Raw genomic sequence first — 72,089 nt, forward strand, 5'->3', positions numbered from 1 at the left:
ACAGCGTCCAAAAGAGGTGGAATCCCAATAGACTTAGCAGCAGCTGTATGATCCAAATCAACAAAGTTCATGAGCATCCCAGTGATTTAAAATGCGCCTGGAGGAAAGCAACATAGTCACAAGTAAACCTCCAGAGGGGTTTCAGCTGCTATCTCAGCAGCAATATTGCAGGACAGGGAGGAGTGCCAGGACATAGACCATAGCTTGAATGGCAAAATGCTGCCATCTAGGGTAGCCTATGCCACATGACCACCATTTCTAATAACAGCAGAGCTAGAGAATGCCACAGACCTGCAAATCTTAACAGAATTCAGCAGTTCGAAACTTATCCTAAAAGAAAGGTTGAGAATTCTCCCCTGAAGGGATAAGCAGCAAGATGAAATGGAAAGAAGAAAACCCTTATTGGAAATGCAAGAAGAGCATGAGTGGAAAAGAAGAAACAAGAAGAAAGCAAGGAGGACATCAAAACCCTAAAGATGGGAGAGGGAAGCAGGAAATCATAGGGGATTGGAAGCACTATCTAAAGGGAGTCAGCTTATATAACTCTCTGTTGGAAGCAAACGGAGGGATGCATGGCCTGACGTGTTTGCAAAACAAACGAGAAGCAGACCAAGAAAGAATCAAACAAACAAACAACACAAAAAGGGTAGGGTAACATGAATATTCAAAAGAAATTACTCAAGGTGATGTCAAGGATCATTCAGTACGCATCGACCCAGTATCGCGGCTTGAATGTACTCAGCACACCTGTATTCGGAAATCAGAGGCGTGCATTTATATTCGTAAATATTGATTCATATGAGCATATCGTGACCTAACCCAAATGCCGATTTGGAATCCAATGGATTCCTAGTCCGTGATATAGACTTGCAAGTCTTCCAACAGGATGAATGAATGCCATATTCTACACTACGTCGAGAAGAAATGGCACAAGCCTATAACAAGGAAAAGTAGCTCCGCAAAAGTGTACTAAGATCAAAAGAGACAGGCAGTAAAGTGCACATTGGGGATTGTATCATTCCTAGGAATTTCAGCCCCCTTGAAACAAATGGATAGATGTCCCGTGAATGCGGGTGTTTCAGCAGAAATCAACCGACGGCTATGTATTGCGGGTGTGCCTATATTACAGGAACAATAGTTTCCCTTAGTGGGTCTCTGTGTACTGTGAACTGTTAGAAAGTTTAAAGACGTGTGAAACATTCAACTGAAAATGGACACACTTCCCTCCGTTGCTACAGTGCATACAGATCTGAACAAAAGGAAAGAGGGAAGAACAAAGGCCCATGGGACGCTAGTGGGTAGAATCACATTTACCTTAGGAACCTCTCGTCGGATGCAGCCCCTCCCCCAACACTGACAAGATGCAGCAGCCATTGGGGATGGCAGTTAGCGGTTGGATTCCAGGTGGAATGTTGATGTGTACCGCGAGGCTTCTTGTGGCTGCTGGATCCTAGGTAACCGGGCAGAGTTCTGTGGGTGGATCAGTGCGATGGAGGGGCTGCCGCCCTCTGTGGAGCTTGGCTTAGGTCTTTGGTCCGGGAAGCTGTGTCAGTTCGAGATACTGCTGCTGCCCAAAGACCTGAGTTCACGGGTCAGTTTCCAGAACCTGAAAGGGCAGACAGTGGAAGATCTGCCTGTCTTCAGCTTACTGGAGAGGCTCCGAGGTCCTTTCAGACTTGCCCAGTCCTCTTGAAGTCGACTTTATGGGAGACACGAAGAGAAGCTGGCCGAAAATATGGCTGCACGGATTGAGGAGAGATGCGAACACATTGATGAGAGATGTTCTGCTACAATAGAGAATACTGGCCTGGAGACAGCTGTAGAGGATAGCAGGCTCGAAAGGCATTCATGAGACATATTGAACCTCGCTGATACTAGCAGAAACATACGGAGGGCCACCGTGGACTGGAGGAAGTTCCTCAATTCTCTGCTCCAAGAACGGGTCCAAGATCTCTGACGTCTAAAGAGAAGAGATGGCAGAGATGATAAAAACGCTCATGTTCTTGAAAGAGGTCAGATAATCCACACGACCCAAGGGGCAATTCCAAGCCATTCAGATCAAAGTGCACCAAGCCCAGGTAAGCCCTTTCCCAGGTTTGGGCCTAGCTATCAAGCACTTGCTCTTCCCTCCCCTCCACTCAGGCATCCATTTTGAGGGATCAGTACCTGAGCTGCAATGAAGCCAGTAAGAGAAGAGCAAGCCCCTCCTAGAATCAGAGTTCCTCTAGCTTCATCCTCTGTGAACAACAGGGAACCCCATAAAGGTCAAATACTCTCGTATGAAATAGATAGGAATTGAATACTTAGCTCCCACAAAGAAACGATGGCCTTCCGCTAGATTCAGCAAATGCTGGGTTCATGTCTTCTCTGGGGTGAAGGGAGTGTGGTAAGTGAGGGGAATCTTTGACTGAACTTGAATCTGTATTAGGCCTCCGTTTTTCAAGACAGTCTAGGTACATATTAGAAGTCAGATAGTGAACGGAACTGTAAAAGTCGCCAATGACATGAAAGACACACCTTATGTGGACCGTCTTTCAATTGAGTCAAGCCCCCGGGGGCAATCGATCATGGGGGTGCAGACTTGGTTGCATTCAATTGCTTTACCCAACATGATCGGATGATTAAGCGTTCTCATCACTGATAGAAGAACACCTGGTTCTCAGTAGCCTAGCATAGCTGCAGCAGGCTTCTCATAGCTATAATGCCTCTAGGTTCTCTGGATTCAAATCTAAATGTATATATTTAGTTCGTTTTCTCTTGTATTTTCCTTGAGAGGGATGTTACACCTTGAAATGCCAACATTGACCAGTAGGTGTCTTCGGGAGTAAAGGGCACCACATGCACAAGTGAATCCAAGCTTAGGGGTTATTTCATGTTTCCATTAGTTATTTCATGGTTCCTGTTGGTTTCGGAGGCTTCAACAGTAAAGAGTTGACATGACCCCTTTAACAGTTCGGACTACTAGTTTGCATTCTATCTGTCTATGTTTTCCTTAGAGCTGACAAAATGTTACCAAAATTGACAAGTCTGGCTTCTAGGTCGATTTAGTATGTTTCAGAAACTAACTTCATTTTCGTATAACTCCCAAAACATGTATATAAATTCTATTAAATTTTTAAAGACTGCAAATGAGATATCAACTCAATGTCAAAACTGGAGTCTTCGGACAATCCCTCCCACCACGGCTGTATAGAAACAAAGAGATAAATAAAAAATCACATTTCTGTGAAATGTATCTGGAAAGTGTTGATTCATCGATGCCCAGTTGACAGAGAAGCAGTGCAACCTGCGCTCACTCGCTCCCATGAACACAGCAATGGAAACATCCACTCACCCAGCCCTTGGCACAGGAAACTTGCCGAAGAGAGGTCTGTTACTTCCAAAGACAGGATGAGGCCTCAGAACACCTGGAAGCAGGAGAAGGAAAAGCAGGGAATGGATACCAGTGCATGGTCTGAGCCCTGTTGATGGAGCAGTAAAGGTGAAACTCTCTTTAACTTGGACGCACACTCTCAAGCGGACAGGAGACATGGGATTGAAGGTGATGCGCTGAGTGTTAGAAGAGTGCACAGCAGATGCTTGGCTGACAGAACGCAAAGAATCCAGTGCAAAATATCCCCACAGTTGATTCTGAGACCAAGCTCCGAGCTGCCAAATTTGAGGTAGCAGAGGCAGCGTTCAGGGAGGGATAGGGCTACGGATGATGGCACACGCTGAGTCTCAGGGATCTGGAGTGCGTTGTGGGATGTGGTGGGTCCTATCAAGAGAGCAAACTGACCTGTGACCCCAATGAGCAAGCAACCACCCTGGCGCGCGCAGTTGAAATTATCGATCTGTCCCATGGCCACACCCAGTGCATCTGCAGGACCAGAGACCAATTTGGTCTTTTTGCCAATAGAGCATGTGTGGGGCTGAATCAGAGATATTGTGCATCGGGTCTGAGGGATCCAGGGGGCCTTGGGTTTGAATTCAGAATGAAAAGCCTTAGGATCTGCTACATTCATAACCTGGGCTGTGATTATGGTTTGGTTTGAGGCACAGGATGTGCAACAGCTCTGTGGTTGCCTTCGTGCACCCGTGCCACAAGGATGAGAGGACAAGGAAGTGTGGTCCAAGACCACAGCGTGAGAAGAGGAAGGATTTCCTTCAGTTTATCTCTCAAAAGCGGATGCTACATTTTGGATGGCACCGGCAGGGTTCGGCAGCGAGGACACCAAGTTCGGGCTGCGGGATCATTCCAGCAGGCCCTGATGTGTGACATCCATAGATATGCTTCCACTGGTATTTCTGTAGACAGAGAAGCTCTTGGAAGAACTGGTTTCAGTGGGACATTCCCGTGGCACTACAAAGCTCAAGCGCACTCACACTCTGCTCTTCTAGAAACACTCCAAAATAACATAGAGTAGAATGCAGAGCTGAGAACCTTTAGAAGCTCCATTTCCACCAGAGGAAGTGTCCTGTGCTCTTTCAGATTTGTGAGATAAGCGTAATCAAAATGAGGTTATCCTAATCGAAATAGTATGGGGGGTTCATCACAACAAAGGCAACACCAGCAATTGGAGATAGACCAGACAACACACACAGGAACAGGACATGGCATCAATGTCTAGGAAAATTTGTCCTCACAGAAATCCCATGCAATTGTGTAGAGCCAAGAGTCTAAAGTTTCACTTAACCAAGCCCTAGAAGTCTACATTAGATACCTGAAATTACCTGACCAGTAGAGATGAAGAAATACAGTAAAAGGAAAGGAAGTACCATTTTCAGTTCCAAAGGGATTGAAGGCCCTAAAGATAAGCTTTCAGACAACTAGACTGCAAAACGCTCTCCAGAGCAAGTATTGAAAATGGAGGTGAGGGAAACACTGAAGAACAACAGTGTCTCAGAATCACAAAAGGCAGAATACCAGAAAAGGGGAAGAGAAAGCCTAAAGACGAGCCAAATAATATCAGAAAACTCAGTGGATGAGAAAATATCAGGGCTAACATTCCGTCCTAAGCAGACGAGATATTGCAGAGGGACGCGTGAATGACTTTGAATACAGGGAAACAGAAATCCCTCGGTCAGAAGCACACATAGGAAAGCAAGTGCAAACCAATGAAAACATTGCTGTTGAATCCTGGATTAAGACAAGGCATGAAAGACTATAATTCGAAAGAGTCCCAGATGGAAAAGCAAGAGATAAACAAACAAACAATGTTTGAAAATTTATGTGTAGAAAAATCAGACTGAAACTTGCTGAAAGCCAAGATAGAATCATCTAGGCGAATTCAGGAAGTACACAGCGTCCAAAAGAGGTGGAATCCCAATAGACTTAGCAGCAGCTGTATGATCCAAATCAACAAAGTTCATGAGCATCCCAGTGATTTAAAATGCGCCTGGAGGAAAGCAACATAGTCACAAGTAAACCTCCAGAGTGGTTTCAGCTGCTATCTCAGCAGCAATATTGCAGGACAGGGAGGAGTGCCAGGACATAGACCATAGCTTGAATGGCAAAATGCTGCCATCTAGGGTAGCCTATGCCACATGACCACCATTTCTAATAACAGCAGAGCTAGAGAATGCCACAGACCTGCAAATCTTAACAGAATTCAGCAGTTCGAAACTTATCCTAAAAGAAAGGTTGAGAATTCTCCCCTGAAGGGATAAGCAGCAAGATGAAATGGAAAGAAGAAAACCCTTATTGGAAATGCAAGAAGAGCATGAGTGGAAAAGAAGAAACAAGAAGAAAGCAAGGAGGACATCAAAACCCTAAAGATGGGAGAGGGAAGCAGGAAATCATAGGGGATTGGAAGCACTATCTAAAGGGAGTCAGCTTATATAACTCTCTGTTGGAAGCAAACGGAGAGATGCATGGCCTGACGTGTTTGCAAAACAAACGAGAAGCAGACCAAGAAAGAATCAAACAAACAAACAACACAAAAAGGGTAGGGTAACATGAATATTCAAAAGAAATTACTCAAGGTGATGTCAAGGATCATTCAGTACGCATCGACCCAGTATCGCGGCTTGAATGTACTCAGCACACCTGTATTCGGAAATCAGAGGCGTGCATTTATATTCGTAAATATTGATTCATATGAGCATATCGTGACCTAACCCAAATGCCGATTTGGAATCCAATGGATTCCTAGTCCGTGATATAGACTTGCAAGTCTTCCAACAGGATGAATGAATGCCATATTCTACACTACGTCGAGAAGAAATGGCACAAGCCTATAACAAGGAAAAGTAGCTCCGCAAAAGTGTACTAAGATCAAAAGAGACAGGCAGTAAAGTGCACATTGGGGATTGTATCATTCCTAGGAATTTCAGCCCCCTTGAAACAAATGGATAGATGTCCCGTGAATGCGGGTGTTTCAGCAGAAATCAACCGACGGCTATGTATTGCGGGTGTGCCTATATTACAGGAACAATAGTTTCCCTTAGTGGGTCTCTGTGTACTGTGAACTGTTAGAAAGTTTAAAGACGTGTGAAACATTCAACTGAAAATGGACACACTTCCCTCCGTTGCTACAGTGCATACAGATCTGAACAAAAGGAAAGAGGGAAGAACAAAGGCCCATGGGACGCTAGTGGGTAGAATCACATTTACCTTAGGAACCTCTCGTCGGATGCAGCCCCTCCCCCAACACTGACAAGATGCAGCAGCCATTGGGGATGGCAGTTAGCGGTTGGATTCCAGGTGGAATGTTGATGTGTACCGCGAGGCTTCTTGTGGCTGCTGGATCCTAGGTAACCGGGCAGAGTTCTGTGGGTGGATCAGTGCGATGGAGGGGCTGCCGCCCTCTGTGGAGCTTGGCTTAGGTCTTTGGTCCGGGAAGCTGTGTCAGTTCGAGATACTGCTGCTGCCCAAAGACCTGAGTTCACGGGTCAGTTTCCAGAACCTGAAAGGGCAGACAGTGGAAGATCTGCCTGTCTTCAGCTTACTGGAGAGGCTCCGAGGTCCTTTCAGACTTGCCCAGTCCTCTTGAAGTCGACTTTATGGGAGACACGAAGAGAAGCTGGCCGAAAATATGGCTGCACGGATTGAGGAGAGATGCGAACACATTGATGAGAGATGTTCTGCTACAATAGAGAATACTGGCCTGGAGACAGCTGTAGAGGATAGCAGGCTCGAAAGGCATTCATGAGACATATTGAACCTCGCTGATACTAGCAGAAACATACGGAGGGCCACCGTGGACTGGAGGAAGTTCCTCAATTCTCTGCTCCAAGAACGGGTCCAAGATCTCTGACGTCTAAAGAGAAGAGATGGCAGAGATGATAAAAACGCTCATGTTCTTGAAAGAGGTCAGATAATCCACACGACCCAAGGGGCAATTCCAAGCCATTCAGATCAAAGTGCACCAAGCCCAGGTAAGCCCTTTCCCAGGTTTGGGCCTAGCTATCAAGCACTTGCTCTTCCCTCCCCTCCACTCAGGCATCCATTTTGAGGGATCAGTACCTGAGCTGCAATGAAGCCAGTAAGAGAAGAGCAAGCCCCTCCTAGAATCAGAGTTCCTCTAGCTTCATCCTCTGTGAACAACAGGGAACCCCATAAAGGTCAAATACTCTCGTATGAAATAGATAGGAATTGAATACTTAGCTCCCACAAAGAAACGATGGCCTTCCGCTAGATTCAGCAAATGCTGGGTTCATGTCTTCTCTGGGGTGAAGGGAGTGTGGTAAGTGAGGGGAATCTTTGACTGAACTTGAATCTGTATTAGGCCTCCGTTTTTCAAGACAGTCTAGGTACATATTAGAAGTCAGATAGTGAACGGAACTGTAAAAGTCGCCAATGACATGAAAGACACACCTTATGTGGACCGTCTTTCAATTGAGTCAAGCCCCCGGGGGCAATCGATCATGGGGGTGCAGACTTGGTTGCATTCAATTGCTTTACCCAACATGATCGGATGATTAAGCGTTCTCATCACTGATAGAAGAACACCTGGTTCTCAGTAGCCTAGCATAGCTGCAGCAGGCTTCTCATAGCTATAATGCCTCTAGGTTCTCTGGATTCAAATCTAAATGTATATATTTAGTTCGTTTTCTCTTGTATTTTCCTTGAGAGGGATGTTACACCTTGAAATGCCAACATTGACCAGTAGGTGTCTTCGGGAGTAAAGGGCACCACATGCACAAGTGAATCCAAGCTTAGGGGTTATTTCATGTTTCCATTAGTTATTTCATGGTTCCTGTTGGTTTCGGAGGCTTCAACAGTAAAGAGTTGACATGACCCCTTTAACAGTTCGGACTACTAGTTTGCATTCTATCTGTCTATGTTTTCCTTAGAGCTGACAAAATGTTACCGAAATTGACAAGTCTGGCTTCTAGGTCGATTTAGTATGTTTCAGAAACTAACTTCATTTTCGTATAACTCCCAAAACATGTATATAAATTCTATTAAATTTTTAAAGACTGCAAATGAGATATCAACTCAATGTCAAAACTGGAGTCTTCGGACAATCCCTCCCACCACGGCTGTATAGAAACAAAGAGATAAATAAAAAATCACATTTCTGTGAAATGTATCTGGAAAGTGTTGATTCATCGATGCCCAGTTGACAGAGAAGCAGTGCAACCTGCGCTCACTCGCTCCCATGAACACAGCAATGGAAACATCCACTCACCCAGCCCTTGGCACAGGACACTTGCCGAAGAGAGGTCTGTTACTTTCAAAGACAGGATGAGGCCTCAGAACACCTGGAAGCAGGAGAAGGAAAAGCAGGGAATGGATACCAGTGCATGGTCTGAGCCCTGTTGATGGAGCAGTAAAGGTGAAACTCTCTTTAACTTGGACGCACACTCTCAAGCGGACAGGAGACATGGGACTGAAGGTGATGCGCTGAGTGTTAGAAGAGTGCACAGCAGATGCTTGGCTGACAGAACGCAAAGAATCCAGTGCAAAATATCCCCACAGTTGATTCTGAGACCAAGCTCCGAGCTGCCAAATTTGAGGTAGCAGAGGCAGCGTTCAGGGAGGGATAGGGCTACGGATGATGGCACACGCTGAGTCTCAGGGATCTGGAGTGCGTTGTGGGATGTGGTGGGTCCTATCAAGAGAGCAAACCGACCTGTGACCCCAATGAGCAAGCAACCACCCTGGCGCGCGCAGTTGAAATTATCGATCTGTCCCATGGCCACACCCAGTGCATCTGCAGGACCAGAGACCAATTTGGCATTTTGCCAATAGAGCATGTGTGGGGCTGAATCAGAGATATTGTGCATCGGGTCTGAGGGATCCAGGGGGCCTTGGGTTTGAATTCAGAATGAAAAGCCTTAGGATCTGCTACATTCAAAACCTGGGCTGTGATTATGGTTTGGTTTGAGGCACAGGATGTGCAACAGCTCTGTGGTTGCCTTCGTGCACCCGTACCACAAGTATGAGAGGACAAGGAAGTGTGGTCCAAGACCACAGCGTGAGAAGAGGAAGGATTTCCTTCAGTTTATCGCTCAAAAGCGGATGCTACATTTTGGATGGCACCGGCACGGTTCGGCAGCGAGGACACCAAGTTCGGGCTGCGGGATCATTCCAGCAGGCCCTGATGTGTGACATCCATAGATATGCTTCCACTGGTGTTTCTGTAGACAGAGAAGCTCTTGGAAGAACTGGTTTCAGTGGGACATTCCCGTGGCACTACAAAGCACAAGCGCACTCACACTCTGCTCTTCTGGAAACACTCCAAAATAACATAGAGTAGAATGCAGAGCTGAGAACCTTTAGAAGCTCCATTTCCACCAGAGGAAGTGTCCTGTGCTCTTTCAGATTTGTGAGATAAGCGTAATCAAAATGAGGTTATCCTAATCGAAATAGTATGGGGGGTTCATCACAACAAAGGCAACACCAGCAATTGGAGATAGACCAGACAACACACACAGGAACAGGACATGGCATCAATGTCTAGGAAAATTTGTCCTCACAGAAATCCCATGCAATTGTGTAGAGCCAAGAGTCTAAAGTTTTCACTTAACCAAGCCATAGAAGTCTACATTAGATACCTGAAATTACCTGACCAGTAGAGATGAAGAAATACAGTAAAAGGAAAAGGAAGTACCATTTTCAGTTCCAAAGAGATTGAAGGCCCTAAAGATAAGCTTTCAGACAACTAGACTGCAAAACGCTCTCCAGAGCAAGTATTGAAAATGGAGGTGAGGGAAACACTGAAGAACAACAGTGTCTCAGAATCACAAAAGGCAGAATACCAGAAAAGGGGAAGAGAAAGCCTAAAGACGAGCCAAATAATATCAGAAAACTCAGTGGATGAGAAAATATCAGGGCTAACATTCCGTCCTAAGCAGACGAGATATTGCAGAGGGACGCGTGAATGAATTTGAAGACAGGGGAACACAAATCCCTCGGTCAGAAGCACACATAGGAAAGCAAGTGCAAACCAAAGAAAATATTGCTGTTGAATCCTGGTTTAAGACAAGGCATGAAAGACTATAATTCGAAAGAGTCCCAGATGGAAAAGCAAGAGATAAAGAAACAAACAATGTTTGAAAAGTTATGTGTAGAAAAATTAGACTGAAACTTGCTGAAAGCCAAGATAGAATCATCTAGGCGAATTCAGGAAGTACACAGCGTCCAAAAGAGGTGGAATCCCAATAGACTTAGCAGCAGCTGTATGATCCAAATCAACAAAGTTCATGAGCATCCCAGTGATTTAAAATGCGCCTGGAGGAAAGCAACATAGTCACAAGAGAACCTCCAGAGGGGTTTCAGCTGCTATCTCAGCAGCAATATTGCAGGACAGGGGGGAGTGCCAGGACATAGACCATAGCTTGAATGGCAAAATGCTGCCATCTAGGGTAGCCTATGCCACATGACCACCATTTCTAATAACAGCAGAGCTAGAGAATGCCACAGACCTGCAAATCTTAAAAGAATTCAGCAGTTCGAAACTTATCCTAAAAGAAAGGTTGAGAATTCTCCCCTGAAGGGATAAGCAGCAAGATGAAATGGAAAGAAGAAAACCCTTATTGGAAATGCAAGAAGAGCATGAGTGGAAAAGAAGAAACAAGAAGAAAGCAAGGAGGACATCAAAACCCTAAAGATGGGAGAGGGAAGCAGGAAATCATAGGGGATTGGAAGCACTATCTAAAGGGAGTCAGCTTATATAACTCTCTGTTGGAAGCAAACGGAGAGATGCATGGCCTGACGTGTTTGCAAAACAAACGAGAAGCAGACCAAGAAAGAATCAAACAAACAAACAACACAAAAAGGGTAGGGTAACATGAATATTCAAAAGAAATTACTCAAGGTGATGTCAAGGATCATTCAGTACGCATCGACCCAGTATCGCGGCTTGAATGTACTCAGCACACCTGTATTCGGAAATCAGAGGCGTGCATTTATATTCGTAAATATTGATTCATATGAGCATATCGTGACCTAACCCAAATGCCGATTTGGAATCCAATGGATTCCTAGTCCGTGATATAGACTTGCAAGTCTTCCAACAGGATGAATGAATGCCATATTCTACACTACGTCGAGAAGAAATGGCACAAGCCTATAACAAGGAAAAGTAGCTCCGCAAAAGTGTACTAAGATCAAAAGAGACAGGCAGTAAAGTGCACATTGGGGATTGTATCATTCCTAGGAATTTCAGCCCCCTTGAAACAAATGGATAGATGTCCCGTGAATGCGGGTGTTTCAGCAGAAATCAACCGACGGCTATGTATTGCGGGTGTGCCTATATTACAGGAACAATAGTTTCCCTTAGTGGGTCTCTGTGTACTGTGAACTGTTAGAAAGTTTAAAGACGTGTGAAACATTCAACTGAAAATGGACACACTTCCCTCCGTTGCTACAGTGCATACAGATCTGAACAAAAGGAAAGAGGGAAGAACAAAGGCCCATGGGACGCTAGTGGGTAGAATCACATTTACCTTAGGAACCTCTCGTCGGATGCAGCCCCTCCCCCAACACTGACAAGATGCAGCAGCCATTGGGGATGGCAGTTAGCGGTTGGATTCCAGGTGGAATGTTGATGTGTACCGCGAGGCTTCTTGTGGCTGCTGGATCCTAGGTAACCGGGCAGAGTTCTGTGGGTGGATCAGTGCGATGGAGGGGCTGCCGCCCTCTGTGGAGCTTGGCTTAGGTCTTTGGTCCGGGAAGCTGTGTCAGTTCGAGATACTGCTGCTGCCCAAAGACCTGAGTTCACGGGTCAGTTTCCAGAACCTGAAAGGGCAGACAGTGGAAGATCTGCCTGTCTTCAGCTTACTGGAGAGGCTCCGAGGTCCTTTCAGACTTGCCCAGTCCTCTTGAAGTCGACTTTATGGGAGACACGAAGAGAAGCTGGCCGAAAATATGGCTGCACGGATTGAGGAGAGATGCGAACACATTGATGAGAGATGTTCTGCTACAATAGAGAATACTGGCCTGGAGACAGCTGTAGAGGATAGCAGGCTCGAAAGGCATTCATGAGACATATTGAACCTCGCTGATACTAGCAGAAACATACGGAGGGCCACCGTGGACTGGAGGAAGTTCCTCAATTCTCTGCTCCAAGAACGGGTCCAAGATCTCTGACGTCTAAAGAGAAGAGATGGCAGAGATGATAAAAACGCTCATGTTCTTGAAAGAGGTCAGATAATCCACACGACCCAAGGGGCAATTCCAAGCCATTCAGATCAAAGTGCACCAAGCCCAGGTAAGCCCTTTCCCAGGTTTGGGCCTAGCTATCAAGCACTTGCTCTTCCCTCCCCTCCACTCAGGCATCCATTTTGAGGGATCAGTACCTGAGCTGCAATGAAGCCAGTAAGAGAAGAGCAAGCCCCTCCTAGAATCAGAGTTCCTCTAGCTTCATCCTCTGTGAACAACAGGGAACCCCATAAAGGTCAAATACTCTCGTATGAAATAGATAGGAATTGAATACTTAGCTCCCACAAAGAAACGATGGCCTTCCGCTAGATTCAGCAAATGCTGGGTTCATGTCTTCTCTGGGGTGAAGGGAGTGTGGTAAGTGAGGGGAATCTTTGACTGAACTTGAATCTGTATTAGGCCTCCGTTTTTCAAGACAGTCTAGGTACATATTAGAAGTCAGATAGTGAACGGAACTGTAAAAGTCGCCAATGACATGAAAGACACACCTTATGTGGACCGTCTTTCAATTGAGTCAAGCCCCCGGGGGCAATCGATCATGGGGGTGCAGACTTGGTTGCATTCAATTGCTTTACCCAACATGATCGGATGATTAAGCGTTCTCATCACTGATAGAAGAACACCTGGTTCTCAGTAGCCTAGCATAGCTGCAGCAGGCTTCTCATAGCTATAATGCCTCTAGGTTCTCTGGATTCAAATCTAAATGTATATATTTAGTTCGTTTTCTCTTGTATTTTCCTTGAGAGGGATGTTACACCTTGAAATGCCAACATTGACCAGTAGGTGTCTTCGGGAGTAAAGGGCACCACATGCACAAGTGAATCCAAGCTTAGGGGTTATTTCATGTTTCCATTAGTTATTTCATGGTTCCTGTTGGTTTCGGAGGCTTCAACAGTAAAGAGTTGACATGACCCCTTTAACAGTTCGGACTACTAGTTTGCATTCTATCTGTCTATGTTTTCCTTAGAGCTGACAAAATGTTACCAAAATTGACAAGTCTGGCTTCTAGGTCGATTTAGTATGTTTCAGAAACTAACTTCATTTTCGTATAACTCCCAAAACATGTATATAAATTCTATTAAATTTTTAAAGACTGCAAATGAGATATCAACTCAATGTCAAAACTGGAGTCTTCGGACAATCCCTCCCACCACGGCTGTATAGAAACAAAGAGATAAATAAAAAATCACATTTCTGTGAAATGTATCTGGAAAGTGTTGATTCATCGATGCCCAGTTGACAGAGAAGCAGTGCAACCTGCGCTCACTCGCTCCCATGAACACAGCAATGGAAACATCCACTCACCCAGCCCTTGGCACAGGACACTTGCCGAAGAGAGGTCTGTTACTTTCAAAGACAGGATGAGGCCTCAGAACACCTGGAAGCAGGAGAAGGAAAAGCAGGGAATGGATACCAGTGCATGGTCTGAGCCCTGTTGATGGAGCAGTAAAGGTGAAACTCTCTTTAACTTGGACGCACACTCTCAAGCGGACAGGAGACATGGGACTGAAGGTGATGCGCTGAGTGTTAGAAGAGTGCACAGCAGATGCTTGGCTGACAGAACGCAAAGAATCCAGTGCAAAATATCCCCACAGTTGATTCTGAGACCAAGCTCCGAGCTGCCAAATTTGAGGTAGCAGAGGCAGCGTTCAGGGAGGGATAGGGCTACGGATGATGGCACACGCTGAGTCTCAGGGATCTGGAGTGCGTTGTGGGATGTGGTGGGTCCTATCAAGAGAGCAAATCGACCTGCGACCCCAATGAGCAAGCAACCACCCTGGCGCGCGCAGTTGAAATTATCGATCTGTCCCATGGCCACACCCAGTGCATCTGCAGGACCAGAGACCAATTTGGCATTTTGCTAATAGAGCATGTGTGGGGCTGAATCAGAGATATTGTGCATCGGGTCTGAGGGATCCAGGGGGCCTTGGGTTTGAATTCAGAATGAAAAGCCTTAGGATCTGCTACATTCATAACGTGGGCTGTGATTATGGTTTGGTTTGAGGCACAGGATGTGCAACAGCTCTGTGGTTGCCTTCGTGCACCCGTGCCACAAGGATGAGAGGACAAGGAAGTGTGGTCCAAGACCACAGCGTGAGAAGAGGAAGGATGTCCTTCAGTTTATCTCTCAAAAGCGGATGCTACAATTTGGATGGCACCGGCACGGTTCGGCAGCGAGGACACCAAGTTCGGGCTGCGGGATCATTTCAGCAGGCCCTGATGTGTGACATCCATAGATATGCTTCCACTGGTGTTTCTGTAGACAGAGAAGCTCTTGGAAGAACTGGTTTCAGTGGGACATTCCCGTGGCACTCCAAAGCACAAGCGCACTCACACTCTGCTCTTCTGGAAACACTCCAAAATAACATAGAGTAGAATGCAGAGCTGAGAACCTTTAGAAGCTCCATTTCCACCAGAGGAAGTGTCCTGTGCTCTTTCAGATTTGTGAGATAAGCATAATCAAAATGAGGTTATCCTAATCGAAATAGTATGGGGTGTTCATCACAACAAAGGCAACACCAGCAATTGGAGATAGACCAGACAACACACACAGGAACAGAATATGGCATCAATGTCTAGGAGAAATTGTCCTCACAGAAATCTCATGGAATTGCGTCGAGCCAAGTGTCTAAATTTTTCACTTTAAAAAGCCCTAGAAGACTACATTAGATACTTGATATTACGTTATCAGTAGATTTGAAGAAGTACAGTAAAAGAAACAATAAGTACCATTTTCAGTTCCAAAGATATTGAAGGCCCAAAAGATAAGCTTTCAAACAACTAGACTGCAAAACGCTATCCAGACCAAGTGTTGAAAATGGAGGTCAGGAAATCACTGAAGAACAACAGAGTCTCAGAATCACAAAAGGCATAATACCAGGAAAGGGGAAAATAATGTCTGAAGACGAGCCAAAGTATATCAGAAAACTCAATGGATGTGAATATATCAGGGCTAAAATTCAGTCCTTAGCAGACTAGATAATGCAGAGGGACGCGTGAATGACTGTGAACACAGGGGAACAGAAATCCCTCGGTCAGAAGCACACATAGGAAAGCAAGTGCAAACCAATGAGAACATTGGTGTTGAATCCTGGGTTAAGACAGGGCATGAAAAGCTAGAATTCATTAGAGTCCCAGATGGAAAAGCAAGAGATAAAGAAACAAAAAATGTCTGAGAACTTATCTGTAGGAATATCAGACTGAAACTTGCTGAAAGCCAAGAAAGAGTCATCTATGCAAATTCATGAGGTACACAGCGTCCAAAGGAGGTGGAATCCCTATAGACCTACCAGCAGCGGTATGATTCAAATCAACAAAGTTCACGAATATCCCATTGATTTAAAATGCACCTGGAGGAAACGACATAGTCACAATGGAACCTCCAGAGAGGTTTCAGCTGATATCTCGGCAGCAATATTGCAGGACAGGGAGGAGTGCCAGGACATAATTCACATCCTGAATGGGAAAATGCTGCCATCTAGGGTAGCCTATGACACATGACCGCCATTTCTAATAACGGCAAAACTAGAGAATTCCACAGACCGGCAAATCTTAAAAGAATTCAGCAGTTCAAATCTTATCCTACAAAAATGGTTGAGAAATCTACCCTGAATAAAATATCAGCAAGGTGAAGTGGAAAGAAGAGACCTTTATTGGAAATGCAAAAAGAGCATGAGTAGCAAAGAAGAAACAAGAAGAATGCAAGGAGGACATCAAAACCCTAAAGTTGGGAGAGGGAAGCAGGAAATCATTGGTGATTGGAAGCACTATCTTAAGTGAATCAGCTTATATGACTCTCTGAAGCGAACCGAGAAATTCATGGCCTGATGTTTTTGCAAAACTAACGGTATGCAGACCAACAAAGATTCAAACAAACAAACAAACAAGCACCAACTGTGTATGGTTGGCTGACATATACCAAAGGAACCATGATTATTCAAAAGAAAATACTCAAGGTGATGTCAAGGATCATTCAGCACGCATCGACCCAGTATAGCGGCTTGCATGTACTCAACACACTTGTATTTGGAAATCAGAGGCGTGCATTCATATTCGTAAATATTGATTCTTAAGAGCATATCGTGACCTAACCCAAATGCCGATTTGGAAGAAAATAGAGTCCTAGTCCGTGATATAGACTTGCATGTCTTCCAACAGGAAGAATGAATGCCATATTCTTCCCTACGTTGAGAAGAAATGGCATAAGCCTATAACAAAAACAATTAGCTCTGCAATAGTGTACTAAGGGCAAAAAAGACAGACAGCAAAGTGCACATTGGGGTTGGTTTCATTTCTAGGAATTTCAGCCCCCATGAAACAAATGGATCCATGTCCTGAGAGTGCGGGTGTTTCAGCAGAAATCAACCGACGGATATGTGTTCCGGGTGTACGGATATTATAGGAACATAAGTTTCCTTTATTGGGTCTCTGTGTGCTGTGAACTGTTAGAAAGTTTAAAGACGTGTGAAACCATTAACTGAAAATGGACACACTTCCCTCCGTTGGTACTGTGCATACAGATCTGGACCAAAGAAAGAGGGAAGAAGAAAGGCCCATGGGATGCTAGTGGGTAGAATCACATTTACCTTAGGAACCTCTCGTCGGATGCAGCCCCTCCCCCAACACTGACAAGATGCAGCAGCCATTGTGGATGGCAGTTACCTGTTGGATTCCAGGTGGAATATTGTTGTGTACCGTGAGGCTTGTTGTGGCTGGTGGATCCTAGGTAACCGGGCAGAGTTCTGTGGGTGGATCAGTGTGATGGAGGTTCTGCCTCCCTCTGTGGAGCTTGGCTTAACTCTTTGGTCCGGGAAGCTGTGTAAGTTCGAGATACTGTTGCTGCCCTATGGCCTGTGTTCACGGGTCAGTTTCAGAAACTTTAAGAGCAGACAGTGGAAGAAATGCCTGTCATCATCTCACTGGTGATTCTCCGAGGTACTTTCAGAATTGCCCAATCCTTTAGAATTTGACTTTATAGGAGACACGAAGTGAATCTGGCAGAAAAGATATCTGCACGGATTGAGGAGAGATGCGATCTCATTGATGAGATTTGTTCTGCTACAATGAATAATACTGGCATGGAAACAGCTGTAGAGAATACCAAGCTTGGAAGACATTCATGGACATATTGAGCCTCGTTGATACTGTCATTAACATGTGGAATGTGAACGTGCACTTGAGGAAGGTACTTAATTCTCTGCTCCAAGTACGTGTCCAAGATTTCTTCCATCCAAAACATAAGAGAAGATAGAAATGATAGAAGCTCTCATGTTCTTCGAAGATGTCTTGAAATTCCAAACGTTCCACGGGGCATTTACAAACCACTCAGACGACCAAGCACCAAGCCCTGCTAAGCCTTTTCCCAGGGTTGTTCCTTGCTCTCAAGCACTTGCTTTTCCCTCCCCTTCACTCAGTTATACATTTCAGAGAATCAGCCCTTGAACTGCATTGAAGCCAGTAGGAGCACAGGAAGACCCTCCTAGATTCAGAGTTCCTCCACCTTCACATTCTGTGCACAACAGTGAACTCCTCCATGGTCAACTACTCTGGACTAAAATAGGTTGGTTTGAATTCTTAGCTCACACTGTGAAATGATGATCTTCCCCCAGGTTCAGATCATGCTGGGGTTATATGTACTTTGGTGTGAAGGGTGTTTTGTAAGTGAGTGGATTCTTTGCCTGAATTTGAATATTTATTTATCCTCAGTTTTTCAAAACAGTATTTGTAACTATTATAATTCTGTTATTGAAATGAAGTGTAATTGTTGGCATAGATATGTAGTGACACATTTTTTGTGGACCATTTTTCCCTTCAGGCATGTACCGGGCGCAAATATGTGGTTGCCATATTTGTCAGGTTTAATTGTGTTTCTCAACATAATTGGATGATTAAACATTCTCATCTTTCATAGAAGAGCACATGATTCTCAATAGCCTAGCAAAACTTTTGCAGTGTTCTCGTATCTATAATGTCTCTAAGTGCTATTGAAACCAAGCCTATATAAAAATACATTGTTTGGGTTTCTTTGTGCTTTCCTAAATAGTAATGTTGCCCCTTGAATCGCCAACATTGACCAGTATGTGCCATTATTAGGAAAGGGCACCACATGAACAATGGAAACCCATGGTTGTGGTTGTTAATGATTCTAAGAATTATTTCATTGTTTTTCTTAGTGTTGGAAGCACCAAGAGAAAAGTGTTGACCTGCCTCCTTCATGAATTTTGGCTGCTAACTAATATTTTCTGTGTATTTTTCTTATTTGGGTATTTCAAGCTGATACCTAAATATGGCAACTCTGTCTTGTAGTTAGATTTAGTATATTTCTAAAACTATCTTTATTTTGATACACTTCCCATAGTATGTAATTCAATTCTGTTAACTATTTGAAAGTCTGCAATGGAGGTATGTACACATTGTCAGACCTGGAGTCTTCGATCACATCCTTCCACCACTGATATAGAGAAATATTGCTAAACAAGGATCAAGTGTCTGTGAGTTATGTCTAAATTGTGTTAATTTATCCATGCCAAACTGGCAGAGTACCAGTGCAAACTTCGCTCACTCTCTCCCATGTATACAGCAAGATAAACATCCACTCTCCCGGCCCTTGGCTCAGGATCCCTGCTGAATAATGGCCAAACATCTCTTACTTCAAAAGTCAGAAAGAATTCTCACATAACCTGGAAAGAGTAGAAGGCAAAGTAGAGAATGGAAATCAGTGCAGGACCTGACCTTTGGTGAAGGAGCAGTAAAGGGAAACTGTGTTTTACTGGGATGCACACTCTAAAGTGGACAGGTCATTTAAGATGGAAGACGATGCCCTGAGGGTTAAAAGAGTGCATAGTGGACGTTTGATTGACATAACTGAAAGCAATAATCACAAAATTTCTCTGCAATTGATTCCCAGACCAATACTCCATCTGCCAATTTTGAGCTAGGAGTGCCTGTGGAATCTGTGTGTTAAGGGTGTGGCTGATGGCACAAATTTATTCCCAGGGGTTTGGAGATTGTTTTGGGCTGTGGTTGGTACTATCTAGAGAACAGATCTGCCTGGGTCCTCTCTTAATATTAAATCTGCTGGCATATGTGTTGTGGATTAGCTTAGTAACCCAGGGCCTTAGTCACAGCATTTTCACATCCACAGTATAATTGCTCATTTTCTCCATAAAGGAGAAATGGTCTCAATCAGAGCCATCTTTATCTGGTTTCTAGAATCCAGGGCAATTTAGTGTTGAAATAAGATTCTATAGCCAAAAGATCTGCAACTTTCATAGGCAGGATTGAAATTTCTTATTGTCCAGTGCAGAGGTTTTTGAAATGCTCCATGCTTGCCTTTGAGTTCCCATGCCTTATTGACAAGAGTTCTTGGAGCAGAGATCTGATGAAAAATAGGAGAATTTGAAGCCTTTCCATCAACCTTGCCTACCACATGCTAATGCAACTATAGTTGTGGTGCTGACCCAGTACTACACTTAGGACCCAATTGTGGCACTGCAGGATTGTTTCAGCAGTTTCTAATGTGTGACATCATTAAATTTGTTTCCACTTTTGTCTTTGTTTGCAGAGAACCTGAGGGAACCCATTATAAAATTTTGACTTTTCCGTGGCAAGAGTGAGGACGAATGCACTTTCATGAGTGTGTATTGGAAAAATTCCCTCTCCACATATCCAGCCTGCAGCCCAGAAACCATTTGGAAACCTCTATTCCAGCAAAAATTGGTAGTCCCAGCACTGTCAGAGCTATGATAAACATTTAACCAAAATGACACTCTGCTAACTTTACTAGAATAGGTTATATTCACCACAACAAAAACCGCAGTAGCAATCATAGATATAACAGGCAACAGACACAGAAGGAATGCATGGCATCATTACATACCAAAAACAATCCTCACAGCATTAAAACTAAATGTGCACAGAAATGATTTCACTTACAAAAGCCGTTCAACTCTATAATAGATAACTGATAATCCTTAACCCATAGCGATAGAGAGATATAATAAAGTTAAAAGAACTATTCCAAATTTTCAAAAGACAGGAGTCTCCTGAAAGAACATCCAATGTATTAGACCCCCAAAATTTACTAGAACATGACTTGAAAAGGGAGGACATAAAACACTGAAGGAAATCTTGAGTCTATGAATACAAATGCAGGCTAGTATAAATGGAAAGAGAAACACTTTAGATGAGCCAAATATAATCAGAAAACTCAATGGTGAGAATAGCTAAGCTAAAGACAGTCCAAATCGGACTAGATAATGCACAGGAACAAATAAATGACTTAGAAAACAGGATAATCACAATCACTCAGTCAGAACACGACATAGAAAAGCTAGTGAAAAGCAATGCAAGCAATGCAACTGAAACCTGGGATAAGAGAAAACATACCAGTGTATGACTCATAGGGATCCCACATGGAAAAGAATAAAGACAAATGATTTGAAAAGGTATTTGAAGAAATCAGACTGAAATTTTCTTAAACCAAAGATAGAACCGGCTATCTCAACACAGCAAGCACAGAGCGTCCAAGCATAATGAACCCCAGTAGGCCTAGAACAATATGTATTCTAATTTAAATGGCCAAAATTGATAATAAGGAAATGATTCTAAATGCACCAAAATAGAAACAAGTGCATTGCAAGAGAACTTTTTAATGTCTTCAGCTGATTTCTCAACAGATAGATTGGTATTTTTTTCTTCCCTCTTTCCTTTTGTGTTGATCTCTATTCCAAGAACTGATGAAAGGCAGATTCCTTCAGTCTAAACAAGATGAATGGGCAGAGATTCTAAAAGTGTTCAAGTTCTTGGAAGAGGTCATCAGAATCAACACATCTCAAGGGTCTTTTTCAGAGAATACAAGAGACCATGCACCAAGCCCTGTTTATCCTTTTCCCAGGAGTGGGCCAATGTATTAAGACTTGCTGTTCCTTCACACTCAACCAGCCATGCAGGTATAACCTCAGTCTGCTACTGCAGGAGAATTAGAGCCAGGTCCAATTTTACCAATACTGTAGGGAGAACCTGAGCCTGCTACTGCAGGAGAGACAGCACTGTGTCCCATTTCACCAATCTTTCAAGGAGACCCTAAGCCTACTCCTGCTGGAGACTCAGAGCCGAATCACATTCCACCAGCTGTGTAGGAAGACCATCATGCCTTCACTTGCAATGGATCCAGGAATGTGTCCAATTACACTAGCCTTGTAGGGAGACCTTGAGCCTGTTCCTGCAGGAGAAACAGATCTCTGTCGTATTCCACCATCCCTCCAGGAAGATGCAGGGCCTCCTCCTGCAGGAGACTCAGGAATTGGTCCAATTTCACCAGTCCTGCAGGAAGACTCTGAGCCAATTCCTGCAGGAGACCCAGGACTGGGTCCCATTCCATCAATCATGCACTAAGACCTTGAAGTGGGTCCAATTCCACTAGCCTTGCTGGGTGACCCACAAGCCTGATCCTGCAGGAAAATTAGAGATATGTCATATTCCAGAAGCCCTGCAGGAAGACTGAAAGCCTGCTTCTGCAGGAGACCCAGGAATAGGTCCAAATACGCCAGCCTTGCTGGGAGAGCACAAACCTGATCCTGCAGGTGATACACAGTGTGGTACAATTCCAACAGCCCTGCAGGGATATCCTGAGGCCACTTCGGCAGGAAACACATGACTAGGTCACATTCCAATACCCCAGAAGGGAGACCGTGAGCCTGCTACTCCAGGAAACCCAGAACTTCGTCCCATTCCACCAAACCTGCAGTCAAACACTAAGACTGCATCTGCAGAAAACACAGTGCGGGTCACATAACACCAGCCCTGTAGTGAGACTACAAACCTGCTCCTGGGGGAGACCAAGCCATTCACAGAGAATATGAGCCAGCTCCTGCAGAAGAACAAGAGTTGTGTGACATTCTACCAGCTCTGCAGGTAATCCATAGGCTTGCTCCTGCAGGAGACAGACATCCCAGTCCAATTCCATCAGCCTCTCCAGGGAGAACCCCAGCCTCCTCCTGCAGGAGAGCCAGAACTAGATCCCATTCCACCAACCCTGCATGGAAACACTGAGCTTGCTCCTGCAGCATACCCACAGCCAAGTCATATTCAACAAACCCTCCAGGGAGACACTGAGCCTGCAATTGTAAGAGACCCAGGACTGGGACCAATTCCAACAGCTCTCCAGGGAATCCCTCACCTGCTCCCATAGGAGACTAAGAGCCATCAGTTCTGGTGGGGTCCCTGAGCCTGCATCTGCAAAAGAACCACAGGGTGGAGTCACATTCCACCAGCCCTGCAAAGAGAACAGAACCTGCTACTGCAGGAGACACAGGACTATGTCCCATCCCACCAACCTTGCAGGGATACCCTGAGCCTTGGACCAAGTAATGGGACAAATTCTGCTAACCTTCTAGGGAGACCATGAGCTTCTCCTGCAAGAGAACCAGAGATGGGTCATATTACAGTATTCTTCCAGGAAGAACCAAGGCCTGCTCCTGCAGGAGATGCAAGAACAGGCCCAATTCCACCAGCCTGAAGGCAGAGTCCAAATCTGTTCTGGCAGGTGACCTAGAGAAGGGGCCCATTCCACCAGCCCTGCAGGGAGACTCTGAGCCTACTACTACAGGAGACCCAGGAATGGGTCCCACTAAACCAACCCTGAAGGGAGACACAGAATCTACACTTGCAGGAACCACAGAGCCAGGACACATTTCATCAGCCCTGTAGTGACCCCTGAGCTGGGTCCAATTACACTATCCTTGCAAGGAGACTCTGTGCCTACTCCTGAAGCAGAACCAGTGATGGGTCATGTTCCAACAGCCCTGCAGGAAGACCTGGAGCTGCTTCTGCAGAAGACTCAGGACAGGGTCTGATTCCACCATCCCAGCAGTGAGAAAACTAGCCTGCTCCTGCAAGTGACCAAGGTCTGAGTCATATTCAACTAGCCATGCAGGAAGGACATAAGCCTGCTGTTGCAGGAAACTCAGAACCATGTGCCATTCCAGCAACACTGCAAGGAGACTCTGAGCCTGCCCCTGCAGGAAACAGAAACCCAGTCACATTCCACAAGCCCTACAGGGATACCAAAGCCTGTACATGCAGGAGACCCAGGCCTGGGACCAATTCTACCAACCCTGTGGAAAGACCCTGAATCAGCTCTAGCATTAGACTAAGAGCCATGTCACATTCCACCAGCCCTACAGGTAATTTATCAGCCTGCAACCTACACCTTCAAAAGACCCAAGAATTGGACCAATTCCAATGGCACTGCAGGGAGACCATGAGCCATGTCCAATTCCACTAGCCCTTCAGGAAGGCCCCAAGCCTACTCCTGCAGGAGAACCTGAGATTGGTCATGTTGCAACATGAGCCTGCTCCTCCAGGAGACCCAGGACTATGTCCCATCCACCAGCCCTGCAGGGAAACCCTGAGACTGTCCCTTCAGGAGAACCACAACTGGGTCACATTTCACTAGCAATGCAGGGAGACTTAGAGCCTACACCTTCAAGACACCCAAGAATTGGAACAATTCCAGCAGCACTGCAGGGACACCATTAGCCAGGTCCAATTCCACTAGCCCTGCATGTAGACCCCGAGCATGCTCCTGTAAGAGACCCAGCAATGGGTCTCATTCCACAAGTCTTGCAGGGAGAAATTCTGCCTGTTTCTGCAAGAGACCAACAGCTGAGTCACATTTCACCAGCCCTGAAGGGAGACCCCAGTCCTGCACCTGCAAAGGACCTAAGACTGGAACAAAATCGACTAGCCCTGTAGGGGGACCCTGAGCCTGCTTCTGAAAGAGAATCAGAGATGGGTCATATTCCAACAACCCAGCAGGGACAGTCCAAGCCTGCTCCTGCAGGAGTTATAGAGCAGGGTGAAATTGCAAAACCTTGCAGGGACACCCTGAATCTGCTGCTGCAGGAGAAAAATGATGGGGTCTCATTCCACAAGCATTACAAGGATACCCTGAGCCTGGTCTTGCATGAGATCCTGAGCTGGCCCCTTCAGGAGACCCAGGACTGTGTCCCATTCTAACAACCCTGATGGGGAACCCGAGCCTGCACCTGCAAAACACACAGGACCGTGTCACATCCCACCAGCTTTGCAGACTGTAAGACTAGCCCTACAGGAGACCTAGAACCAGGTTACATTACCAGTCCTGCAGGGAGACCCTGAGCCTGATTTTGTAGCTCCCCCTGCACCTACACACATACTTCTATGAGACCCAGAGCCAATTCAGGCATCACCACCCCTACGGGCTGAGATGTCTCTGCAACCACCAACACTGTCATCTAATTCTAAGAATCAACCCACTCTCAGACCCGAACTTTACTTCCCTTCTCCTGGCATCATTTTTGTTTCTTTTTTCTGTCATTTCCTTGTTTTCTTTCATGTCATTTAGAGTACCATCTATTTTTATGTTTTAAGTTTACCATAATAAAATTTAGATGTTTTTCCATTTTAAATTGTGCAATTCAGGAGCATTAAGTGCATTCACAATGCTGTGTAACCATCGTCACTGTCTAGTTTCAGACTGTTTCTTTCCTCAAAATAAAACCCCGTATCCAAAGCACACATTCTCTTTTCTCCCTCCCCCAACCCCTGACAAGCCCTAATCCTCTTTCTCTCTGTGTGTCTTTCCCTACACTGGATGTTCCCTATCAATGAAATCATACAAAAGATGGCTGTTTGTGTCTGCTCTCATATTTTAACAAGGGATTGGTGTTTTTTTTTTACTTGAAGTAGCATTTTGGTTATTTCAAAGGGAAATCCAGGTGGATTAAATATGAGATATACAAAATGAATATTTTTAGAAACTATGTGCATAATCTCGAGATAGGCACTGCTATTCTATGTGTGAAACCAGAGCCAGGAGGGAGATGCTTAGCTCTTCCTGTGGCAAAACATAACCTAACAAAATAAAAAAAAATAATAATCAAAATCCATGAAAGACAAACCACAACATGGAAATATCATTTTTCATAACCTAAAGTCAGAGAAAGGTTTCACATCCCTGTGGTCCAAAAATATCTTGAAACACTGTGTTCTAAACAGAAACAGAACAAACACATGCAATTCCAACAAGAGGCAATGCAGGTGGCCAGTGTATATTAGAGATGCTCGACCTCTCAAGTGAGAATGCAAGATGTTCACACTTCGGAGACAGCATTGGTCAACATCACACTGGCAGGCCTTTAGCCTGGTGACAACCAGCTCTAGTGACAACATGAGGAGACAGAGGCCACAGTAGATCCCCTGGAGGGAAGAGTGAGCAGACTCTCCTCTCTGGGAGAACAGTATGCAGGATGCATCACAGTTCCACAAGTGCACCACTTTTCGAGCAGTGCTAATGCTTACCGTTGATCATACTAAAATTCTTGCACAATTGTTCAAAGATGTCTTTTCAAGGATGTTCATCACAGTCCTGCTTAAACTACTAGGGAAATGGAAGCAACACTAATGTTCATGGAGAGGGGGTGGGATTCATCAGTTCTGGTTCAGATGGAGGAATGATTGTTGTGCAGCTGGAAAAATGAGTGCTAGGTCTTTACCTGATGTCAAGGAAGCCCTCAGTTTGGATGCCTGTTAATCCATCATCTACATCCAAGATGCCATCTCTATGACCACATAGGTGTCAAATCATCATAGATGTAAATGAATCTTGTGGTGTGTGAGAGACAGAGGCAGAGAGAATGAGAGAGATAGAGACTGAGAGATGTTCACCAAACCATTAATGACGGTCACTTCTGGGAGTGGGATTTGCAAATCTCTGCACTTTTCCTTTAGGCAACATTTCAAGCGTTTATAATGTATCTATATTGCTTTACTAATTCTAAGGTATTAAAAGCATATGTTACTTGAGATTCATTCATATTTCATCTATAGAATAAAGTTTATTATTTTTATTTTAAAATATTTGTTACAAGTACAATCAGCATTTATGAGAGTAAAATGATAAATTCTAAAGAATTAAGAATCAGATAAAGAACAAAACTTTTTGGTGACTCAGACACAGGCCAGCTATTTGGCAGTAAATGGCAGGGTGGGACAGGTTTCTCCAGAAGGTTGTGTATGTTCTGAATCAGCATCCAATAGAGGCAAGGAAAAATTACAAGACATGTACGCTGAAAACTACAACAGCTTGTTAAGAGTAATTAAGAAAGACCTAGCCCTATTTTAAAATTTGAAGGAGCCAAAATGGCAGAGTAGACAGACTCACAGCTTGACCTCTCCCACAAATACGCAAAGAATTACATCTACAAAAACATTGAATTGCACAGAAACCTCCTGAACTCTGGTAGAGTGTCTTTTATTTTGAAATACAGGAAGATTCTCACAAAATATGGTAAGGAATAAAAAGAGAAAAGAAAAATTCAGTGCAGAACTGATCCTGCAGGGAAAGAGTAGCATAGGAAGAAAGGCACACTCACACTGGGACACAACCTCTCTAGCTGGGAGATCAGCTAGGAAAGAAGCAGAGCTTCCAAGGTTTGGAGGAGACAGTGGCAACTGCATGGCAGGCAGAACTGGAGAAAACTGACACAGAGGGTCCCTGTGATGACCAGCCCTAGACATGAGCTAGAAGGGATGAGCCAGAACTGGCTACTGGAGTCAGTGAAGAGCCCAGGCAGAGGGCTGGGTCACACTGCAGACAGGCAGCCTCAGGAAACTAGAGGGCAGTGTGAGCTCTGGCTGTGTGTGTGTGTGTGGAACAGAACAGACTGAAACTCTCATAAAAAAGCACCGATGTTGGTATAATGGGGGAGGAATGAAACACAGCTGTGCCAAAGTCACTTTCTCCACTTGGCTCCATTGTTGGTGTGTTCTCATGAGAAGAGAAATGGGGCTTGGTGATAGGCAACACTTCTGCACAAAGGCAGAGCTGAATGTTGACTCCATACCCTGTGCCATTGCAACTTCACAGGCAGGAATGAGATTTGTTTACAGCCCCAGGCAGAGAGGGTGGATTTGCTGTATCTGGTCACTTTGTGGATCCACACCTCTGAGACTTACAGGCAGTGAGTGGAGTTCTGACTCAAGAAGGGTGGCCAGTGAGGGTATTTACAACAGGGTGGTGTATGGTTCCATATGTGGGTGCGGGATTAGGGTTTGAGCTGAACCTGTAGTGGACCACAAATTCATGTGTGTGACTGCACACTTGCTAAGGCAGGTCCAAGGGACTGACACTGCTGGATCTGCACTGATGTTTCCTGGGGCTCAGAACCTGAGGGGCACCAGAGTAGGTGGCTGACATTCCCATAGCTAAGGCAGGGATAAAGCCAACATCAACAAATAGTACTTTGTAAGTCTGCATAACAAGTGACAGGCAACACCACAGAGAGAACTCCCCAGTGAACATCTTCTGCCTATTCTTCTTCACAACTGAATTGCTCCAACCCTGCCTACTACATATCACAGCTCAGAAACGGGTCTAAAAGAAATACATAGAGCCAGAGAAATATAAGTAAAATAAAGAAGCCGAGGAACCACTTTCAATTAAAAGAACAAGAGAAATCCCCTGAAAGAACAATCAGTAAAATAGACTTTGATAGTCTACTAGACTTCAAAAAGGAAATGATCAACTCACTGAAAGAAATAAAAGAGACTATCAATAGAGACAGAAAACTTTAAAAAGAAAATTTAAACTATAAAGAAGAGCTAGTTAAAAATAGAAAATTCAACTACAGGCAATCAAAAGAAGACTAGATAATGCAGAGGAATGAATAAATGGCTTAGGAGACAAGATAAAAGAAATAACCCAAAAAGAACAGCAGACAGAAAAGTCAATAAAAACCAATTAAAGCAAGATAATATAAAGTGTGCCAGCCTATGCATAATGGTGAGTCCCAGAAGGAGAAGAAAGTGAAAGGGGGATTGAAAAGTTAGTTAAAGAAATCATGACTGAAAACTTTCCAAACCTTAAGAAGGAAAGAATTATCTAACTACAGGAGGCACACAGGGTCCCAAACAAGGAGAAACCAAACAGACCTACACCAAGACATATTATAGTTAAAATGGTTAAAGTAAAATAAAATATTCTAAAGGCAGTGAGAGAAAAACAAAGTGTTTGTTACAAGGGAGTCCCATAAGCATTCAGCAGATTTCACTACCTAAAATCTTCTGGCCAGAAGGGAGTGGCAAGATGTATTCAAAGTCCTGAATAAGAAAAAGGCTGCAAACTAGGATATTCTATCTAGAAAGACTATCCTTTAGAACAGAAAGAGAGAAAGATTTTCATAGACAAGCAAAAACTAAAAGAATTCAGCAGTACTAAATCTATGCGAAAAAACAATTTGAAAGTTCTAATCTAAATAAAAAATAAACAGGAAGCTATAGAAATTAAGAAACCATAATTGGAAATGCGATAAATACAGTGAGTTGCAAGGGAAAACATGAGGATATAAATAAGTCAGTAAGTCAATAAATAAAACAAGAAGGCAAACAAGAAAGAGAGAATAGCAAAATCATGAAAGGTGGAAGAGGAGAGCAAGAGAATATATATTTTTTTCTCTTTTTTTTCTTTTTTCTCTTTGTCTTCTTTCTTTTTAGGATGCACTTGAGCCCACATGACTATCAACTAAAACCAAACAGATGAAGTAAGGGGTTACCATACTTGAATGACAAGATAACCACAAATCAGAAGTATATAATAGAGTCATAAAACCCAAAAAGAAACCAAGCTAATAGAAAAGGAATTTATCAAACCACAAAAATAAAAATAATTAAAAGAAAGAAACTAATTACCAAAATCAACTGGAAAACAAATTTCAAAATAGCAATAAACCCACATCTATAAAATAGCTACTATAAATGTCAATGGACTAAATGTTCCAATCAAAAGAAAAAGAGTGAAGGAGGAGGAAAGATGGTGGAGTAAAAAAGATGCTCAGAGCTCACCCTCTCCCACAAATTCACCAAGAGTGACATCAACAGACACACCCACCACCCAGAACACCTGCTGAACTTTGACAGAATATTGGCTTCTTCAAAAGATAAAATTTTCCACAAATCTGGTGGGAGAACAGGAGAAAAGGAGAAAAAGGAAAATAGTTCTGGACCATTCCAATGGGGAGGGAGCTGCAAAGGAGGAATAGCATTAATACACTGGGTCTCTCCAACTCCAATGGCCAGTTCAGCAGGATGGAGATGGAACCTCAGAGGCTCAGATCTGTATAGAATAGACTTTGACTGACAGAACTAAGTTAATGGGGCACAAAGGGTCCCAACGATCCCCAGCCCTAGATGCGAACCAGCAGGTGTGGGATGGGACAGCCTGCCTGAGTTGAGCAGAGGACTCGGGCTGACTCTACAGAGGAAACCTTGGGGGACTGCAATGTTCTGTGTGCCATGGCTGGGAGAGTATACAGAACAGCCTGGGTCCCCCATAAAATAAAAAAAAAAGGCAGAAAACACTGCTGGTGTGCCCTGGGGGGAAGGGTAGCCATAGCCTTTGTGTCCGCAGACCCACAGTGCCATTATTGGAGACTTCTTGGGAGAAGAGAGTCAAGGCTCAGCCATAGCCACTATATTTTCTGGTGCATGGTTCCCAGATAGAGGAGGGGTCAAAACCCAAATCCCTACCTAGGGGCTCCACAACCTCATAGGTGGGAATGAGATTTGTTTACAGTCCCAAGAAGAAGGGACCATTACACACCGATGCCTCTCTGAGTTGGCTCTTCTAAGACAAATGCACAAGAAGCAGTGTTCTGGAACAGAGCAGGGGTGAGGGCTAGTGCAGCTGTTTCCTCTGAGTCCACCTACAAAGCATGGACCTAATGCGGCAGGGGAGCTACCTGCCAACTACCTTGCACAAGTGTGGTCCTGGGACCAGGCATCTGGTGGGGGGTGCAGACCACCCATTTACAGATGCTGGGACACAGACCAGGGGCACGACTAGACGGCCTCTGGAACCAGCAAGTGGAGTTTTCACAGCAGGATATGGGCAGGAGTGTGACAACCACAGGAAAAAAAGGAGCTCCTGCTCAATAGCCAGGGCAGATTCAGGCCACCAGAACACCAGCCACACCACCAACAAAGGGGATAACAGGCAAAAGGCGTGGAAGGAAGACTTGGCAACCACCCATAGTTAAAAATAACCTTATGACAAAATTATTAAGAGTGTATATTCTTGCAGAAAGGCCAAGATAGTGGAGTAGAAGGATGCTTGTATCTTATCCTCTCCAATAAATTCACCAAGACTGACATTCACAGACACACCCATCCACTCAGGACATCTGCTGAACTTTGATAAAACATTGCCATCTTCAAAAGACAAAATGTGCCACCAATCTGGTAGGAGAAAAGGAAAAAAGAAGGAAGAAAATGCAAAATGGCTTGGGTTGGTCCTTTGAAGAGGGAGCAGCAAAGGAGGGATAGTGCTGGTTGACTGGGTCTCCCTCTTTCCAATGGAGAGGTCAGCAGGATGGACAGGGAACCTCTGAGGCCCAGATGTGTACAGAACCACCCTTGACTGACAGAATTAAGTTAAATGGGCACAAAGTGTGACAACAACCCCCAAACCTAGAAGTGAATCAGGGATGGGAAGGGACAGGCTGCTGGATCCAGGCAGACTCTGGATGACTGTACATAGGTAACCCTGGGGGACTGCAGTGTGCTGTGGACATCTGCTTGGATTGTATACAGGTCAGAACAGCCTGGGCCTCCCATAAAATAAGAAAAAAAATAAAGCAAAGCAATATTGCTGGCTTGCCTGGGGGAAGGGGTGTTTCGTCCTTTGTTTCTGCTGACTCATGGCAACATAACTGGTGATTTCTCAGAATAAGAGAGATGAGGCTCAGCCACAGCCATCATACCCACCCAGGCAGACATGGGGTTGAAACCTGAATATGTACCTGGCAGTTCTGCAACCTCATAGGTGAGACTGAGACTTGTTTACATCCCCAGACATATAGGAAGTTTCTGTCCTGGTGCCTCTACGAACTCACACCTCTAAGACAAATGAACAAGGAGCAAAGTTCTGGCAAAGAGCAGGGACTAGGGCTGGTGTGGCCATTTGCCTCAAGCCCACCCACAGAGTGTGGAACAGATGTGGAGTGGGGAGTTGCACTGAATATGGGAGCAACCAACCCAACTATTGTGGAGGACTGCTGCACCTGGACACGGCATTGGGAAGGGGCACAACCTGCCCACCTACCATGCAGGAGTGCAGCACCAAGATGCAGCACTGGGAGGAGATGTGACATGTCTACCTACAGGCACTGGGAGCAGCACAGACCAAGGGTGTGACCAGAGGGTCTCTGGAAACAACGAGCTGAGTTCATGAAGCAAGGCAAGGGCAGGAGCTGTGACAACCACAAAACAAAGAGGAGTCCCCATTCAATAGCCAGGGTAGGCTCTGGTTAACAGGTTAATGGCCACATCATTAACCAAAGGGATAACAGACAAAAGGCACAGAAGTAAGACTTGGTAACCACACATATTTAAGAAGGACCTCTTGATAAAATTACTAAGGGCACACAATCTCCACGGGAACATACTCTTTTCTTTTTCTGTTCCATTTTCTTTTACTTTTTAAATGTTACTTCTTAAATAATTTTTATATTTCTATTTTTAATCCCTTTTAAAATTTTCTTTTAAAATACTTTTATTATTATCTTTCAATTGGTCTAATTTCATTTTTATCCTTGTTTTTTTTCTTCTGTTGTGATTATACTCTGTTGTCAAATATTTTTTCTTCCTTTAATATTTTAAAAATTCATCCCAACTCAATTGTTATCTTGTTTCAATATGTTCTTCTGTTATTGATTATACTGCTTTTAAAACTAATTTCTTTGTGCTTAGTTTTATTTCTGCATCCATTTTATATAAATAAGTAAACTCTTAAAAGACCACAGTAGATAATTGATACTCCATAAGCCATAGTGCCAGAGAGATATAAGCAAGATAAAAAAGCAGAGCAACCTGTCTCAATTAAAAGAACAAGATAAACCCCCTGAAAGAACAATCAATGAAATAGACATTGATAGTCTACTAGATGATTTCAAAAAAGGAGTGATCAAAGTACTGAAGAAACTAAAAGAGATTGTGTATAGAGACAGAGAATATGTCAAATAACGAAATTGAAACTCTAAAGAGGAGCCAGTGAAAATTGGAAAACTCATTTGCTGAGATGAGAGTTGAGGTAAAGGATGTAAAATGTAGGCTGGATAATTGAGAGGAATGAATATGTGACTTAGAAGACAGGACAACAAAACAGCTGAGAGACAACAAATAAAAACCAATGAAAGCAATATAAGGGACCTATGGAATAACATAAAGCATGCCAACCTACTCATAATGGGGGTCTCAGAAGGAGAAGAAAGAACAAAGGAGATTGAAAAGATATTTGAAGGAATCATGACTGAAAACTTCCCAAACCTAAAGAAGGAATCAGATATCCAAGTACAGGAAACACAAAGTGTCCCAAACAAGGAGGACCCAAACAGACCCACACCAAGACATATTACAATCAGGATGACCAGGGTTGAGAATGGGAAATGATTCTAAAGGCAGCAAGAGAAAAACAAAGAATGAGATACAAGGGAACCCCCATAAGACTTTCAGCTGATTTCTCTACAAAAACAGTAAAGGCCAGAAGGGAGAAGCAAGGTATATTCAAAGTCCTGAATGAAAAAATGATGCAGCCTAGGATACTTTATCCAGCAAGGGTATCCTTTAGAATAGAAGGAGAGATAAAGAACTTCACAGACAAGCAAAAACTAAAAGAAGTTAGCAACACTAAACCTATGCTAAAGGAAATATTGAAAGACCTACTCTAAATAGAAAAGAAGCAGGATGCTACAAAAAGGAGAAAACCATAATTGGAAAGGTGATTGCTACAATGAATTACAACAGAATAAACATGAAATCATAAAAGAGGGCATCTAAATCATTAAGGGTGGGAGAGGCGAGCAAGAAAATATACAGGTTTCTCTCTCTCTCTCTTTCTCTCTGTCTCTCTCTCTTTTTTGTTCTTGGTAGGATGGGTTTGAGCTTATATTACTATCTGTTTAAAACAAACAGATATAGTAATGGGTTAATATATGTACAAAGTAGGTTAACCACAAGCCAAAAAGTTACAATAGAGTCACAAAACTAAAAAGACACCAAGATAATAAAAAGGAAAATTATCAAACCACAAAAAGAAAAAGTAAGGAACAAAGAGGAAATACAAAATGAACTGCAAAACAAAGTTCAAAGTGTAATAAACACATTTCTATCAATAATTAATATAAATGTCAGTGGACTAAATGCTTTAATCAAAGGACATAGAGTGCAGAGTGGATAATAAAGCAAGTATCTACAATACGCTGTATAGAAGAAACTCACGTTAGGGAGAAGGACACACATAGATTGAAAGTGAGAGGATTGAAAAAGATATTCCACACAAATGGAAATGACCAGAAAGCAGGAATATCAACAGTGATTTCAAATAAAATAGACTTTAAAACAAAGATTATAAAGAAAGATTAAGAAGGATATTTTATAATGATTACAGGAGTCATAGATGAAGATATTTCACTCATTAACATATATGAACACAACATAGGAGCACCTAAATACATAACAGATAACAAGAAAATACTAACAGATAAAAAGGGAAAATTTGATCGGAACACAATCACAGTAGAAGACTTTAACAATCCATTAACATCACTGGACAGATATTCCATACATAAAATTAATAAGACAACATAGAAATTAAATGATACAATAGAACAATTTGTCTTGGGTAATATTTTCAGAACATTATATTTCCCTAAAATAGAACATACATTCTTCTCAAGTGCACATACCACATTTTCTAGGATAGATCATATACTTTGTCACAAAAGAAGTATTAACAATTTGAAGAAGATAGAAAATATTTGAAGCAACTTTTTCTGACCACAATACCATGAAACTAGAAATGAACTACAGAAAAATAAAGGAGAAATAAATGACAGTATGGAGGTTAAACAACATACTACTTTAAAAAAAAATGGGTGGATGATGAAATCAAAGAAGAAATAAAAAACACATTCAGACAAATGATGATGAAAACACAACCATACAGAACCTATGGGATCCAGAAAAGGCAGTGCTTAGAGGGAAGTTTATAGCGAGAGAATCAGGTCTACCTCAAAAACGAGGAACAACTGCAATAAACAATCAAACTTACCACCTAAAAGAATTAGAAAAAGAAGAGCAAAAATAACAAAAGTAAGCAGAAGGAAGGAAATAATAAAGATCAGGGAGGAAATAAATAAAATAGAGATATAAGAAACATTTGAAAAAATCAAGCCAAGAGATGGTTTCTTGAAAGAGTAAACACAATTGACAAAATTATGTTCTATGCTGGAAATTGACACAACAATGCAAACTGACTATAACTCAATAAAATAAAAATTAAAAAAATAAATATATTAACAAAAGAAAAAAGAAAAGGTAGTTTCTACTCACCAGACTGGAGGAGGGGACTGCAACCCATGCGGGGTCACACCCCATGGGAAAGCCTGGGGTCAGGATCGGAGGAGCAGGGTGCTGTGGACATGATCTGTCACAGGGTTTCTGCAGGAGGGGAGTGTGAGGCATGTGAGCAGGCTGAGGACTGGCCATTTGAGTAAGTTCATGGGCTCTGTGGTGGAGGGGCTCCCCCAAGTTTCTGGACTTGACTCTGGGTGAGTTGGGCAGGTGGACAGTGGCTCAGTGTGAGTCCAAGTCCAGTGGAGGAGGTAGTGAGTTAGATCTAGAAGGACTCCTTCTGGGGTGGGAGGGCCCACAAGGGAGGCAGGAGGCCAAGTCCAGGTGACTGAGAACAGGGTGTGTCCTGCACAGGGCTGCAGGGCAGATGAAAGCATCCAGTCTACAGAAGGTGGAAACACGGTCCATACAAGGGCTCAGCTCAGATGTCACCTCCTCAGAGGAGCCTTCTCTGCCTGCACAGTCTACAGGGACAGCCTCCTCCAAGCACATCTCCCCAGCAGACACCTGCTCCATTTCCTGCATAGCATTCAGGACACGGGCCCCTGCTCCGTACCCAGCCATGGTTCCGCTGCCCTGAGGAAAAGCCCTCACAGGAGCCATAAAGCCCTACACGACCTGGGCCCCACCTCTCTGTCTCCTCTGGCACCACTGTCTCCACCTGGCCCTCTTCTCCTCCACTCCTGCACTCCTGACTTCCCCCAGCCTTATGTGCTCTCCAGAGCACAGGTCCCTCCTAACATGCTGTGTGTGCTCACTGTGTCTAATCCACTGCATGCCTCCCACCCAGGTCAGTAACCAGCACACAGTAGGGCTCAGTAAGTAGAGTATGAATGACTCTTACCATGACTGCTGGGAAGGCTTTTGTCTGTGGCCTACAGTGATCACACACCCGTCACACAATCTCTGAGGTCCTACTGTGTTGGGTGGGTTCCAGATACCGGGCACAGCAGGTAGTGAAGCAGTCAGGTCTCCATCCACATGCAGCAGACAGCCTGGTGGGGGACACAGAGAAAATTAAGTAAAATATATACAATGTCCGGAGGTGATATGTTCCATGGAGAAAAATAAGGTCAGGGAGGACATTTGAGCAGATTCCTGGAGGTGTTTAAGAAGCAGGGGGAGAGAGAGCCTGGCTGAAAGAGCAGCCATCCCAAAGGCCCTAAGGGCAAAGTGGGATGTATGTGGAGGGTCTTAGTTATCCGTGTGAGTTCTTAGTCCTGCCTTGAGTATGTATGTTGCTTTCATTTGTAAACCTTGATTTCACCTTTATAGCAAATTAACCTGCATCATCAGTCTGCATAATTTAGTCAACTCTGTTTCAGGTGTTGTGGGCACAATGGCAGGCTAATTACTTGGGTTGGTAAAGAATTACCAGCGTCTGAGAAGGGTTTAGGAAAGTTCAATAGGGACACTGCTATAGGCAACATCAGGCCACACAGGCAAGAGGTGCCTACACGAGAGCCAATGTTGAGTGTGTGGGGTCTGTTATTGGGGGGGGGTGCTGTGCACACAAGGAGGAGGGGGCTGCATGATCAATTCATGCACAGGTACCTTGTTGGTTGTGAGATCTGTCAGGGGCTTCTCTGAACAAAAGGCTTTACCAATTTAATAAGGGAAGGATGTGAGTTCTCTCTTCCTGGGGCAATGAGGTTTCATAGGGTAAACACACAGCAAGAGAAGATGTTTTATAGCTTGTGGAAATGCAGGTGTGCAAAGGGTCCTGCAGTGGGGAGTGGGAGGTAAGGGGCCACTGGGCTCTAGGCACACAGAGAGCCCATGGGTGAGGGTGTATGACTCTGAAGAGTGCCTGCTGGCTTCACACCAGGGACTTTATGTGGAAAGAGGAGAATCTAGGTTATCGGCACGTGTCTACTCAGTGACCTCCCTAAGCCTAACTCTGTCAGGCACCAGGTGGCTATGAAATGAACATGAAGGTCCCCACCCTGAGGACCCCAATGAATGAACATCTTGATATCCTCAAGCCCCTTCCCCTGCACCACCGCCCCACCACATCTGGGTCTCAGGCTTTGACCCTGACATCAGTGGCATCTTCGTTCCCTACATCCAGCTCCTCTGGACATCTCTGTGATGAGCTGTTCCATGTCAGCAAGCCCCAAACTGAGCTCTGCCTTTACCCCATGTTTGCTTCCTTCCTGTGAAGCCCCTCGTGAAGGAGCCACCACTAGCAGGATCCTACAGCTCTGAGGCTCTGCCTTCCGCATCCCTCCGATGTCTCCCAGCCCATGATCCCCTATGGAGGTCCCTATTATCCTCTCCCTCCCACTTCATTCTTGGGATGCACACCAAATCCCTCTTCACAATCTCCCACAAGACAGGTCCAGGTCCACTTGGGGACACTGAGGTGACACAGGCGGATGTTGCTGGGAATGAAGAGCAGGATACTTTAGCAGAGGAGAGGAAAGGGCTCTAAATCCACCAGAACACACGCTAAAGTGGTGGCAAGACACCCATAAAGGGTGAGGCAGGCATCACACTGCAGCCCCGCCCTCTGCTCCCCCAGGGTGCCCTGTGTTTCCTGCTTTGGCCTAGGGGACTCCCCCCTCACTCTCTGTTAGAGGGGTGCCCATCCATTCATTCACACCCTCATTAACCATGTACATGGGTCCTGCTCAATGCCAGGCCTCAGCTAGATGACAGCTCATCCTTGGGGACACAGCTCAGATCTTACCTCCTCCATGAAGCAGTTCTGGATTCCCACCCCCCCTGAAGCTCCTCTGGCCTCAATTGAGACCACTAGGGCTGTGACCACACTCTGATTACATCCCAAGTCTGTGATCTCTGTGAAAGCCCTGGGCCCAATGTAGAAAGAGACTCAGAAAAATGGGGCCAAAACGGGCTAAGAAAAATGTTACTAGTTCTCTATTACAGAGAAGGCCACTGAGCAGAGAGAGGGCAGTGTCCAACCAAAGCCACAGAGGAGGGTCTCAGTGAGCCCTCCCATGGCCCTGTTACTAGTTCTCTGTTACAGATGAGGACACTGAGCCACAGAGAGGGAGCAGAGCCCTGCTATAGACTTGGCCCCACGACCTGTGTCCTTTATGACTAGCTCCATGCTGCCAGCAGGGGTGTGGGCCTGGAATGGACGTTGAAAGCAGCCTGACCCCCAGGCCCCCTTCATACACAAAGTCAGTCTCAGGAACACCCCTCAAGACCTACCCTATACCCCTGGGATTGGGACCTGATTGCTGTTCCTGGAAGCTGTCTGGGTTTCCCTGTGAATTGCCCCAGGAGGTGCTTGGGACAGCCACAGGGCCCCTGAGGCTTCCTGTCCCCAGCTGAGCAGCTCTGGTCCCCTTGACTGTCCCTGGCCCAGGCCTGATTACACAACGTTTTGGCCGGGTAGCCAGCTGTGGAGATGAGGAAATGGGGGCAACATGCAGATACACGCAGAGGTTCAGGTATTCACTCAACAATCACTGATTCAGGCTTTGCAGTGTGGCTGGCCTGGGCCCAGGCCTGGGTGTCCAGTAGTGAATACAGTCAACCCCTTGAGCCTTCTGGGAAAGCAGTCCTCAGAGAAACGGGCCCTCAGTGCAACCACCCTGCTCCCCATGAACAATCACACTGAGATGAGGCTGCGGCCATGGGTCCCAGTGGAGGATGAAGGGAGGAGGAAAACCCAGAATGGGCACTTACCATGAGCCTGGACACTGGAACCAGATGACCTGGGCTCTGTAATCTGGGGTGGTCACCTCAGCTGTTCTCTCTGCGCCTCAGTTACTTCTGCAGAAATGGGTGATAATGCCTGTCCCTGCCCCACAGATTTTCATGAGGAGTCAGTAAGCTTCTCTAAGGTGTGTAGGACAGTGCCTGGCTATGGGTCAGGATCCTGCTCACCTCACAAGAGTCTGTCCCACTTTAAAGATGATAAAGTCAAATCTAAGGGGGTTATGAGACCAGCCTGGGCTAGCCCCCTTCTCATGGTCTGCTGTCCATGTCTCCTGCTTTTACATCATACCTCTGCCCCCATATCCACCCAGCAAAGTAGGTGCTGAGAATCTGAGCAAATCAGAGTATGAATGGAGGCACACCCTCTCCCCATCTTGGGCACCTGGTGTGGTGGGCAGGTTGGGGATATCGGGCTCCTCCAGACTGTCCAGGAGGCCCAGCATGTCGGTCACCTCATTTCCACTCAACACGGAGTAGGTGTGTGGCCAAGGGCCAGAGGGCGCTGGAGTAACCCAGGGTGGGTGGATGCTAGGTAGGTGTGGGAGGCACAGAGTGGCCCCTGGAAGACAGTGTCCAGGCAGCCAAGGTGCAATGAATGAGGGTCCCCAAAAGGGGCAGAGGACAGAGTCCAGCCTGGACACCACCCCCTGCTGGACCCTGATCTGGGGTGAGAATTGGGACAAGCCAGTGCCCCTCTGGGACTCTACATCCAGCAAAGAGGTGAGGAAAAGTTAAGGAGACCGTGCTCCCTGTGTGAGGGCGCTGCTTCCAGGATCCTGGAGGTTCCATAGACCCTTGTGAAGTGGCTGCTGTTTGCAGCCCCATGTGGGCAGAAGAACTGAGGCAGGGAGGACAGAGTGACTCAGGACAGAGCTAGGATTCATCCAGGAGTGTGTGCTGAGCCTCTTGCTAAGAGCAGCCTCTGGGCATCATGGACTCAGGAAGTGTCTTGTCGTCCCTCTTAAGGCTCCTGGCATGTTAGGCAGGAAAGGTCCCAGTGCCCATACCTGGGCCTCTCTGGGTGATTCTGACATGTGGGATCATGATGGTCCTGAGAAAGGAGAGAGAATGTGGGCTGGGCGTCAGGTCTGCATCAGACCCTAATGATGCCCCTAATGTTGTGTGACTTGGAAACTCCCTGACCTCTCTGTGCCTGGCTTTCCAGCCCTGACTGCTGTGATTGGCACACAGTAGGACCTCAATCAGAGGAAAAAGCCAGCCCTTCCCCAGGAACCTCTCCTCTTACATTCCCAAAGCTAAGCCCATGTTCCACACATCACCAGAGCTGAAACTTGACAAACAGGGCAAGTGAAATCCAGCAACTCCTCCCTCCTGCCTGAGGCCCTTCCCTCCTCAGTGACAGTGGCTCTGAGCAGGTCTCTGCATCCCAGAAGTCTGAACTGAGCCTTGTGACCTGGAGGAGTCCCTGTTCCACACAACTTTGTTTCCAGGTCCTTCCAACAAGACACAAGATCACCTGGTCAGTGTCTTAGCTACAAGGTCCTCCCTTTGCAAATTGCCCCATCACACCCGGGCTAGATGATGTGAGTTCCAGAGCACATGACCATCCAAATGATGACTTCAGGGAAACATCCCTGCCCACACTGCACTCTTCAGAGCCCACCTTCTAAACTAAGGGGTAGTGACCCACGGTTGTGCACACTTTTATCAGAACACAGCCCTCACCCACCCACCATTGGAAACACGTGAGAAGCAGAGATTCCCAAGTGCCTGGACCCCTGTCATCCAGAAAGCAGAGGGTAGGATAACAGACAGAAGGGGAGAAAGTACTTTCAGACTATATATCTGATAAGGGGTTAACACCCAAAACATATAAAAAACTCTTACAATTCAACAGCAAAAACAAGCAATCTGATTTAAAAAGTGGGCAGAGGAACTGAATAGACATTTTTCCAAAGAAGGCACACAGATGTCTATCAGGTACATGAAAAGGTGCTCAACATCACTCACCATCAGGGAAATGCAAATCAAAACCACAATGAGATACCCCCTCTCACCTGTCAGGGTGGGTGTCATCAAAATACAAGAGATAACAAGTGATGGTGGTGGTGTGAAGTAAAGGGAAACTTGTGCAATGTTGGTGGGAATGTAAATTGGTGCTATCACTCGGGAAAAGAGTAAGAAGGCTCCCCCAAAATTTAAAATTAGAACTTCCATATGATCCAGCAAGTCCACTGCAGGAAATATATCCAAAGGAAATGAAATCACTATGTCAATGAGACAACTGCACCCTCATGTTCACTGTATCATTATTTACAATAACCAAGATATGTAAACAACCTAAGTGTCCATCAGCAGATGAATGGGTACAGAAAACGTGATGCATATATATGTATATAAAATGGAATCTTATTCAGACATTAAAAAAGTGAAATACTGCCATTTGTGACAACTTGGGTGGACCTTCAGGGTATTATGCTAAGTGAAATAAATAAGACAGAAAGACAAATACCTATGATCTCATTTATATGTGGAATCTACAAAATAAACCGAAACACATAGAAACAGAGATCAGGTTGGTGGTTGCCAGAGGTGAGTCAGGGGGTGATTGAAATTCGGGAAGATAATCAAAATGTACAAACTTCCAGTTAGAAGATAAACAAGTCCTGGGGACATAATGTACTGCAAGGTGACTGTAGTTAACAGCACTGCGTTGTGCATTTGTTAGTTAAGAGAGTACTTCTTAAAATTTCTCATCACAAGGAAAATAGTGTGTCACTATGGGTGATGACAGACGTCAAGTAAAGTTAATGAACTGATCATTTCACAATATGCACATGTAACAAGTCATTATGCTGCACACCTAAAGCCAACAAAGTTATGTGAAAATTGTATCTCAGGAATACTTATGTCAGGAAGCGGGGGTGCGAGCCTGGACTACCTACTGCAGGAGCTGCCTTTGCCCTCCAACAGCAGAGGGTGGTAGTTGTGACAGAGACTGTAGGTCCCTCAAAGCCTAGAATGTTTACTGTCTGGACCTTCACAGGGAACGAGTGCAGACCCTGCCCTGGAAGACAGTGGTCATGGCAGCAACAAAGGCCTGCCTGTATGCAGGCTCAGCCAAGACAGCTCCTGTGCTCTGCTGTCACCGCATTTACTTCCCTCCACACCCTCAGAGGGAGAGGCTTCAAAGTTCTCATTTTACACGTGAGAAAACTGAGGCTGATTTGCTCTGAATTATTGACAAAGTGGTGGGGGAAGCTTTGAATTCCAGTGTTCTGATTTCAAAGCCACATCTCAGTCCTGATTTTTAGAAGTTGGAGGTCCAGGCACTGGGGATCCTCCACCTTCCTCACTTGTAGTCGTACTCCAGGGCTGCCACTCCCAAGGCGTCTGGGTGAACACATTTAATCCGCTTACTCTGCACCAGCTGAGCCCTTGGCTGCCAGTCTGTGGTCACTGCCTGAAACCAGCTGAGGTTTTACAAGTGAACCATCACCCCCTGCCAGCCCACCTGCCCTGCCATGTGGAGAAGACCCCTCCTAGCCTGGACATTCTAAACCCTTAGCTCGCACATTTGCACAACTGCATCAAAAGAACCCTACTCCCTGTGTGGAGATATCGACAAGGGGAAGGGAGGGGAGTTTGGGGTGGCCGCTTACTGTGAAGGTGACACATGACAGGGACATGTTCATGTCCATAATGGCACTCAATTTGAAGCTGAGAACATGGTCACAGCGAGGGGTAAAAGCTGAGAGGCTACAAGGCTGCCTAGAAAGGGGCTTGACTATTGAATTGTAAATGTGTAATTTAATTTAAAAATTAGCCCCCTGGGTGATAAGAATTTGCCCCTAAGGCCAGAATTGGCCACCTGACCCCTGGGAACCCCTCAATTCCAGGATGTAATCATCTGAGCATGGAGGGGGCTTCAATTGGAGTGCTGTCCTCTCAGTCATGGTGCACCTGCCCACGTGTGCACCCATGATCTGCAGTGCTCACACATCAAGGAGGTCCAGGTCATAAGGAAGGGATGACAGACTGTGAGGTCACACGTGTGCCCCTGCAGGGGTGAATGTTGTATAGAGAAGAGCCCCCCACTCTCACCTCCAGGAGGGGTGATGGAGGGAACAGGACTCCTGAGCCCCGAGGCTTAGCAAGCATCCTGGCTGAGGGTGGGGAGGCTGTCCACTCCGAAGTCATAGGTCAGATGGTAGATTGGGGTCCCACCCCCACATCTCACCAGTGAGAACGTCTAGTCTGTTTTCTCTGTAAACTGGAACCCAGTCACCCTCACCCTCAGAACTGGGGGCAGCCTGTGTAAATTACTACACAAAGCCCTGGGCTGTTTCAGGTGCCCGGGGGTGTCCAGCCCCCACTAGGCCTGGCAGGTGGGAGAGGAGAGTTGTGGGTTAGCAGGTGTGACAGCAGAGCTGAGACTTGGCTGAGTGCATGCACTCTAATATCCAGGAACTGGGAGCTACCAGTAGCAAATCTGTTCACTGAGGCCATGTGTACTCTCCCTTGTCATTTACAATCCCCTGTTTGAACAGAGGCCTCTGGAGTCTATTTGCCACATTGTTGCCTGTCACCTCACTGTTGCAGTTCCAGGGTCTCCATTTAGCCAGCTTGAAGGAATAGTCAAACTTTTTCTTAAAACCAGTGACAGAAAACCAAAGTGGCTTTAAGAAGCAAACAGGGCAGGAGAGAATGACTTACCTAACTGAGACGTCCACAGGGAGATAGCTTCAGGCAGGTCTGTACCTGGTGCTCAGTGACATCAACAAAAGTCATCCTTCCCCACATCTGGGCTCTGCCACTGGTGTCATCTTCACATGGCTCTGCCTTTATAAAGCAAGATAGTCACCAACTGCCACAGGCTGACATCACCACCCCTCAACTCCCAACTGAAATAGAACTTCTCTGCTCCCAGGATTCCAGCAACTAGGCCTGACCTCCGTGGAGCCTGATTGGGCTGGTGCCCAGCCTTGAGCCAATCACAGTGGCCAGGGAGGATGGAAAATGCTGATCGGCCAGATCAAGGCCATGTGACCATCCTCTTCAGGAAACCTGTGAGCTGTTCACCTGTTTCCAGCTTGGGAGAGTGTGATGTCTCCCAGAGGATTCTGCTTCTAGCACAACCTGCTGGTGGCACAATGAGCTGGAATGAGCCTGTCTGCTTGGTGACAAGTGACAGGTCACTTAGTGGTTCCTTGCTCCAGGGAGGGAGGCATGTCCACACAGTATTGGGGCTTCAGAGCCAGAATGTAGTAGAAAAGCCTCCTGGTCTCCCAAAAGGTGGGAAAGTGAGCAGTGACACTGGAAAGGCACTCCTCTCTGTGGCCCTTGGCTTTCTCCTTGTTACAGTGGAGAGTGCAGTGCTGCCCCTGACAGCCTACTTCCCTGCTTGGAGGCCTTTGCAACAGGTGGAGAGTGCTTGGAAAAGCCCATTTATTCTGAGGAACTGTTATTGCTCCTGGTGGGATTATTATTTTCATGTCACTTGTGAGGTGGGCCCTGAGGGGTCCCTGATCTGGGGGCACAGACACCCACAGAAACTTGGCCCAGTATTGCTGTTCATTCAACAATGTCTTACCAAGCACCTACTGTGTGCCAGATTCCCAGGGTAGAGCAGTGATGTTGACAGCACAGGTCCCTGCCTCACCTCATCTCTGCATCCCAGGTGGGGTCACCAGAGTGGGAGTTCAGGAAGCAGAGGATGTGGCCGAAGCCTTGTGGGAACCCCTGGGTTTTTCTCTGTGCTGAGGACCCAAGCAGCACACCGGTTGTGGGACTCAGTACCCGCAGGACCCAGCATTGATGGGTAAAGGAGAGGGGCATTTCTACAAGCCCATCCTCACTAACCCCAGGCTCTGGAGGGCAGCTCCAGTCAGCTCAAACCCAGGGGGCATCTTCCTCCATCCTGATCACCCTCTGGTATTACTCCCCGCTCAGATGCAATTTTCCCTGTGGTAGCTACACTCAGAATATGTGTTTGTTTCTCTCCCATGTGGTTAAGTGGACTTCAGATGCATGATAGCGATGGAGTGGCTAAGCCTCTGGGCAGATTGCTGGGTGACCCGTGGAACTTGCTGCACATGGTGAGCTCCCTTCTGTCAACCAATGGGCCAGGCCCCACCACTGTTCTGTCTGTTCTACCTCACTTAATCTGCACAGACACTCTGTGCGGGACATCCTGTTATCCCCCATCTCTGCTAACCGTGGGTGGACAAAGCTTGGGTTTCAGAAAGTTGCCCAGGTCACATGGTTGACAAGTGCGGAGCTGGGGATTTGCACCCTGGTCCCAGGAGTCTGGATCATGGAAAGGGCTGGGTGGGGCAGCTTATTGCAAAGGGAAGTCCTGCCCAAGCCCCTCCCATGAGAGCCCACCCAACAGCACATCTCGGAGAGTCAGCATTTCCTGGACCAGATGGACAGAACCTCAAAACTTCTTTGCAGATAGTTTCCATGTTCTTTTGCAAGCACAGAAAGGCCGCAGACCAGGGAAGGATAAGGCCAAGAGTGTTTTCACTGGGGAGAGTGAAGGACAAGTGTGAAGACACACAGCACTCCCAGCAGCCCTCTCGGCAGAGCCTGCCACTGGGTGAGCAGCTACCGTGACTACCTACCATAACCCTGTGAGGTTCATGCCTGTACAACTCTGCCTGTGAGAAGAGCAAAGTGAAGCTCAGAGAGGTGTGGGGACATTCCAAAAAGAAACAGATAAGGTGGGATCATCACCACCATGCTGTGCAGGTGTCACACTGTCACACTGCTCATGCATGGCCTGCTGGGAGTAGTGAAGGCCTGATAGGAGCACAGGAACACTGTGGTGAAGGTGACGTTTCTACCTGGGACAGCTGGTACCGGGGACTCTAGCTGGTTCTTCATTGTGCCTGCTTTGAGTGTCAGCGTGTTGCAGCCTCATGTAGGGGAAGGGCTGTCTCCTTTCCACACCGGTGCAAAAGGAAGAGCATGTACACACTGGCATCACCATAGACCACCGGCAGGATCAGGATCTGGAGCTCAGAGCAGAAACTGCCAACACCTCAGGAACTGGTGCAAGAGGAGGACCTGAGTGCCCCCTGAAATATTTCTAGTTTTAAAAACATACTTCATTAGGGGGAAGTGATAAACTGTTGATCCCTTCAAAATATTCTGTTATCCAAGGAACAATAGCACCTCAGCATTGTAAGAGGTTTAACTCAGTCATCAATAACCATCACTATAGGTATGAGAAAACAGAGTGTTAGGAGTTACAAAAGGGTCTCAAGATCATGCAGGTCAGAACTGAGAACCATCCAAAGCATGTGCTGCATGATAGCATCTCTAAGCTACCTGAGGCTTGGTCTGCTCCTGACACAGGGCAGATGGTTCTGAGAAAACCACACTCCTCAGGGGACCCCAGGGAGTTGACAGAGTTGAGTTTGGGTTCCTGGTCATCTTCTAAGTCTGGAATTTTGAGATTCTTCTGCACCTGTCCTTCCTCCAGAACAGAATCTGATTCAGGCGGGATTCCAAGGACTGAGGCATGTGCCAGGCAAGAGAGCAGGCATGGCTGGATGAGAGCATCACCACTGCCATTAAAAAAGAGGCCAGGGCACTGAGATTTCCATTGATTTAGCATCATGGCTGGGAGGGGTCTTGTGTTCTACAGTGAGTTCCGAGTATCCTGCACCGCCCTCGAGGACCTGCAGGGGGCGAACGAAGCCAGCGTGTCTTAGGTGGCGGTGCGCATGCGCAGTCCGCGTCAGCAGCCAGCGTCTTCCCTGGGGGCGGAGCTTGCTTTCCTCAGGCCTGAGAGGGCGGCGCCAAGGAGGCTCCGGGACAGCGCTGCCTGCGTGTCTGCGGGAGGATGCTCCCGCTCTCTGTCTGAAGTTACGCCGGTTTCCCACGGCCTGAGCCCGCTTCCTGCCGGGGTGTGTGTGGACCTGACCGAGCTGGGGCCCCGGCCAGCAGGGCAGGAGGGGACGGGTGCGCTGGCGGGCCCGCTTCGACTATTCTCCTCGCCCGCCCGGAGCGGGTGAGTGTCCGTGTCCATCGGGGCCGCTGGGGTGTCCGCGCCCCTGGTCCTCACCGCCCGGGTCCCCCCTTCCCCCGTGTGATCGTAGGTGTGTACACCGCGGGTCAGGAGCGGGGATGCGGGTGTGAGTGTCCGTGTCCATCCGGGCCGCGGGAGTGTCCGCTCCCCTGGTCCTCACCGCCCGGGTCCCCCCTTTCTCCGTGTGAACGGAGGTGTGTACACCAAGGGTCAGGAGCGGGGACGCGGGTGTAATGGGAAAGGGGCTGAGAAAGTACTGAGAGTTAAAGAGAAGTGTGTAAAATTACATTATGTTAATTTTTATATTTTAAGTGTGTCAAAGTCAGAGTTTATCATGCTTTTACTTTCTTGTCTTTAAAGGAATGCAATCATTTAGTTTATACTTAAAATATGCTTCTCAGCTTATCTCATTTTCAAGTCAAAATACTGCCACGGTTGACATTTTCTCATAATACAGTGACAATCTTAAACATGTGTGAATATAAACTCATTGAAAAAATCTTGCAGTATTCCATGGTGAGTTGTCTTCTTAAAAATAATATCCAGGCCATTGCTAAATTATTACAAAAATATAAATTTTTTGAAGCACTTTTAGAAGTTCCACACACAGTGGTATTTTTAAAACACCAACCACTGCATAGTGCTTAAGATCATTTAAGATGAAATATATTCAGACCTAAAACTTTAGAATACTCAAAAGGCAGGGTAATGGCTGCTTTTTCATTGCAAATACATTTTTTTCTTCATAAGTGCAAAATACGAAGGTATTCAGCTAAATTTTGTATATCTTAATTCAAAAGGTGAAATTAGAATATAATCTCCTTATTTTTTATTTTAAGGCTATTTCCCATAAAAATTGGTATTTTTATCTGTAGGACCTTAATTGTCTATTCATTTGTTTTTTTCTTTTCGTTTATTTTCTTTAACAGAGAGTGCATTCTTGTGTCTTGTTAGAGTTTTTAATTCTCCTAACTTATTCCAAGACTTTCTGACACTGATAGTAAATAATGGGAAAGGCCTTATAGTAACTGCATCTTTTCATGTAGTCAGGATTTTTTTTTTTTTGGATAACTTTTTTTTACAATTTCCACTTGGTTCACAATATTATCCCATTATGACAACTCAATAAAAAATTGTAATCTGTTTACACCAAGACACTTATGTCAGCACAGTGCTTTTGCTGATATGATTTTACATTAGATTATAATATAATATTTGATTTGATTTACATATAGACTAATACCTATTTTATATATTTACACACATATATGAATATCTGCTAAATGTCATTAATTTGCATGGGGTGGTAGCTGATAACATGTGATCTTTCTGACCATTGGCTATACTTATGTGTGTCTAACGTACTTCTTAGAACAGATACTAGAACATCACACCTCTCATTATACAGTATTTTAAAGGTTATATTTTATTTTATTTATTTTTAAACATTTTTTATTGAGTAATAGTCATTTTACAATGTTATGACAAATTCCAGTGTAGAGCACAATTTTTCAGTTATACATGAACGTACATATATTCATTGTCACTTTTTTTTTTTGCTGTGAGTTACCACAAGATCTTGCATATATTTAAGATTCCACACATGAGTGATCTCACATGGTATTTCTCTTTCTCTTTCTGTACTGCTCCACCATGAATAACATTCTTCAGGAGCATCCATATCTCTGCAAATGGCGTTATGTAGTCAGTTTTTGTGGCTGAATAGTATCCCATCATATAAATATCCCACATCTTTATCCAGTCATCTGTTGATGGACATTTTAGGCTGTTTCCATGCCTTAGCTGTTGTAAATAGTGTAGAAAAATCAGCTGAAAACCTTATGGGGGTTCCCTTGTAACTCACTCTTTGTTTTTCTCTTGCTACCTTTAGGATCATTTCTTTATCCTTGAATCTGGCTATCTTGATTAGGATATGCCTTGGTGTGGGTCTGTTTCGGTTCTTCCTGCTTGGGACCCTCTGAGCCTCCTGTGCTTGGATATGATTCCTTCTTTAGGTTTGGGAAATTTTCAGTCATGAGTCCTTCCCATAGCTTTTCAATCCGCTTTGTTCTTTTTCCCCTTCTGGAACTCCTATTATGCATACATTGGCACAGTTTATATTACCCCATAGGTCCCGTATATTGTTTTGTTTTTCATTTGTTTTTCTCTCAGCTGTTCTGATTGGGTGCTTTCTGTTGTCCTGTCTTCTAGGTCACTTATTTATTCTTCTGTATTTTCTTGTCTGCTTTGCACAGCCTTTAGGTCAGCTCTCATCTCAGCCAATGAGTTTACTAATCCTACCTAGTTCTTCTTTATAGTTTCTATTTCATTTTTGATACATTTTATATACCTAAACACTATTTCTTTTAGTTCCTTCAGTACTTTGATCACTCTTTTTTGAAATCTTGATTTAATAGACCATCAATGTCTATTTCTTTGTTCATGCTTTCAGGGGATTTCTCTTGATCTTTTCATTGGGAGTGGTTTCTCTGCTTCTTCACATTGCTCATATCTCTCTGGCACCGTGGCTTAAGGAGTAGCAGTTACCTACTTATCCTGGAGATGGTGTGCCCTTAATGATTTTATCGAGAGGTCTTTGTGTCTTTGCCCTGCTTCATGAACTCAGCTTGCTGTTTCATAGGCCTTCTGTTGGCACCCTCATCTGTGCTGCTCTCAGTGGCTGTTGGCCAGCAGATTGTGCCCCCTCCTAACACTAGGTCAGGAGCTGAACTCTTATCCAGTGGGTGGGCAGGTCACTCCCCCTCCTGATGCCACAGTCAGATGCTGTGCTTAGGGGGAAGCAGGTGGGCAGATCACACCCTGTCCCAGCACTGTGGTCAGGTGCTGTGTTCCTGCCAGGAAGGTGGGTGGCTGCCCACCTGCCCTCTCCTGGTGCTGGTCGCTCCGCTGCTCTGTGCAGCTGCCTGCTCTGCCTCGGGTAGGCGGTCTGTAGGTGGGCTCAGGGAAGACCACGGAACAGCCCCGCCTACGCTCTGTGCCAAATCTGAGCTCCTTGTTTCCCTTGGCGGCACAAGTTCTCTGAGGTGTCAGGGTAGAAAAATCCTCTCTGCCTCAGGCTATAAACAAGTCTCAGTCCTGCCTAAAAGGTTGTGGGGCCCCCACGTGCAGATTCAGGTCTCAGCCCTGCCCCCGCCCTGGCAATATGCACAGGAGGAGATGGTAGCTGTGGCTGAGCCCTGCCTCTCTTCTTGCGAGATGTGCCAGTAATGGCACAGGTCTGAGGAGACAAAGGCTTCAGCACCCCCCCCCCAGGGCACATGCCTGCTTATAGTTTTGTTTACCTTCTGAGTTAAAATTTACCTGACAATGAAATGTATAAATTAGGCTTTTGAGGTTCATCCTTGTATCAGTAGTTGATTCTTTTTTATTGTTGAATTGTATTCCATTGTTTGAATATACTATCATTTGTTTTATCCATTCTCCTACTGATAAATACTTAGGCTTTGGATATCTTTTTTTGCAAGCAAACATTTTTTTAAAAAAATGCAAATATAATATACATGCTTACATGTGAACATATCTTAAGTATACAGCTCAGTGATTTTTCACAAAGTAAACACATCTATGTAACCTTCATCCAGTCAAGAAACAGAACATTGCTGTTCCACTTTGGGTTTCTTCCCAGATACTATGGCACCCCTTTGATGGATTCACCATCCTAAATTCAGCCACCATGGATTGGTTTTTTTGCTTTTGAAATTTTTAGTCCCGTACATTCCACTCAACATTATGTAAGATTCATCCACTAGTGTTTTCTGTAAACTAGTATATTTATTTTTATTGCTTTAAAGTATACAACTTGTATGCATGTGCCACCACTTATGGTTATGTATTTATTGTTGACAGGTGTTTGGGTCATTTTCTATTTGGGGCTATAACAAATAGTGATTATGAGAATTTTCTGGATGTCCTTTTGTGCTCTGATGTAGAAGCTTCTGAAGGGTACACAGGGAGTGTGTGTTTGTATGTATGTATATGTGTGTGTGTGTACATATATACACACACACACATATACATATATAACTTTCATTCAAAAAGCCTACTTTCAAATTATTTGTAAGAATTTATATTCCCACTGGCCATGCGTAAGAGTCCCCATTGCATGTTACCCTCACCAATGCTTCATATCACTTAACAACTAACTATTCTAGTGGATGTCTAATGGTGTTCCAAGTGTGGTTTTAGTACGTATTTTTATTATTACTAACGAGCTCAGCCACTTTTCATAGCTTATTTGGATTTTTCTTTTTGTGTGTGAAGCACCTGTTCAATTTTTTTGCACATTTTAATATTGAGGTTTTGCCTTTTTCTCCACTGGTTTTTGTTCTCTATATGCCCTAGATACAAGTCTTTTGGTGGATATAGATATAGCAAATATATTTTCGCACCATGTGGCTTTTCACTTTCTTAATGGTATCTCTTGATAAAAATAATTCTTAATTTTACTGAAGTCCAACTTAAAACTCTTCTTTTATGTTTAGTGCTGTGTCCTGTTTAAGAACTCTTTGCCGCTTCAAAGTCATTAAAATATCTCCTACACTATTTTCTAGATGCTTTATTTTGGTGGGGGATTAGGTTATTTATTTTAATGGAGGTACTGGGAGTTGAACCCAAGACCTTATGCATGCTAAGCACACATTCCACCTGAGCTTTACCCTCCCCCAGATGCTTTGCTTTTTGTTTCAAATTTATTAGATTTATAATCTATCTAAAATTACTGTTCATGTATGGTACAGGGTTTAATTCAATACTGTTCCATTGGTCTATATGTCTAACTTTAGGTAGTTATCACATAGACTTAATATTTTATAATAAGTTCTTTAACATTGTTCTTTAATATCAGCTTGGCTATTGTTGGCTCTTCAAGCTTCTCTATGTATTTAGAATCAGCTTGTCAAGTTCTACAAAGAAACAGTAACAACAATTAAGTTTTGGGGATTTTGATGTGCACATATAAATCTTTGAATCAGTTGAAGGGGAACTGACATCTTTAAAATGTTGAACCCTCCAATCCATAAATTTGGATTACCTCCCCTATACTTATTTTTATCACTGCTGTTACAAATTATCACAAATTTTGCAGCTTAAAGCAACACAAACTTATTATTTTATGATTCTGTAGGTCAAGTCAGGAACAGGTATCACTTGGCTAAAAATCAAGATGTCAGCAGGGCTGTATGCCCTTCTGTAAGTCAAAGGAAGAATATATTTCCTTGTCTTTTCCAGCTTCTAGTGTTCACCCACATTTCTTTACCCATGACCCTTCCTCTATCTTCAAAGCTAACAGCTTTACAGCTTTCTAATCCTTCTTCCAAAGTCATATCTTTCTGACCACATCTGGGAAAGATTTTCAATTTTTAAGGACTCCTGTTGTTAGACTAGGCCCATGTAGATAATCCAGGCTAATCTCCCTGTCTCAGAGTCCTTAACCTGATACATCTGCAAAATACCCTTTGCCATGTAAAATAACATATTCACAGATTTCAGGATTAGAACATGGATATAGGTAGGGGTCAGTGTGGTGCACTATTCTGTTTATCAAACTGTTTAACATTTGATACTTTCTGACAAACGTATAAGATAGAAGATCCTGGTCATGTTTAGAATGCTTCCTCTGCAAAATATTGGGCACTGAGTTTATTTGAAAGGACTGAAAATAATATTACCACAGGAATGGTTTCCTAATTCTACTGACATTTACTTACTTTATACTTAAATACCCAAAATGGTCAGCCAGGAGTGGGATCTTGGCAAATAAAATAAAAGTATAATTCAAGCTTTTATCACTGAATTTATTAGCTAATTCTATTTTAGAAACAGACAGAAAATAAAACAATTTAGAGTAAGCCTGCTTGCTTATATATTAAGTGAAAATAAAGTTTTAAAAGCATGTCTGAATATGGGATAAAGTGAGCATCATAAAATGTAATGTTAATATTTAGTACCTGGAAATCTCAAACTCCCAAATTATAAACAAGTTCATACTGTATAGCACAGGGAACTATATCCAATAAAGTTTTGTAGTAACTTATGGTGAAAAAGAGTATGAAAATGAATATATGTATGTTCATGTATGACTGAAGCATTGTGCTGCACACCAGAAATTGACACAAAATTGAAAACTGACTACATATATATATATATATATATATATATATATATATATATATATATATTTGTAAGGACTGAAAGGACTATATATACCAAGAAAAAAATTAGATTGCTAACCAATAAAAAATCTGTCAGTAATATAATGCTAGAAACCCTGAGACACAAAAGAAAATTTCAGGCATACATCTGTTTATAGAGTCATAGAAAAAATAGTGCCTATGCAAGTCCCTGATAAGCATGAGAAAATAGGAAAGGCAATATAAAAGTTCAAAATGCTTTGCTATGTAAGAGCTGCAACATGACTCAGACACAAACTTCAGTGGTCAAAATATCTATATAATTAATGATAACTTAAAGTAATTGAGGGCATCATTTTAAATGAGATAAAAATAGCTGCTCAATTTTCATATTACTAACCAAGTCATTTCTGTTTATAGTAGGTTTATATTATTTTTATATGTATTTATATTTTATAAAGACATATCAACTTAGATCCTGGCAGATAACTGACAGTGGAGCAACTGATTGATTTAAATGGGCATCACAGGCTTATCAGATTTCATATGCTTTAAATATACATTAGATATTAGCTGTCAGGAAGAGTTCAATTTTCATTTATTCTAACATAGCTGTGCCACAGGCAGGTTACTCTGTATTCACAATGGAGGATCATGATAGATATGAAGATATCAAGCCTTATTGATCTTCATAGGGGTGCTTTTATAAGAAAAGGAGAATAAAATAAAAAAAAAATCTAAAATACTACTTTTTTTATAGTGTTCTAACAGTTATATCTTTTATTTTTTAACTGAGTTATAGTCCATTTACAATGTTGTGTCAATTTCTGGTGTACAGCACAATTTTTCAGTCCTTTATGAATATACGTATATTTGTTTTCATATTTTTTCACCATGAGCTACTACAAATTCTTGAATATATTTCCCTGTGCTATACAGTATAAGCTTGTTTATCTATTCTATATATACCTGTCAGTATTTACAAATCTTGAACTTCCAGTCTGTCCCTACTCACACCCCTCCCCCCTGTAAAATACTATTAAATCAACATATATTTTTGAAGAATTATGAAAAATGGGAAACTATAAGTTGTTTCTTTAAATTGGAGCAAAGAGAACTACTTTAACTGGAAAAATACTTAAAATCTGGCAAGTTTTATGATTTCATGTTCACCCCTGACAGCTTTTCTTTCCTCCTTTCTCCTTCAATCTTTATTGGACCTTCTAAAGAATTAAATTACAAAAAAGAAAAAAAGAAAGAAAGAAAGAAAATTAAGAAACAGCTCTGCATCTAAAATAACCTCCTAACTGGAAAGATGGTATACTTTGTGAAAAATTTACAGCTGCCAACTTATGATCTATGTCTCTGTCCACACTGCCTTACTTGTTAGGGAGGGTCTTAAAAAAAAAGTAAAGAAAAATAGCAAATTATAATGGCTTTTACATTTTAAATGCTTTTCTATGTGTCTACAATCTGCTCTATCATGAGTTATTAAGATAAACATTATCAGCTATACTCTACTTTCCTATCATGCACATTGTGACTCTAAGAAGCACGCACGCTCTAACTTACCATCTGCTGGTGGTGTACAGGTTAATGCAGTTCTTTTGACAATATATGGTTTGTAGTCTAGTTGTCTAACTACTACATAATGGAAAAGATGTAGAACTACTGGTACCACTGCCCTCGGTCTCTGTCATTTACCTTAAACATACCTGGAAAAGTAGATTCAAAAACTCATTGGCAAGAACATTTTTCACACTCCGGATCTGATATTCTTCTAGAGTTAAGATGGCCATTCTGAAAGAGAAACAATATTTAAGAATATCTTAAATCTTCATTTTCTTATATTATTTGAATTAAATTTGTTTTATTAAACTTGCAATGGTCATTTGTCTGAAAGAAAACTAATGATTTAATGTAGATGCTGTGTATTCATCCGAAAGTAGGCCAGCAAGAATAAGTTCAAAAGTAACCAAACTCTGAAGTAGTCACTCATAACGTGGGCAATTTATCACCAAAAATCTTCCTCCAGTAAGACCTGGGAAATAACTCACAGTATCTTCTGGTTCAAGGTGAAGTTTACTAACAGAACCCACAAAAGGTTCTGGGTAGAGAAAAAGGACTATTTACTAACTTTGAAAGCATTTTTCCAAACTCTTTGGATTATGCCCTTTGACCCTAACAATTTTCTAAGATCTTTAAAACATCTGGCAATATTATTAGACTTCTTAAGAGATTTAAAAGAACTAAATATATATAATAAATGAGTATCTATATTAACATTTCCTCAAAATAAAATGTAACATTACTTTCACAAGTTGAGTAAAGCAGTATTTTTTTTTTTTTGGTGTCAAAGTGTACCAAAAATTACATTTATATACAGTAGACAATATTTCTTGGCAGGCAAAAATATAACCAAATGCTTCTTACTTCATGTTTTGAACAATCACCTTAACAATCCTAGATGAATAATAATGTTCTTAGCGTTTATTACTTAATTATATTTTTATTATCTAATGATTTATTATTTAAAGATATTTAATAATATTTACTATTGATATTCATGTATTCATTCAATATATATTACCATTTATTACAAGAAAAGATTTTAAAGCACTGTGATGGTAATTAATGGCTTTCATGATGCAACTTCCATTGAAGTATATTAACACCAATGTAATGGTACAAAATAATGGGTAATATTGTCACCGTCTAGTCACCAGTGAATATGGGTAATAGGTTTGGTTGAAAGGTCCAAAATCTATTCTAAATTTTTACCATTTCATTATTATGGTTACACGGAGATGGAGCAGCTAAATGATCTTTTTTTTTAATGTTCAAAAGTACAGCCATAAGAAGAAACTCGGTCTTATATAAAAATAGACAGCAATGATAACCTCCATACTTATCAAACACCCAGAAGAAAGGCGATGGAAATTGTATCTCTACATAAGGTATTTCCTAATAGAAACTTTCCTGTGTTTCTGTTTTCATATATACCAAATAGAAATGGCTACCTTAGTTTTGGGCAGAAAAGTAAATGAAGACGGTTATCTGAATTGCCAAACAAAGATCAAGCCCTGAAAAATTCATTTCTATTATTTATTTCTATTGAGTGTCAGTTAATAAGACTATGATGATTTCTTGTGGATTTGTGATTGAAAAAAATGTTACTTATTTTTCTAAGCCTGTGTAAGGCCACTATGGTCTACATCCTACCATTTGCAACTTGGTACATGTCAACATTTGAATAGAAAGGGTAAAATTAACTCATATGTGTCTCACATATATGGATTATCTTCAGTTTCACAGGGATACATAGACATTAAGGCAAACCTATTATAATATCTTTAATAAATGTTTTGAAACTAAAAAAATTCAAGGCTTTATTCTTTGTAAAGTACATGCTTGTTTCTGCTATTATACACTTATTCTGGCTGCTATTAAAGAACTTAGGACAGACCCTCACCAATATTATTGAAAAAAAAATTTAAAAACTATATACATCACCCAAATTGAGATGAAAAATAATTTCCATCATCCCAGATATCCTATGCTCCTTCTCAGTTAACTCACCCATCTCCAAAATCACTATTGTAACACTTATTAACATTAGTTCTGTCTCTGTTCTAGAACTTCATATAAATTAAATTGTACAATGTGTTCTTTTATTGTGGCTTCTTTTGCTCAATATAAGTTTTGTCTTACCATAATGTATTAAACTGGGAGAAGTAAAGATTATAAACTACAGATGGCAAGGGCTGTCTCTACTTAATTTTTACAAAATGCCTAGCTTATAAAATATAATGTTTTTATGTAAATAACACTTAATGGAGTAGTTTAAAGGTCGAATGGGCTTTCCTTAGGGACAACTTGGAGTTATTGTAACCACAGGTCCAAATAAGCATTTAGCAGGGATGATGCAGAAGAGATTCAAGTATGTATATGTAACGTATGTATACCAATTCAGAATATAATGTATTTTTAGAAAAGAATAAATTAGTCTCTGCTAGACTCACCTTTGTGGTGTCATGTGCATTCTATGTGTCTCTACAATGTTGGATAGATCCACAAGTAATTCCTTTAAAACCAGAAACCCAAATCAGTAGTTAGGAAAGAGAAGGTATCATTTTTATTAGACAGTAGCTGAAGTATAAAATATTTTTTCGGTCAAGTTTTGTTTTTTTTTAATTCCAGAAATAGATTGCTTGTTTACCTTAAAAATTTATGACAATTTTCCAGTGGTTTCATTTTTTTTTTACATAATACATTCAGTTTATTAAATTTTCTAAGGTAAATTCTCTTCCCAATTTTGCATCTTTGGCTATGAATATTTTGAGTAGCATAATATAGAACCTAGAAGTAGTAAGAAATCTTTTTCTCAACCTCTTTTAAAAAATTCTTCACTCTATGTTCCTGTTGGAAGTTTACATGCAAGAAGATGTATACAATCAGACTTTACCAGGGTATCATCGGTGCAGTTGTCCTTCCAGACCTCTGTGCAACCACGTGTCTCTCAGTTCAACCCTACAGAGAACTCCATCACCATCAACATCAAATACCTTGAAGCAAACTAAAGAAAAGAAACTCTTATGGAGGAAAATTACTTTTATATTCTGAAGTATAATACATTTTATTACAACCTGCCCTAGTGAAATTACTTAGTTCCTCAAACAACTACATTCTGGATTAAGTTCTTATTTGGAGGAGATTGTGTCATTAAAGTCCTTTGAACTTGTAGGAATTCCTGTACACTTCACAAGTCTCTCTCCTTATATAATTAGCCAGCTTAGAGAACTCTATCCTTCATCTAAATCTAAAGTTAAATTTCTTGCAAACTGAAAAAGAAGGGCCAAGTTACTATACAATATCTCACAGATTTTGAGAAGGTAATTCAAGCTTTTAAATTAATTTCTAATATTTATAACTGATCACTTCAGAGTTGATTCTTACAATGCTGAAAATATTCCATCTACATTAAGAATCAACAAAAAGCTGGTACAGTCAGCTCCCCGTATCCATTGGTTCTGCATTCACAGGTATAAACAATAGATCAAAAGTATATATGTATATGTGTATATATATATATATATATATATATATATATATATATATATATATATATAAATTTTCCCAGAAAGTTCTCAAAAGCAAAACTTGAATTTGCTATGCACTGACAACTATTCACATATCATTTACATTGTATTTACAAATAATTACATTGTATTAGGTACTAAAAGTAATCTAGAGATGATTTAAAGTATACAAGAGGATGTGCATAGATTATATGCAAATACTATGCCATTTTACATAAGGACATGAGCATCCATGGACTTGGTATCTGAGGGGGTCTCAGAACCAATCCTCAGCAGATAATGAGAGATGACTGTATAAAGATTTTGCCTCTCCAATGTAATTAATGTGCACCCAATATTTTTGCCTAAGAACAATTTCAATTCTTCAATGAAGTTTATATACAACAAGCTAAAAATCCAAAATATCAGCACTTTGCTAATTAACGTCAATATCAGCAAAATTGCTAGTTAGTCTATTTGGTTAACTTCCACTAGTCCACTGGCAAAAAAATAAATTAAAAAAAAATTTAAGACAACAACCTCAATTGAGAAACAAAGACTTCAGCCTCTTTAATACCAGAACTTTAATGTGAACAAATAATCTATCACAAAGCCAGGTTAGAGTAATGGTATACTATCAGGGAAGATAAAAGAAATCTAAATTTTTAAGATTAAATAATTATCTACTTCACACACCCATGTAATAATTATGCTATTAAGTTAACTGAGTGCATCACAGTACAACATTACTAAAGAATATTGAACTATTAAGTATCATACCCAAAATATGCAGTATTTGTGAAGCTGTATTTTAGAAAGATGCAGAGATAATGACCCTAGTGAATATGTAAGAATTAGGTTCCAATTAAATGTAAACTGCTGCATTTTCCTAAACAAATATGGTTAAGATTTAGGAATGTAATATGCTTATAAATTATGCCATAATATTTTAGATAGGTTTAAAAGATAAATTTAGTATTTAATAAAATTGTTTTATCATAAATTTAATTTTGCTAATAAAATATCAATATACACAGTGATAGAAAATAAGTTGAAATTCAAGTTAAGCAAGACAAATTTTCTATATAGACTACCAGAAAATATTTTCTATATGCTTAACATTTTCAAACACATCATGACTGATGTAGTTCATTTATCATGAATTGTACATTTATCTGGAAAATCAACCATTATTAATAACAAAGATCTTAAATTACTCCACAGTAAAAAAGAATAGATGATTGAACCTTTACACTGACGTCAGTAAAACCTTAGCAAGAGATTGCTATTTGCAAAAGGGATGAAAATTCAAGCCTTAATCAGATGATTTTTTACATGAATGGATGCTAATTTTTTTCTCTGTATAGCTTCCAAATTTTGTGATGTTTAACACACTTACATTTCTGTCTTTCAGCCAGAGGTCCTCTGCAACAAGCTGATAGCCCACAGGATATCTCCTTAAAATCTATGTGGCTGTCATGATTTTCACCAAAAGCATTAAATAAACCTGTAAAATAGGAACACAGACAGAATAAATCACAGCCAACAAACTTTCTGTTAATAATGACATGCCTATGAAAGGAGGCATGACTCGCATAAACTGATTTAGTTTTTAAAAGTTATCAGTAGTTTCCACTGTCTTAGGAAGTTTTTCCCCCACCCCCTGGCATAATTATAACCAACATTTAACTTCCTAGAAGAAAATACTATCATTTAGTGTTTGGTTTTGTCTGCATACCTGTCTCTATCTTATATTAATTCCAAAAGTCAAAAGTGATTGTAGAATGTAAAAAATAAAAATGTATTTTAAAAATTTAACTGGAAAAATGTCAGAGACCACAATTATCCTAATTTGGAAAGACTAAGAAGAAAAAGGAAAAAAGAAGAAGAAAAGTTGAACTCTATCAAAGATATACTGTGTTGTTATTAATGAGATTCATACAGCTCCTTCATGAAGCAAAGAAAACTAACACACTATATTATAAGAGACAGAAATTCTGTACTGCAGTCTTCATTGTACCACTTAATCTGTATAACTAAATATATTAAATTTCAGAAATAAAGGGCAATTTATAATCTAATCCTGTGGTTTTTAAACTTTTCCTAAAAAATAAATGGAATCATTTTATTTTCAAATGAAATGATTTCTCAATCTCTAATTATAAAAAGGTAAAAACATAACTGCACTGCTGAAGTGGAAACCCTGTCTGTTCTAGCTCCCCTAACAAATAAATATTTCTAAAACACACTAGAAACCTGAAGAATACAGACTATTTCAAGAATCTAATTCTGTGCCCTCAAAGAGCAGAAAATTGAAGGTAAGAAGTAGTTAAATGACTTGCTAAAAGTAAGAAATTTTTTTTAAAAAGGTCTGAATCAGAAGAAGAACCCAAGCTTTCAGATTTCAAATACAGTTTTTGTGATTATCACCCACAACTGCTCCTTGTAAACCTCATTTAAAATATATATATATATATATATATATATATATATATATATATATATATATATATAGTAGTGAAAAGTTTAGAGCTAAGTGGGGACCTTAGAGATGGTCTAGTGGTTTCTTAATTTTTTAAGGGTGGGGGAAGTATACAGCAGTGGAACCTTCTTCTATATAAAAGAAATACAATAGACACTCCTCAGCTGAGGAAGAGGTGGGGTCATGTGTGGAAGCTAGAGCTTTGCCTATTCAGTGTCCACCACCCTGACCCTGCACCAGATGCTGAGGCACCACACTGGAGCACACTTTCATTATGATTGTCTTGGTCAAACTGATTTTATATATGAGAATATTCAAGTGCAGAAAGGTAAACCGACTTACACAAGGCTCCAAAGGTGGAACAAGGCTCAGGTGTTTAGCAAAGAACATTTGTAGAAAATAGAAGGATTCCCACCTTCACTCAGAGATGGACGAATTGGTGGTGAAGCCAATGGGCCAAATGTCTCTAAATCAAATCATCCAGTTCAGGATTGAGCCCTCAGCAACCAATAGCATTTCTCCAGATGAATGATGTCTGATTCTTCCACTGACAATCAAATCAAACAAGATTATAAAATCTCACTCTTCTCTTCTGGACAATTAATTAGTTCATCCTGATAATGTAACTTCTAAATACACATTTTAATTTCCCAGTTAAACTGTTAAAAAACTACCTAAAACAAAAACTCTGAAAGTCAAATATATTGTATCTAAAGTGGCATGAAAATTAAATTCAAATTAATGTAAAAGAGGCTTTAGAATGGAAAAAAATTTGCAATTTCCCATTAAGCAGGCTGTTTAATTCCAACATGTAAAATAATAAACTAAGATACTTATTTTTTGCTTCCCACACTTTTATCTGTATACCCTTTGGTGATTTTAATCTCTATCTTGGATTTGAAAATTCTTGATCATAGTCTCTCCTGGCTACACAGGTAACACACTAATAGCAGAAACTATGTTTGATTTATACTGTCACTATGGTAACCACTTACACATTTAATACTTATTAAATAAATGTACAAAGGGGATAGACCTAAGCTTCTCCTTCTTGGCCCTAAAATTCTTACTACCCCTCCTATAAAGGCAGGAGCCTCCTCTGTAGGACAGAGAGTAAATGTATCTCATGAGAAGGATTCCCCAACAAGGGCTGTCTTTTCAGCGTGCTTTTAGATGTTTTTATGGGACATTTCAATAAAAGGATCAAGGACCTAAGCTTCCCAGTATGGTGGGCGTTGTGATGGGCATGGGAGGATGCTCACTTGGGAGGATGAGATGTTAAAGACACTAACAGTGAAAAGGACAGGGCAAGATGAAGGGCGATTGGGAAACAGGACCACAGAGATGTGACATCTACTTCCCACTGTCATCTAAGTGATACCTACTTGAAAGAAACATTTCTACAGTTAAATTCTATAATGGGGGGTTATTTAAATGAAGCACAAATATACTCAATGAGTAGATCACATAATTTTTAGAGATTCAGAGTGCAGTAGCATTTTCAGAGTAGTTTTTACATCAATAACTAGTATTTATAAATTCCTGTGTGCTAAACAAGTATGTGGAATTATTTCCATTTTGCTTTTAGACTTACTACAGCTTAACGTATTCACTGCACTGATACAGAGTAATTTTTCTAATGAATAAAAATGATAATGTACAACCTTGTTAAAGATTCTTTAATTTCACCATCACCAGATTTATGAACATTTAGGCCTATGTGTCAGGCCCCGTTTCTTACCAGCTTTTTCACCAACACCTTACATTGAGGTTATATTGCATTACCCAGAGGTCAGGAAATGTTCTTTCACACATCCACATCTTTATTAGGTCCTGTGTCCTCTGAGGAGAAACATTCTCCCCACTTTCACATCCTTCAATTTTACAGCCTAACCACTAATCCTTCTCTAAACACCTTCTAATGCTTTCCAACCTCACCAGCTACCCTAGGATTTTAACTTCTCTCTTCTGCAACTGTCCTCCACTGTATATAGTATCCAATATTCAAGTGAAGTATGAGTCCTCATTTACAGGTCTGTGGCCTCTCTAGATTACAAAGTATTTGGATTCAGTAACCTTGTCCTTTCAACACTTTTGCTGCTAGAGTTCCTTTCATAGGACCTGATACATAGTAACCACACAATAAATACTTCCTGAATGAATAAATGAATGAATGAATGAATAGCCAAGGCAATCTTCACAGCCAAGGCTTCCCCAACCCAGCTCAGTATTCTTTCTGTTATATCAAAGAGACTCTGCCCCATGAAACAATAGACCCTGCACATTTTAACAAATGTATACAATTATTAGGAACTATTATTAGAACAGAGACTAGCACTACTGTTCTCATAGTTATGTCACATAAGTAGTGTATTAAAGCTCGTTCTGATTTCTTGTTTATACAAATCAGCTATGTCTGTCACCAGTTTAAATGTTAGTAATTTAGAAAACAAAAGTTATTGATTTATCTACTCATCAGAAATCATTACAACAGATCTATTTACATACCTCTTCTGTCAGTTTATATACCAACTGGAAAAGAAGGGGTGTACAGTCAACTCTGAGAGTATAATTGCCTGCAAAATAAATAAGAGAGAATTTTAATACCTCCAAATGGACTACAAACCTGTATTTAATTCTAACTTTATTTTCTAATTATAAACAATATATAACAGATTTCAAATTCAAGGCATCATTCCTGGAGAATTAAAAATAGGGTGGACCTTACAGATTATCATATTCAGTGAAGTATGTCAGACAGAGAAAGGCAAATATCACATTCTATCACTTATATGTGGAATGTAAACAAACAAAAAAATGATACAAATGAACTTATTTACAAACCAGAAATAGACTCATGACATAGAAAAGAAACTATGGTTACCCAAGGGGAAAGGGGGAAGGGAAGAGATATGTTAGGAGTTCAGGATTAACAGATATACACTATTATATATGAAACAGATAACCAACAAGGACCTACTGTATAGTACAGGGAATTATATTCAGTATCTTATAATAACCTATAATGGAAAAGAATCTAAAAACAATGTATATGTATATGTATATGTATATGTATATGTATATGTATATGTATATAACTGAGTAACTTTGCTGTACACGTGAAACTAATATTACAAATCAAATGTACTTCAGTAAAAAGAAATAAATAAAATTTTAGAATAGACAGATAGGTAGGGAGATAAATAGACAGGCAGACAGTCTGGCTAAAACTAAAACACAAGGTGGAAATAACTATTCAGGAGCCAGAGAGGCTGCAGCACACACTCAGGATAGGAGACTGCAGAGGCGGACTCTGCTGCTAAGGCTGCAGCTCCTGCAGTAAAAGTAAGGGTCATTGCTCATTACGGCAGCAGTACCTAGGGGTCTTTGGCAAAGGAAGTGGTAAGGCCATAATGTTCATGTTTTTATTCATTTATTCAATTCAATATGAAGACTTTAGACTAGAGCATGTCAGTAACTAACATGTGTCCTGTGACACTTACCTAGAAATAACCATAATACGATGAAAGCCTACAGATGCACATGCCACATGTCAGGGTCAAAAGGAAGTTTGTAGTGGGTGCTTATTTCAGAGTTGTTCCAATACATACAGGAACTATTTCTGTATGAAATATTTTAGCCCAACTTTTAAAAATAGCTCCACAGGAAGAATGTCAAAAGTACTAAAGTTTTAAGTAGTAATCCAAGATAGGCAAATGGTAAATATACTAAAGAAATTAGGATCAATAGCTTAGTTATGAATCATATTGATTCATTTGAATCATAATAATGTTCTCTCTGGTAAAATGGAGAAATGGAGGTATTATTGAGGCATCTCATAGAAAGAGGATAATCCTAGTTTATGAGTTGGAGTTGATAGACTTAAATACTGGTATACTATTTAATGACAATCTGAAATAAAATTTACCTTCTGTGTATGAGTCTGCATTGATATATGCAACCTCTCTCTCCTGGAGTGTTTTCACATTCTCCTGTAGTTGAAGCAAAGCAGTCACTTAACTCACAGCATTTACAGTTTTGGAAATACAAGCAAAACAAATTAATTCAGTAAAAGAGTGGTTTGCAGATACCATTATAAATCAAACACCTATGCTTTTGACCATAATTTTAAGAAAATGCTATTAACTGGTTGATAATATTAATGCAATTAAAACAAGAAAGAAAAATATTAGTGATGCTGTAGCCACTGTTAATAGCAACAGCAGGGAGACCCAGAGGAAAACTGCCCCTGATCCCCTGCACCATAATATGAAGGGGGAAGGCTCGGAGATGCTCAGCCTCACCCTGGATCTACTGGAAGAGGACTGCTCAAAGTAAGGCCTGGAAATCTGTATTTTTAAAAGGTGTCTCTGGAAATCCTTACAGACATTAAAGTATGAGATCCCTTGATGTTGGGGATCCAAGTAACTTTACCATATTAAAAGTGAGGAAGTTGGAAATTTGATTTATCAAGAATTTTTTGAAAGAGAAGATATTGATGAAAAAGAAAAATATAGGAGGGGAGGATAGAGAAAAAAACTCGAGGGAGAGAAGAGTGGCTATTAGGACAAAGACAAGACATTTCTCACACATACATGCACACACGCACACACATTCTAGAAAAATACAGCAGAAGAAGACTAATGCCATCACACAACATGGGAATATGCAGAGAGAACTCTTTTCTTCTCTCTGTTTCTCTCTCTCTCTCTAGCTTGCTACCTTATAAAAGCAGTTACAGTAAAAACATTTAAAGCTGTGAGTGGTCATCCCACAAATGAGAATTCTCACCTCTGCGCTTGACCACATGGGATAGATGACAGCTGATTCTGCGGCAGAGTATCCATTATGACAGAGCTACAGTAGAAATAAAAAAGATTCCTTAATTATATGTAAAGGTAAATGTGCTGCTGAATATGATCAAGAAGCTAGTAGAAAATGGGAAACAATATTCAAATTGTCTTTTAACTCACATGAATTTAAATTAATGCAAGGCATATTATCTTGTATCTTGGATTTATTTTATCTGTATTTTAAGCTGCTTAAATTATAAAAAGACACATGTATTTCTATATACATGTGTTCACAAGAAATTACATATTTCTAAAAGTAAATGACCTTAATGAATAAGCTCTGATTCATCTAAATAAGTGTATTATGAAATGCATGTTCATAACAACAACATAATAGTAAGACTTTGCCATATAAATGGAATCAAATGTGATACAAGTAAATGTGATTTTATTCCCATACTTATTTGATTCATATTATTATTTTAAAGTATGCAGAAATGAGTCAGAAGGAAAGCATTTTAAAAACCATTCACAATAATAAGAAAGATATGACATTCTTTAAATCAATTCTATAAAATTTGGACTCATAAATGAACAAAACAGAGGATAGTCACAGGAAAGTGCTTTTTGGTGCGCCTGCCTTTAAAAAAATACACAAGCCTACCTTGAACATGTAAGAACTTAGAGTTACTGGACAGAGAGCATAAGGGAAGAAGATGAAAGAAGGGGGTCTATGAGAGACACTTTAAAATAAAGCATTAAGAGCCAGTGACAAATGAAAATTAATCATAATTGAATTAAAAATAAATCCTTGAAATTTTAGAGTAATTCAATTTACAAAATCATTGTATTACACTCCCCAACCAGGCACTTTTGTAAATGGTAAAATATACCTATGGTTACAATTTAGTGTTGAATCCATAAAGGAGAGACTATAATCAGAGTATAGTCATCTAAAAAGAGCATGTTGTTTTCCTGGATAGAAGAAATCCAAGGAAAGTGTAAAAACTTGAAAATTAATGCCAAGGATCTAAATCAGATTTTCAATAGGCTAATTCACTTGTCAGAAGTAGTTTCCTAGGTTTGACTATTTTCTGAGCTTACAGATTTTACTTACTTATCACAAAACCAATATAAATAGAAACTAAAATATTTTAAAAATAATGAAAAAATTGGTTTGTGCTTAGTAATTAAGAGGTTGTTCTGTTTTGCCAAACTGATGTAAAAGCAAAAACAAACTCTATTTCTTAAATTTTCCTGTTTTTATCCAATTTAAAACAGTATCAGGTAATGGAACACATCTGTGATTACCCTGAGATACATGTTGACCAAGAAGATATGTTTACTGTCTTAGTTACCTCAGCCCATTTGTGGAACCCAGAAGTCCAAATTTTTCTGCATCCCAGCTGGCAAAAATGGCAGTTCTTCTCAGTCTTCAGCTTGAAATCATTGTTAACATACATGGTTAGGTACATCTGCCTAAAAACAAAGGAAAATTCACTGAAGTCACTTTCTGTCATCACTTGCCATGGAAACATTATTTACCTCTACTAATCAGTTTTCCAAAATTCTGGACAACTTCTTATAAATCAGCAGTTCCACTGGTTAGGTCAATACCTCCAAATACCCAGAAGTCCTGATGATCTCCCAGAATAACACATCTGTCTGGAAAGGAAGGCATTCAAAAGAATGACAACTTAGAATGTATTATAAAGAGCAGTAATTTATGTTTTTAAATTAAACTTCCTCCTGCTTGAGTTTCCTCCATAGAAAACATCAAGGTACTGTCTCCTTTTAGAATTTACCTTTTTTTCCCCACATTTAATTATATCACATCAACCAGGAAAAAAATATTAAGAGTTGATTAAGATTTACCTTCTCTTACTCCTGTAATCTTTGTAAAAACAAAATGTTTTAAGACATTTTAAAAAATTCACCAACTCACCAAGTTTCACAGATCCTCAGGTAGTTCTGATTACATCATAAATGCTTGTGACTTTCTTGAAGTTATGAACATGCATTTTAACCTTCCTAGAATTTCACAAAGGGAACAAATTACTTCACATAGAGCATTATGTCTAACAGGTTCCTTCCAATGTTTTATTATAAGTCTCAGAAGTACAGAAAACTGTTTAATAAGATGATAAATTCCCATATGCCCACCACCTAAATTCAATCATTGTTAATACTGTTGAACTATTTGCAAGCGAGTTGTGCAAATCATGACAGTTGTCTCCTATGTATTTAAGAATGCACCTTACGGTGAAATCAAATAAAAAAATCAGTATTTTATATTTTTCCTCCCTCATAGCTCTATTGTTGGTATTTATTTAAACTCCAAAATTATTACTCAACATGAAAAAGAATCTTGTTCTTAGCAATTTTTTTTTTAAAAAAAATGTGTATTTGTCCATTTAGAGCTCAAATCAATTAAGGGATATAAGCCCCAGGTGCTTTTTTTTGGTATTTTGACCAGGGAAGATTTCTGTTTCTGACTTTTCTCTTAAACTGTTACTGAAGCTACATGCTCTGTTTTCCTTGTGTCTGTATGTATCTGTTTATAAATCACATTTTTCATTGTGTACCTCTAGAGGGTATTAATACATGAGATAATAAAGTCTCCTATGTTAAAGGAACTCTGTTCTAATTGAGTTAAATAAACACTTTTTAAAAATTCTTATAAAATAAAACTGAACTTCTAATACCTTAAGAGTTCTGAAATTTTAAAACAAGCTTCTTACAGAACTTACAAAATACTTGCAGAATCCAAATTCAAATTGCTAAGGCAAATCATTAATCAACAAGGCTCATTCAACCATTTTAGTTTAATAAAAAACAGCTATCTCCTCTGATTCATCAGTGTGAAGTTTCCCTTTCCCTCTACATTTCAAGCCAGTCAAACTAAAGTTCTGATCATGCCATGCTCTTTCCCAGCCCTGCACAAGCTGTCCTCTGCAGCTGGCGTTTACTGCCTGTCTTGATTCCGTGGAAAACTTACTGTTTGTGTAAAATTAAGCTCAATGAGCACATGTTCTGTGGTCATGCCTCCTTAATACCAGAACTGTCTGGGGTTAGTAACAGTAACGACTATGATGGTAAGCGCACTGGGCCATGTAGCAGTTACGCGTTCACCACTGTGACCACTTAACCCTCCCCCGCAGAAGTGATCGGTGAACTTCGCTCCTTTCCCCCTTCTCTCCTACTCCTTCCCTTAAGTTAACCTAGTATTTTGCATGTACAGTGTTTTGACAGTTATCTGAAACACTGTTTTAAACCGTCAGTTGAAAAGGGAAGACAAAATGTTACACCTGGCCCAGAGGAGGAGAGGGGTGGGGAGTGGCTCAGAGAAAGCCGAACAGGACGCGCGGCCCCCGATCACAACACAGCCCTGTTCCTTCCCGAGTTTCGTAGCCGGGAAAGCAGAGGCGTGGGGCCCGGACCGCTTCGGGGCCTTCGTGGGAGGCCGAGGGAGGGACGGAGACCCGCGCAGGGCTGGGGAGGGGCCCGCAGGGACTCACCGTCTGTGCAGCGGCTCCTGACCCACAGCTGGGCGGGCGGCGGTGGCGGTAGAGGCTGCGGTGCCGGCTGAAGGGGTGAGGCGGCATCGGCGGCGGTACCGGCTGAGGCGGCGGCCGCTGCGGTGCCAGCTGAGGGGGCTGGGAGGGCGGCGGTGGCGGTTGAGGCTGCGATGCCGGCTGAAGGGGCTGAGACGGCTGCGCGGCGGTACCGGCTGAGGGGGCCGAGGCGGCGGCGGCGGCTGCGGTGCCGGCTGAGGGGGCTGGGGGGTCGGCGGCTGCGGTGACGGCTGAGGGGGGTGGGCGGGCGGCGGTGGCGGTAGAGGCTGCGGTGCCGGCTGAAGGGGCCGAGGCGGCGGCGGCTGCGGTGCCGGCTGAAGGGGCCGAGGCGGCGGCGGCTGCGGTGCCGGCTGAGGGGGCCAAGGCGGCGGCGGCTGCGGTGCCGGCTGAAGGGGCTGAGACGGCGTCGGCGGCCGTGCCTGCTGAGGCGGCATCGGCGCCGGTACCGGCTGAAGCGGGTGGCGGCTGCGGTGCCGGGTGAGGGGGCTGGAGGTTCGGCGGCTGCGGTGCCGGCTGAGGGGGCTGAGGCGGCATCGGCGGCGTTACCTGCTGAGGCGGCTGTTCCGGCTGAGGGGGCCGAGGCGGCGGCGGCTGCAGTGCCGGCTGAGGGGGCTGAGGCGGCATCGGGGGCGGTCCCGGCTGAAGCGGCGGCGGCTGCGGTGCCAGCTGAGGGGGCTGGGCGGGCGGCGGTGGCGGTAGAGGCTGCGGTGCCGGCTGAAGGGGCTGAGGCGGCATCGGGGGCGGTACCTGCTGAGGCGGCTGTTCCGGCTGAGGGGGCCGAGGCGGCGGCGGCTGCGGTGCCGGCTGAGGGGGCTGGGCGGGCGGCGGTGGAGGTTGAGGGGGCTGGGCGGTCCGCGGTGGCGGTAGAGGCTGCGGTGCCGGCTGAAGGCGCTGAGCCGGCGGCGGTTGCGGTGCCGGCTGAAGGGGCTGAGGCGGCATCGGCGGCGTTACCGCCTGAGGCGGCTGTTCCGGCTGAGGGGGCCGAGGCGGCGGCAGCTGCAGTGCAAGCTGAACGGGCTGAAGCGGCGGCGGTTGCGGTGCCGGCTGAGGTGGCTGGGAGGGCGGCGATGGCGGTTGAGGCTGCGATGCCGGCTGAAGGGGCTGAGACGGCGTCGGCGGCCGTGCCTTCTGAGGCGGCATCGGCGCCGGTACCGGCTGAAGCCGTGGCGGCTGCGGTGCCGCGTGAGGGGGCTGGGGGTTCGGCGGCAGCGGTGCCGGCTGAGGGGTCCGAGGCGGCGGCAGCTGCGGTGCCGGCTGAGGGGGCTGGGCGGTCGGCGGTGGCGGTAGAGGCTGCGGTGCCGGCTGAAGGGGCCGAGGCGGCGGCGGCTGCGGTGCCGGCTGTGGGGGCTGGGCGGTCGGCGGTGGCGGTAGAGGCTGCGGGTGCCGGCTGAAGGGGCCGAGGCGGCAGCAGCTGCGGTGCCGGCTGTGGGGGCTGGGCGGTCGGCGGTGGCGGTAGAGGCTGCGGTGCCGGCTGAAGGGGCCGAGGCGGCGGCGGCTGCGGTGCCGGCTGAGGGGGCTGGGGGGTCAGCGGCTGCGGTGCCGGTTGAGGGGGCTGGGAGGGCGGCGATGGCGGTTGAGGCTGCGATGCTGGCTGAAGGGGCTGAGACGGCGTCGGCGGCCGTGCCTGCTGAGGCGGCATCGGCGCAGGTACCGGCTGAAGCGGGTGGCGGCTGCGGTGCCGGCTGAGGGGGCTGGGCGGGCGGCGGTGGCGGTAGAGTCTGTGATGCCGGCTGAAGGGGCCGAGGCGGCGGCGGCTGCGGTGCCGGCTGAAGGGGCTGAGGCGGCATCGGCGGCGTTACCTGCTGAGGCGGCTGTTCCGGCTGAGGGGGCCGAGGCGGCGGCGGCTGCAGTGCCGGCTGAGGGGGCTGAGGCGGCATCGGCGGCGGTCCCGGCTGAAGCAGCGGCGGCTGCGGTGCCAGCTGAGGGGGCTGGGCGGGCGGCGGTGCCGGTAGAGGCTGCGGTGCCGGCTGAAGGGGCTGAGGCGGCGGCAGCTGCAGTGCCGGCTGAAGGGGCTGAAGCGGCGGCGGTTGCGGTGCCGGCTGAGGGGGCTGGGAGGGCGGCGATGGCGGTTGAGGCTGCGATGCCGGCTGAAGGGGCTGATACGGCGTCGGCGGCCGTGCCTGCTGAGGCGGCATCGGCGCCGGTACCGGCTGAAGCGGTGGCGGCTGCGGTGCCGGGTGAGGGGGCTGGAGGTTCGGCGGCTGCGGTGCCGGCTGAGGGGGCTGGGCGGGCGGCGGGTGGCGGTAGAGGCTGCGGTGCCGGCTGAAGGGGCTGAGGCGGCATCGGCGGCGTTACCTGCTGAGGCGGCTGTTCCGGCTGAGGGGGCCGAGGCGGCGGCGGCTGCAGTGCCGGCTGAAGGGGCTGAGGCGGCATCAGCGGCGGTCCCGGCTGAAGCGGCGGCGGCTGCGGTGCCAGCTGAGGGGGCTGGGCGGGCGGCGGTGCCGGTAGAGGCGGCTGTTCCGGCTGAGGGGGCCGAGGCGGCGGCGGTTGCGGTGCCGGCTGAGGGGGCTGGGAGGGCGGCGATGGCGGTTGAGGCTGCGATGCCGGCTGAAGGGGCTGATACGGCGTCGGCGGCCGTGCCTGCTGAGGCGGCATCGGCGCCGGTACCGGCTGAAGCGGTGGCGGCTGCGGTGCCGGGTGAGGGGGCTGGAGGTTCGGCGGCTGCGGTGCCGGCTGAGGGGGCTGAGGCGGCATCGGCGGCGTTACCTGCTGAGGCGGCTGTTCCGGCTGAGGGGGCCGAGGCGGCGGCGGCTGCAGTGCCGGCTGAGGGGGCTGAGGCGGCATCGGGGGCGGTCCCGGCTGAAGCGGCGGCGGCTGCGGTGCCAGCTGAGGGGGCTGGGCGGGCGGCGGTGGCGGTAGAGGCTGCGGTGCCGGCTGAAGGGGCTGAGGCGGCATCGGGGGCGGTACCTGCTGAGGCGGCTGTTCCGGCTGAGGGGGCCGAGGCGGCGGCGGCTGCGGTGCCGGCTGAGGGGGCTGGGCGGGCGGCGGTGGAGGTTGAGGGGGCTGGGCGGTCCGCGGTGGCGGTAGAGGCTGCGGTGCCGGCTGAAGGCGCTGAGCCGGCGGCGGTTGCGGTGCCGGCTGAAGGGGCTGAGGCGGCATCGGCGGCGTTACCGGCTGAGGCGGCTGTTCCGGCTGAGGGGGCCGAGGCGGCGGCAGCTGCAGTGCAAGCTGAACGGGCTGAAGCGGCGGCGGTTGCGGTGCCGGCTGAGGTGGCTGGGAGGGCGGCGATGGCGGTTGAGGCTGCGATGCCGGCTGAAGGGGCTGAGACGGCGTCGGCGG

At 43.6% G+C, this 72,089-nt stretch overlaps 2 long non-coding RNA genes across 3 annotated transcripts; both read right to left on the reverse strand.

Moving 5' to 3' along the window:
• Positions 1–12,275: 12,275 nt before the first annotated feature.
• LOC140692605 (uncharacterized) lies at positions 12,276–43,661 on the reverse strand. The gene is made up of 6 exons (XR_012068166.1): positions 43,412–43,661; positions 39,742–39,785; positions 38,702–38,788; positions 35,886–36,036; positions 35,021–35,128; positions 12,276–12,523 (listed from the first exon to the last, which is right to left on the reverse strand). It is a non-coding gene; the product is annotated as an uncharacterized lncRNA (long non-coding RNA).
• A 10,971-nt stretch (positions 43,662–54,632) lies between these two features.
• On the reverse strand, positions 54,633–68,946 carry LOC140692604 (uncharacterized). Of its 2 annotated transcripts, XR_012068165.1 has the most exons (12): positions 68,754–68,946; positions 67,181–67,266; positions 66,853–66,900; positions 66,594–66,714; positions 65,234–65,299; positions 64,371–64,434; positions 62,951–63,018; positions 60,858–60,989; positions 59,360–59,467; positions 57,348–57,458; positions 56,905–56,966; positions 54,633–54,682 (listed from the first exon to the last, which is right to left on the reverse strand). It is a non-coding gene; the product is annotated as an uncharacterized lncRNA (long non-coding RNA). The 2 variants fall into 2 exon arrangements; XR_012068164.1 differs by lacking the exon at positions 66,853–66,900.
• Between the last annotated feature and the right edge of the window lie 3,143 nt (positions 68,947–72,089).

Source organism: Vicugna pacos, unplaced genomic scaffold (assembly GCF_048564905.1).
Source record: "Vicugna pacos unplaced genomic scaffold, VicPac4 scaffold_14, whole genome shotgun sequence".
Lineage (NCBI taxonomy): Eukaryota > Metazoa > Chordata > Mammalia > Artiodactyla > Camelidae > Vicugna > Vicugna pacos.